Source organism: Globicephala melas, chromosome 6 (genome assembly GCF_963455315.2).
Source record: "Globicephala melas chromosome 6, mGloMel1.2, whole genome shotgun sequence".
NCBI classification, from domain to species: Eukaryota; Metazoa; Chordata; class Mammalia; order Artiodactyla; family Delphinidae; genus Globicephala; species Globicephala melas.
Window position 1 is genome coordinate 97,700,706 of NC_083319.1, and position 72,089 is coordinate 97,772,794.

A 72,089-nucleotide genomic window follows, 5' to 3' on the forward strand; every position below is an offset into this window, starting at 1 on the left:
CCAGACTACATAAGCATTCAAGATATGAGACCCAGTGTAACCCAGGTGTCCGAGCCAATGTCCAAAATGCAGCTCTTGTGCCTATATCCTAACTGAGGCTCTCCTTCTGCTTTATGGTAGAATCTAAGGGGTCTCAGCTCCCTTTTCTGAGTCCTATTTTCTGTCCCCCCAAAGACAGAGGCATCCAAATAATGCTAATTGGAAACTAGTCCTCAAAACAACATTTCATGGGGTGAATGAAAAGGGTTAAAACATTCTCAGCAACAACTTGGGTAATGTTATGGACGAGAGAGGACCTTCAGGCTCTCTAACTGAAGCTTTCACTTACAGAGAGGGAAACTGAGGCCCAGAGAGAGGAAACTGATCATGTTCAAGGACACAGCCAATGAGGGGTAAAATTAGGCCCCCAGCAGCCATTTCCTGGTTTCTGGTTCATTTTCGTGACACCACACCTTGGAGGCTTTCATGCATTGAAGAAAATCCAATGGGCTGGGCCCTTCCTCTTCATCCCTGACGTTCCTAAGAAGCAGGTAAATTTCTTTCAAGTCCCAATTACTCTTTTCTCTTGCTGAGAGAAAAGAGAGAGGGGGAAAGTCAGCTCCACCAAACAAATTCTATACTAATGGACTCAGAAGTCAAAATCTAGAAGTGGAATATATTAAGGCTTTGAACTCATCCATTCATTCATTTAATTCTTTTTTAAACCACTATTTAAAAAATTGTTTTATTGAAGTATAGTTGATTTACAATGTTGTGTTAGTTTCAGGTGTACAGCACAATGATTCAGTTATACATATATATATGTATAGATCTATTCTTTTTCAGAGTCCTTTCCCTTATAGGCTATTGCAAAATATTAGGTATAGTTCCCTGTGCTATACAGTAGGTCCTTGTTGGTTATCTAGTTTATATACAGTAGTTTGTATCTGCTAATCCCAAATTCCTAATTTATCCCTCCCCCATTTCCCTTTTGGTAACCATATGTTTGTTTTCTATGTCTGTGGGTCTATTTCTGTTTTGTAAATAAGTCCATTTGTATCTTTTTTTTTTAACATCTTTATTGGAGTATAATTGCTTTACAATGGTGTGTTAGTTTCTGCTTTATAACAAAGTGAATCAGTTATACATATACATACTTTCCCATATCTCTTCCATCTTGCCTCTCCCTCCCTCCCACCCTCCCTATCCCACCCCTCCAGGCAGTCACAAAGCACAGAGCTGATCTCCCTGTGCTATCCGGCTGCTTCCCACTAGCTATCTACCTTACGTTTGGTAGTGTATATATGTCCATGTCTCTCTCTTGCTTTGTCACAGCTTACCCTTCACCCTCCCCATATCCTCAAGTCCATTCTTTTTTAAGATTCCATATATAAATGATATCATATTATATCTGTCTTTCTCTATCTGGCTCACTTAACTAATTCTGATGCCGATATCTGCATAGCATTCAGTTATTCTCACAGACACATGAAACCACATACACCTATATTAATATCTTTGCTTTATACTCCCCCCAAACTTGGTGCTTTGTCCCAGCTTACCCTTCCCTCTCCCCATGTCCTCAAGTCCATTCTCTATGTCTGCATCTTTATTCCTCTCCTGCCCCTAGGTTCTTCAGAACTATTTTTTTTGTTTTTAGATTCCATATATATGTGTTAGCATATGGTATTTGTTTTTCTCTTTCTGACTTACTTCACTCTGTATGACAGACTCTAGGTCTGTCCACCTTACTACAAATAACTCAATTTCATTTCTTTCATGGCTGAGTAATATTCCATGGTATATATGTGCCACATCTTTTTTTAATCCATTCATCTGTCAACAGACTCTTAGGTTGCTTCCATGTCCTGGCTATTGTAAATAGAGTTGCAGTGAACATTGTGGTAACTGACACTTTTTTTTAAATAAATAAATTAATTTAAAAAATATATATGTATATACACAAATATACATACACATTCACAACAAAATATTAGTCATAAAAAAGAACAAAATCTTGCCATTTGTGATAACATGGGTAGACCCAGAGGGTATTAAGCTAAGTGAAATAAGTCATACAGAGAAAGACAAACACCGTATGATTTCACTTATATGTGGAATCTAAAAAGCAAAAACAAATAACAAACATAACAAAACAGAAACAAAATCATAGACACAGACAACAAACAGGTGATTGTCCACGGGGTAGGGATGGGGAGTTGGGAAGATGAGAGAAATAAGTGAGGGAAATTAAGAGATACAAACTACCAGTTATAAAATAAATGAGTCACAAGTATGAAATGTACAGTGTGGGGAATATAGTCAATAATTATTTAGTATCTTTGCATGGTGACAGATGATAACTAGACTTTTCATGATGATCATTTGAAATATATGGAAATAGTGAAACACTATGTTGTGTGCCAGAAGCTAACATAGTGCTGTAGGCCAATTATACTTCAAAACAAATTCATAGAAAAAGAAATTAGGTTTGTGGTTACCAGAGGCGGGAGGGCGGGGCAGGGAGGAATTGCATGAAGTTAGTCATAAGGTAGAAACTTCCAGTTATAAGACAAATAAGTAGTAGGGATGTAATGTACAACATGGTAAATATAATCAACACTGCTGTATGTTATATATGAAAGTTGTTAAGAGAGTACATCCTGAGTTCTCATCACAAGGAAAAAATTTTTTTTTCTATTTCTTTAATTTTATGTCTATAAGAAATGATGGATGTTCACTAAACTAATTTTGGTAATCATTTCATGATGTATTTAACTCAAATCATTATTCTATACACCCCTTAAACTTACACAGGGCTGTATATCAATTATATATTAATAAAACAAGAAGAAAAAATAAGTAAAGATGATCAAAAGGATATGAGTGACCATCATGCTAGGAATTTACTCTAGGAAATAACTGTGAACTTGCCAAAATGTGTACTACAAAGTTGGTCAATTAAATATTATTTATAATGGCCAAAAAAAGCGAGATTTCAGTAACTGTGCCATAATCATAAAATAAAATTTGTATTCATTAGAAATAATGTTAGAGGATATGGAACATATTCGTTGTACACTAAGAAGTAGAATAAAGTAGATTATAAAATTTTACATACAATATGGTCCCATGTGAAAAAAGCTCAAAGGATTTACCTCAAAATCATAAAGTGGGAGATAAAATTACAGATGGGTTTTGTTTCTTTTTTTCTTATTTACATATTGAAACTTTCTATAATTAATACACGTTGCATTTATAAGACATGATATTTAAAATACAATTCAGAATTGCATAACAGGTATCAAAAAATACGTATTCATGAGGAAAACTACTGGGAAATTCACACCAAAAGTAAAAATAGTAGCATTAGAATGAAGGAGTATAGGTTTGTTTCTTTCCACATTCCTTCAATGTTACTTACATTGAAAATTAATAATATAATTTTAAGAGGCTAAAATATTTTAAATCTGGGGATTATAAAATTTAATGCTTAATTTCTTTTTCTTTTAACAACTTTATTGGAGTATAATTGCTTTAAAATGGTGTGTTAGTTACTGCTTTATAACAAAGTGAATCAGCTATACATATACATATATCCCCATATCTCTTCCCTCTTACATCTCCCTCCCACTCTCCCTATCCCACCCCTCTAGGTGGTCACAAAGCACTGAACTGATCTCTCTGTGATATGTGGCTACTTCCCACTAGCTATTTATTTTACATTTGGTAGTGTATATATGTCCATGCCACTCTCTCACTTCGTCCCAGCTTACCCTTCCCCCTCCCCATGTCCTCAAGTCCATTCCCTATGTCTGCATCTTTATTCCTGTCCTGCCCCTAGGATCTTCAAAACTATATATATATATATATATATATATTTTTATATGTGTTAGCATATATATGTGTTAGCATACGGTATTTGTTTTTCTCTTTCTGGTTTACTTCACTCTGTGTGACAGACTCTAGGTCCATCCACCTCACTACAAAAAACTCAATTTCGTTTCTTTTTATTGCTGAGTAATATTCCATTGTATATATTGTGCCACATCCTCTTTATCCATTCATCTGTAGATGGACACTTAGGTTGCTTCCATATCCTGGCTATTGTAAATAGAGCTTCAGTGAACACTGTGGTACATGACTTTTTGAATTATGCTTTTCTCAGGACATATGCCCAGTCTTGGGATTGCAGGGTCATATGGTAGTTCTATTTTTAGTTGTTTAAAGAACCTCCATATTGTTCTCCATAGTGGCTGTATCAATTTACATTCCCACCAACAGTGCAAGAGGGTTCCCTTTTCTCCACACCCTCTCCAGCATTTATTGTTTCTAGATTTTATGATGATGGCCATTCTGACTGGTATGAGGTGATACCTCATTGTAGTTTTGATTTGCATTTCCCTAATGATTACTGATGTTGAGCATCCTTTCATGTGTTTGTTGGCCATCTGTATATCTTCTTTGGAGAAATGTCTATTTAGGTCTTCTGCCCATTTTTGGATTGGGTGTTTGTTTTTTTGTTATTGAGCTGCATGAGCTGCTTGTAAATTTTGGTGATTAATCCTTTGTCAGTTGCTTCATTTGCAAATGTTTTCTCCCATTCTGAGGGTTGTCTGTTCGTCTTGTTTATGTTTTCCTTTGATGTGCAAAAGCTTTTAAGTTTCATTAGGTTCCATTAGTTTATTTTTGTTTTTATTTCCATTTTTCTAGGAGGTAGGTCAAAAAGGATCTTACTGTGATTTGTCATAGAGTGTTCGGCCTATGTTTTCCTCTAAGAGTTTTATAGTGTCAGGCCTTACACTTAGGTCTTTAATTGATTTTGAGTTTATTTTTTTGTATGGAGTTAGGGAGTGTTCTAATTTCATTCTTTAACATGTAGCTATCCAGCTTTCCCAGCACCACTTATTGAAGAGGCTGTCTTTTCTCCATTGTATATTCTTGCATTCTTTATTAAAAATAAAGTGACCATATGTGCGTGGGTTTATCTCTGGGCTTTCTATCCTGTTCCATTGATCTATATTTCTGTTTTTGTGCTAGTACCATACTGTCTTGATTACTGTAGCTTTGTATTATAGTCTGAAGTCAGGAGCCTGATTCCTACAGCTCCATTTTTCTTTCTCAAGATTGCTTTGGGTATTCGGGGTCTTTTGTGTTTCCATACAAATAGTAAACTTTTTTGTTCTAGTTCTGTGAAAATTGCCATTGGTAGTTTGATAGGGATTACCCTGAATCTGTAGATTGCTTTGGGTAGTATAGTCATTTTCACAATGTTCATTCTTTCAATCCAAGAACATGGTATATCTCTCCATCTGTTTGTATCGTCTTTAATTTCTTTCATCAGTGTCATATAGTTTTGTGCATAGAGGTTTTTTGTCTCCTTAGGTAGGTTTATTTCTAGATATTTTATTCTTTTTGCTGCAATGGTAAATGGGAGTGTTTCCTTAGTTTCTCTTTCAGAGTTTTCATCATTCGTGTATAGGAATGCAAGAGATTTCTGTGCATTAATTTTGTGTCCTGCTACTTTACCAAATTCATTGATTAGCTCTAGTAGTTTTCTGGTAGCATCTTTAGGATTCTCTATATATAGTATCATGTCATCTGCAAACAGTGACAGCTTTACTTCTTGTTTTCTGATTTGGATTCCTTTTATTTCTTTTTCTTCTCTGATTGCCATGGCTAGGACTTCCAAAACTATGTCTTGAGAGTGGACAATCTTGTCTTGTTCCTGATCTTAGAGGAAATGGTTTCAGTTTTTCACCATTGAGAATGATGTTGGCTGTGGGTTTGCCATATATGGCTTTTATTATGTTGAGGTAAGTTCCCTCCATGCCTACTTTCTGGAGGGTTTTTATCATAACTGGGTGTTGAATTTTGTCAGGAGCTTTTTCTGAAACTATTGAGATGATCATACGGTTTTTCTCCTTCAATTTGTGAAAATAGCTTATCACATTGATTGATTTGTGTATATTGAAAAATCCTTGCATTCCTGGGATAAACCCCACTTTATCATGGTGTATGATCCTTTTAATGTGCTGTTGGACTCTGTTTGCTAGTATTTGGTTTAGCATTTTTACATCTATATTCATCAGTGATATAGGCATGTAGTTTTCTTTCTTTGTGAAATCTTTGTCTGGTTTTGATATCAGGGAGATGGTGGCCTCACAGAAGGAGTTTGGGAGTGTTCTTTCCTCTGCTATGTTTTGGAAGAATTTGAGAAGGATAGGTGTTAGCTCTTCTCTAAATGTTTGATAGAATTCGCCTGTGAAGCCATCTGGTCCTGGGCTTTTGTTTGTTGGAAGATTTTAAAATCACAGTCTCAGTTTCAGACCCTTGATTGGTCTGCTTATATTTTCTATTTCTTTCTGGTTCATTCTCGGATGGTTGTGCTTTTCTGAGAATTTGTCCATTTCTTCCAGGTTGTACATTTTATTGGTGTAGAGTTGCTTGTAGTAATCTCTCATGATCCTTTGTATTTCTGCAGTGTCAGTTGTTATTTGTCCTTTTTTATTTCTAATTCTATTGATTTGAGTCTTCTCCCATTTTTTCTTGATGAGTCTGGCTAACGGTTTACTAACTTTGTTTATCTTCTCAAAGAACCAGCTTTTAGTTTTATTGATCTCTGTTATTGTTTCCTTCATTTCTTTTTCATTTATTTCTGATCTGATTTTTATGATTTCTTTCTTCCTGCTATCTTTCAGATTTTTTTGTTCTTCTTTCTCTAATGGCTTTAGGTTTAGGGTTCCGTTGTTTATTTGAGATGTATCTTGTTTCCTGAGGTAGGATTGTATTGCTATAGACTTCCCTCTTAGAACTGCTTTTGCTGCATCCCGTAAGTTTTGAGTCATTTTGTTTTCATTGTCATTTGTTCCTAGGTATTTTTTGATTTCCTCTTTGATTTATTCAGTGATTGCTTGGTTATTTAGTAGTGTATTGTTTAGCCTCCATATGTTTGTATTTTTTCCATATTATTTCCTGTAATTGATATCTAGTCTCATAGTGTTGCGGTCAGAAAAGATATTTGATACCATTTCAATTTTCTTAAATTTACCAAGGCTTGATTTGTGACCCAAGATATGATCTACCCTGGAAAATGTTCCATCAGCACTTGAGAAGAAAGTATATTCTGTTTTTTTGGATGGAATGTGCTAGAAATATCAATTAAATCCATCTTGTGTAATGTGTCATTTAAAGCTTCTGTTTCATTTTTTATTTTCCTTTTGGATGATCTGTCCATTGGTGGAAGTTGGGTGTTTAAGTCCCCTAATATGATTATGTTACTGTCAATTTCCACTTTTATGACTGTTAGCATTTGCTTTATGTTTTGAGGTGCTCCTATGTTGGGTGCATAAATATTTACAATTGTTATATCGTCTTCTTGGATTGATTCCTTGATCATTATGTAGTGTCCTTCTTTATCTCTTGTAATAGTCTTTATTTTCAAGTCTATATTGTCTGATATGAGAATTGCTATTCCAGCTTTCTTTTGATTTCCATTTGCATGGATATCTTTTTCTATCCCCTCACTTTCAGTCTGTATGTGTCCCTAGGTCTGAAATGGGTCTCTTGTAGGCAGCATATATACAGGTCTTGTTTTTGTATGCATTTAGCCAGTCTATGTCTTTTGGTTGGAGCATTTAATCCATTTACATTTAAGGTAGTCATTGATATGTATGTTCCTATTACCATTTTCTTAATTGTTTTGGGTTTGTTATTGTAGGTATTTTCCTTGTCTTTTGTTTCCTCCCTAGAGAAGTTCCTTTAACATTTGTTGTAAAGCTGGTTTGGTGGTGCTGAATTCTCATAACTTTTGCTTGTCTGGACAGGTTTTAATTTCTCTGTCAAATCTGAATGAGATCTCTGCTGGGTAGAGTAATCTTGGTTGTAGGTTTTTCCCTTTCATCACTTTAAATATGTCCTGCCACTCTCTACTGGCTTGCAGAGTTTTTGCTGAAAGTTCAGCTGTTAAGCTTATGGGGATTACTTTGTATGTTTTTTGTTGTTTTTCCCTTGTTGCTTTTAATATTTTTTTCTTTGTATTTAATTTTTGATAGTTTGATTATTATATGTCTTGGTGTTTTTCTCCTTGGATTTTTCCTGTATGGGACCCTCTGTGGTTCCTGGACTTGATTGACTATTTTCTTTCCCATATTTGGGAAGTTTTCAGCTATAATCTCTTCAAATATTTTCTCAGTCCCCTTCTTTTCCTCTTCTTCTTCTGTGACCACTATTTCAAATGTTGGTGCAATTAATGTTGTCCCAGAGGTCTGTGAGACTGTCCTCAATTCTTTTCATTCTTTTTTCTTTATTCTGCTCTGTGGTAGTTATTTCCACTATTTTATTTTCCAGGTCACTTATCCCTTCTTCTGCCTCAGGTTTTCTGCTATGGATTCCTTCTAGAGAATTTTTAATTTCATTTATTGTGTTGCTCATGATTGTTTGTTTGCTCTTTAGTTTTTCTAGGTCTTTGTTAAACTTTTCTTGTATTTTCTCCATTGTATTTCCAAGATTTTGGATCACCTTTACTATCATTACTCTGAATTCTTTTTCAGGTAGACAGCCTATTTCATCTTCATTTGTTTGGTCTGGTGGGTTTTTTCCTTGCTCCTTCCTCTACTTTCTGTTTCTCTGTCTTTTCATTTTGCTTAACTTACTGTGTTTGGGCTCTCCTATTCACAGGCTGCAGGTTCATAGTTCCCATTGTCTTTGGTGTCTGTCCCTGGTGGCTAAGGTTTGTTCAGTGTGTTGTGTAGGCTTCCTTGTGGAGGGGACTGGTGCCTGTGTTCTGGTGGATGAGCCTGGATCTTGTCTTTCTGGTGGGCAGGACTGCATCTTGTGGTGTGTTTGGTGGTGTCTGTGAACTTATTATTTTAGGCCGCCTCTTTGATAATGGTTGGGATTGTGTTCCTGTCTTGCTAGTTGTTTGGCATAGGGTGTCCAGCACTGTTGCTTGCTGGTTGTTGAGTGGAGCTGGCTCTTAGCATTGAGATGGAGATCTCTGGGAGACCTTTTGTCATTTGATTTTACATGGAGACAGGAGGTCTCTGGTGGACCAGTGTCCTGAACTCAGCTCTCCCACCTCAGAGGCACTGGCCTGACATCCAGCCAGAACACCAAGACCCTGTCAGCCACATGGCTGACTGATGGAGACTTGGCTCACCCATGTGCAGGGGTAGGGAGCCCAACCCTTCCATCCTCCCAGGCTGCATCTCCCCGACCATGCCCTCCATGGAAAGTTCTGCCTCTTTGGGCCTCTTTTTGCTAGTGTTGACCAAGTATTTTTGCAGTCATTTGGTGGCTCCTTGGATCTCGGGGTGTCTAGGATGGCCTCACTCACATGTCTGGTTGTCGGTGTGGCTGTCATCCAGGCTTCTTTCTGCACATGATCTCTGATCATCAAGAAGGCTAGCTCAGCCTTTGCCACATGGCAGGAGCGGAATTGTAATCTCAGCAAGTGAGAATGGAAGCTGTAAATGCTCTTGAGACCTTGCTAGGAAGGCATACAATGTCACATCTGTCGTATTCTAGTTGTCATGTCTAGATGTCAAAGCAAGTCACAGGGCCAGCGAAGGTTCAAGGAAAGGAGACATAGATGCCATTTTTTGATGGGTGGAGCAAAGTCTTATATAAAGAGGAATGCACACAGGGTGGAGAGGTTGTTCTTGTGGCCATTCTGTGTCTCTATCTCTATCTCTGTCTCTATGTCTATCTCCAGCTCAATATCTACCTATATCTGGATATTGATATGGATATAAAAATGGATATAGACATAAGTATATAGATAGGTCAGTATTCTTCAATACATAGATATTCACATATAAATGTAAAAATAAGCACACACACATATTCTTGTCCCTGTGGAGCTTACATTCTAGTTGCAGAGACTCAGCCTGATATTTGAAAAGTGACATTAAAGAGGGATAAAATGAGTGGGGAAGCAAAGTACTAAGTTGGAGGAAGAAAGAGATCCCTGAGAGCCCATGTGAAGGTGAGAAGGAGCTGCAGGGCCTTGAGTGTTTGTTTTCCTGCACCCCTGAAATGTGCTAGGCCTATCCAGGTACTGATGAGCAGACTGGTCCAGAGGAGATGAGGGATGTGGGTGAGGAGGGAGAGAAATCAGGGTGAGGAGTTAGATTGGGTCAAACCAAGGGGGCCCTCAAATGCTGGTTGAGTAATTCAGATCTGGATGAGTGGGAGCCATTGAAGGATACTGAACAGAGGTTATTTAAAAAAAAAATTTAGTGAAGTACAGTTGATTTACAATGTTGTGTTAATTTTTGTTCTACAGCAAAGTGAGTCAGTTACTCTTCTATTCAGTTATTCTTTTTCATTTTCTTTTCCATTATGGTTTATCACAGGATATTGAATATAGTTCCCTATGCTATGTAGTAGGACCTTGTTTTTTATCCACCCTATATATACTAGTTAACATCTGCTAATCCCAAACTCCCAATCCATACCTCCTGCCCTCCCCTGCTTCCCCCTTGGCAACCACAAGTCTGTTCTCTATGTCTGTGAGGTGTTTTGTTTTGATTTTTTACATTTTTTTGGCAATGAGCTTTTGGATCATCCTTTTCCTCTTTTTCCTATCCATAATCTTCCCCTCCCCCAACCAAGCCCCATGACTCAGGGAAAGTTTCTTCCCCATTCCTTCCAGAGGATTAACAGGTATTCCTGGTTTAGCCAGATGAAAACTGCTGTTAACTGGGGCCACCTCCAGTTTGCCCCAAAGCTGAGCTCTTTCTGGTCCTGATATTTGAGGATCATTTATCCATTCCTTTATTTAGTTCACATTTATTGGGCCAGGCATTGTTTTATACCCTATATTTATATTTCCTTATTTAAGCCTCAAAACAATCATTACCTTGAACATAAAAAAAAAAAATCAAGGTCTAGAGAGTTGAGGAGCATATTCAAGGTCACACAGGATTCTAGATTTCAGACTCAGCCCTGGCTTCAGTCCCCACTCCCTACTCCAAGTCCAGGCTCTGTCACCTTGCTTGTCACCCACAGGGAGGGACTGGCTCTGCCAAGTGGGCTGTCCAGGGTGGCTTCACGAAAGGGGATCTCCTTGAGCAGGTCCTACTCTAGAATGTTCACAGACATTGAGGGGCTAATGTGTTCAGCCTTTCCGACCTCTTCCCAGATGCTGGGAAAAAGCCCAGGGGTGGCATCAGCCAAGCCCCTTAACAAGGGCAGGTGGCAGCAAGCCTGCTTTGATGGGTGGAATTTGAGCCCTTGTGAAGGCTGCCTATCTCCAGGACCAACGGCCCATCCAGACATCCCTGAGGAGACGGTAGCAGCCTTTCCAGTGCTTGGAGGAAACTGTGAGAGTTTGACCAGGTGGGGCGGTGGAGTGAGCCCTGGAAGGAGGCACCTCTGGGACAGGCAGGACTGAGGAGATTCTGTCACCTCTGAGGATTTGCATTAGCTGGCCTGCTCTATTCTGTGTTAATTTAAACTTGCTTTTGCATTTTTTGCCTGTAGACTTTATGGGGTTTTACATCTCTTCTTTTACATGGTCTTCACAATGTCCCCAGGATTAGGCTGGCATGGGCGCTGCTGTCCTCGTTTCTCTCCCATGAAGAAACTGAGGGACGTCAAAAGATGGTGAGGGAGGAGGGACAGGGACATATTTATTGAGCGCATGTTATGTGCCCAGTAACTCATGGAATCTCCTCATGACTCCATCTTTAGGGATTAGGAAACTGAGGCTCTGAGAAGGAGGTGGGGCCTCAAAGGAATTCAAGCTTATTAGTTACAAAACCAGGGCAAAATTCAGCACTTCATACACCCCAGGTCTGACTCTTGCCTCCCTGCAGGCCCTGTCCTGGATCTAAGGTCTCAGGAGCGACGACTCAGGGTGGTCCCCAGTCTTAGCCCCATCGGGCTTGGACGGAAGGAGAAGGACGTTCTCAGAGCTGCCTGGGCTGGATGTGGCCAATGGCCTTCTACTCCCGCTTCCTCCCCTCCCCCCTCCTGAGCAGCCAGCTCCACTCCCACAGTCCCCTCTTTGGCAGTGGGTGGGGTCTGCCCATCCACTGGTAGATAGCTGTGGAAAACTTAACTCACAGGATGCTCAAGCCTGGGGCTTTCCTCTAGACACAGCTGGGACATTCCCCCCAATCCTCTGGGCTGGGACCTCTGGGGTGCTTCTTCTAAAGGCCACGTGGTCTCATTGATTTGTCCCAGGGGCTGGGATCTCCAAGACACAGAATTCAGACCCCCAGACACTTTGATTTTCCATGGCTTGGTGTTGCTCTTTGCATAAAAGAAAGAAGATTCCTACCCACTCCCCAAAGTTGTCAAATGATCAGGAGTGAGAATGAAGACAGTCATAGACTTACCATCTCATCACATAAACTACTGAGCACCTGGGGGACACCCAGCACTGAGATGGGCTCTGTGTGTAGGAAACTTGCAGGGAAGGCTCCTTGCCTTCAAGTAGTTTACAGCACACAAAGAGAGCAAATGACTGAAAATAATGAGAATATAGTTATGAAGAAGGCCCACCACTGTCTCACTGAATGTTACTTTATTTCTTTCCCCTTTTTGATTTGTGATCTCCAGGACCCATTCATTTGTTCATTCTTTCATTCATTGATCTGTTCATTTGTCCATCTACCCACCCATCCATCCATCGATCTACCTGTCCATCCATCCATCCATCTATCGATCCATTCATTCATCCATCCATCCGCACATTCATCCATCCACCCACCCACCCACCCATCCATCCATCCATTTGCCCATCCATTCATCCATCCATCTATCCATCCATCATTCATCTCTCCATCCATTTGGTCACCCAGTCATTTGAGGAGCACAACAAGGTACTAGTCTAAGTACTGGAGATACAAAGAGGACATAACAGACCCTGCTCTAGAGAATGGGACTGATCATGTAGTAGAAGGCAGCAAATATAGTGAAAGAAAAAGCCTTGGCTTAAAGTAAGACCAAGGCTGTAATTCACATTACACTCACTAGTAATAATCTCTGTGTCTATCTGTTCCACTCACCTTAATGTTACTTTATATTCTCAGTATCCCTATTGCTTAGCATAGTTCCTGACCCCAAATAAGAGCTCAATAAATGTTGAATGAAAGAACAAGAGAAATAAAGCAAAGAGTGTTGTAATCCCTTTCGAAGTCTACTTCCTCATGGGAGAAAATGGGTGTTAATTATAGCCTGGTAGAGGTTAAATAAATACAGTACTTTATTTGCCTAATGGGACACAGTACCTGGATCAATAAATATTTCCTTTTTGCTTCCTTCTTTAACTTGGGCATGCCTCTTTCCTGCTCTCAACCCTTTTTCACAATTTAACAATGAAGGGGTCAGGCTACTGTCTGAGGGCCTGACCTAGTTTGATTCGAAATACTAGATAATAGTCTAGCTCTTGGCATTTTTCCTGGGAAAGTTCTGCATGCTTTTCATAGATCTTATGCGGTGCTCGCTGTATATTACCAATTAAATATGAATCGTCTGTGGGATGCGTCAGGCTCCTCATGGATAGTACCTTAGTTGCTTAGAAAAGTACAGTAGGGAGGGTCCCTAACAGTGACCCCAGTTTTCTTTTTTTCTTCCTTCCCCCAAACATAGGTCACTGTTTATTTATTTATTTATTTTTGGCTGATTTGGGTCTTCATTATTGCATGCGGGCTTTCTCTAGTTACAGCGAGCGGGGGCTACTCTTCCTTGCAGTGCACGGGCTTCTCATTGTGGTGGCCTCGCTTTTGCGGAGTATGGGCTCTAGGCTCGCGGGCTTCAGTAGTTGTGGCACACGGGCTCAGTAGTTGTGGCTCTTGGGCTCTAGAATGCAGGCTCAGTAGCTGTGCTGCACGGGCTTAGATGCTCCGCAGCATGTGGGATCTTCCCGGACCAGGGCTGGAACCTGTGTCTCCTGCATTGGCAGGCAGATTCTTACACGGCGCCACCAGGGAAGCCCCAGGCCCCTCTGGATTTCCGTATGGCTTTTTAACTATTGTCTCTGTTACAGGTCTGAGAAACAAAGCTGCCCAAGTGAGATTTTGATATTAACGACTGTGCAGGGAGGGGCTACTCTATTTGGTGGTCCAAAATGGCATTTGGGGACCCCCTGATGTCAGTCAGACACCAGAGGTTTGGACGCTAAAACGCTGGAATTTGGTTTGCATTGCCCCCTGGTGGCAAGACTAGTATTTGGTCTGCATTGGCCCCTGGTGACAGCTGGGGAGGCGGCGAGGGAGGGGGCAATGTTACTGGGCCAAGCCCCAGAGCCACCGGCGAAAGGTAAAGAGCAAAGATACAGTTCCAGTGAACTTCCTGAACACTTCTTAGGCTGTCTAAGACACCGTGGAGGTCATCCAAGAAGAATAAGGAATCCATTCTGCCCCCAGGGATTATGTTTTCTGGCCTTCTGAACTTCTCCTGGAGAATACCTGTTTTCTGGACTTCTCGTCATTCATTTACCCGTTCATTCCTTATTTTCAACATTTATTGAGCACCTTGTATGTTCCAGGCACCATAGTGGGTGCTGGAGTTACAGAAGTAAACAAAACAATCAACAAGCCTTCACCTCATGGATTTTTACACTCTCAGATCCCTGCCTTAATGCCTGACCCTCAAAACACTTACACAGTCTACATACTCCTGTAAAACTTTGCTTACATCTGACGGCCAGTGAATCCTTTGCTGAGGCATTGACTGGTTGGAACTTAAAGTGTTCTTCTAATGAGGTATTTAGAGGGAACTGCAAAAGAGAAAAACCTCAAAGACGGAAAAGAATGTATGATTAATGATGGAATTTCAGGTACTGGAGGTGGGACATTTGGAGGCACAATTGGGAAATTCCTTGCATTCTCCAAAGCAAACCAGCCAAGTCACTTCCTGTTCTGCCTGTGTATAGGACTGGCTCTTCCAGCTGTGTCTCCCCATCAAGGTTGGTTGGGGTCACATGAGAGCAGTGGGGGCTATGAATGTATCCCTGGACTCCAAAGAAGAGGTCTATGGAGTTTCTCTTTCCCATATAAAGAAGAGGGCTTCCCTGGTGGCGCAGTGGTTGAGAATCTGCCTGCTAATGCAGGGGACACGGGTTCAAGCCCTGGTCTGGAAATGATCCCACATGCCGCGGAGCAACTAGGCCCGTGAGCCACAAGTACTGAGCCTGCGCGTCTGGAGCCTGTGCTCCCCAACAAGAGAGACCTCGACAGTAAGAGGCCCGTGGACCACGATGAAGAGTAACCCCCACTTGCCACACTAGAGAAAGCCCTCGCACAGAAACGAAGACCCAACACAGCAAAATAAATAAATTAATTAATAATTAAAAAAGAATAAGGCCATATAAAGAAGAAAGAAATCCCAATTGTGTTTGTTCTTAGCTCTGTCCTCAAGGATTTTATCGTCTTCTGAAAGAAGAGAGAAGTTATAGATATATAAACTTACAAGAGAGGCACAGATAGGGACTAGGGGAGTTCCAAGAGGGGAGAGGCAATTGTATTTATTTATTTAGGCCATACTGAGGGGCATGTGGGATCTTAGTTCCCCGACCAAGGATCAAACCCGCGCCCCCTGCACTGGAAGCACAGAGTCGTAACCACTGGATCACCAGGGAAGTTCCCAGGGGAGAGGTGATTTATAGCTGAGGCATCAGGGGAGATTTCATGAAGAGAGGTATTTGATTTGTTATATTATTATTGGGAAAGTCAAGCCTTGCTGCAACAGGAAACCTGGTGCTAGAAGAGGATGTTTGGACAGCCATTGGGGAAGTGAATCTCAGTTAATTCTCCAGGACTAGAGGGTTGAGGGAAGGATTCTCGTTCGGCTTCTGGAGATGTTCTTGGGAATTACTAATCTAATAAACCATCATCTAGTCTCTCCCCACCCGCTCCTTCACCTCCTGGGTACTAGCAGGTCAGATCACTGAGCTAAAGGTCAATACCCTGGATGACCTGTCCAGCCCTCTGCTCCAGACCTGAGCAGATGCATTAAAGCTTTGAGTCTCTATAAAATTTGCAGATGGTGGCACAGGTCAGCTCAGTAGCAAGTTTCTTTCAAACCAGGATTCTCTTTTTTTCTCCTTCCCTGGGTATTTGCCACTCTCCTCTATTTCAGATTGGCAGCAAAGTGGGGCTTAGGTTTTGTTTGCAAAATGCTACTGCTTTATCTATGCCTTCTATATTTTGAAGCTGTGCTGGTGCTGGGGTGCAGTCGTTTTGTTGTGCATCTTATTCGGCCTTTAGGAATTTGGAAAAGCGGGACACTTTAAAGACTTGTGGTTGGATTAATTCACTTTTGGAGTGTGGAGGGAGCCACACTCAACCTATGGTACCCTTAACCTGGGGTATTCAAGGTACCCCAAACTCCCATGCTGGAGAAAGAGCTCTGCTTATGATTAGGATTGTGTCAGGGAGCACAACGGCAGACATATCACAGGGAAAAACTGCGGGGGGGGGGCAGAATGTCACTCTTTGTGTGGGACTTGGAATAATGTTTCATTTCCTCTGTCACCACACTAAGGTCCCTAGCGCTCAGGTTTGCTGCTCTTCTCTCTCCTGCCTCCAGAGGGCGATCTAGCGCCAGCTCTTTTGGCAAAAGCGGCAGAGGGGGAGTGTTATGGCAGGGCCTGGCCACACTATCCTTTCTTACTTTCCCTCCACAGACATGCCCATGTGTTTGGTCCAGAAAGACCCACATAGGTCTGTGAGCCTAAAGCACATGTTCCATTCAAACTTCTGGCGAGTCTGAATTGGGTAACACAGGGCTTGCACCACCAATAATCACGTCACTTGTGTGCGAGCTCCTTTGTAAATGTCATGGGGAGGACAAATGATCCGCTGGGTATAATTAGACGTTCCTAGGTCCTTGGTCACCAGATGTCACCATCTATTTAATTCTTTTATTTTTATTTATTTTTAATTAAAAAAATTTTTTTTATATTGGAGCATAGTTGATTTACAATGTTGTATTAGTTTCAGGTGTACAGCAAAGTGATTCAGTTATATGTGTATCAATACAGATTCTTTCAGATTCTTTTCCCATTTAGGTTATTACAGAGTACTGTAATACAGAGTATTGTTCCCTGTGCTCTACAGTAGGTCCTTGTAGATTATCAATTTTAACGTCTATTTATTTCTAATGCACTGCTGGTTGTGTCTCTACCTTGCTCAGGATCCCAGGACCCCTTAGCAAAGGCCTTTTGTTATCTGTCCCCAACTGACCTGGCCACTTTCATCTTCTCTGTCATTGCTGCCATTCATGGGCATTCTTGAGGTGCAGGGCAGTATAGGCAAGGGACCTGGGGTGAGAAAGAACAAGCTGGGGCCCTGGCTCTTTAATAGACTGCATCCATGATGGTAGTCACTGTGCTTTAAAAGCAAATAAGGAGAGTGGAAGCTGCCATCTGCGTCTAAGCACAGGGAACACTGGCTGCTCTGTGACTGAGCCAGGCGGCCCGGGCACGGCCTGACCGTGAATCGTTGCCCACCAACCAGGCTCCACTGGGCTCCTGAGCAGATGGCTATCATTTGGAACTATTCCAGCCTCTTTAGAGGAACCTGACATTCTACTAGCTGTCGGGCCTGCTTCTCCCACTTCCTGGGTTGGAGAAGGCGCCAACTTCCGGGCTGTAAGACAGCAAGTTTCCACCAGAGGCTGCTGCTGCCCTTGTCTCTCACATTCTGTCCTTTCCTTTCCATTTGGGAGACCCGACTCCAAAAGCCACTGCCCTTTTCTGTTACCTCCTGCTTCCAAGTGTCCAGGTGTAGTTCAGTGACCTGCTGGGGGATTGGGCAAGATTCTTGAATGCTTGGATTTTGATGTATATTTGGTGGGAAAGGGCCGCGTTCCAGCAGCACCGTGAATGTGAAAGGGAAAAGGACTCACTTCTTCCTTTATTCTCCACTGAGCATCTCCCCACACTCCCTGAAAGGGCTGTGAGGCCGTGATTGGGTCCTGGCTGGTCTTTAAGTCTCTGTTTATCAAGGAGGCTGTTCCCCACAGACAAGATGCACTCGTGGCTGCCGCAAATGCCCTGGGAAGGACCAGGAATTCTACTTAGATTTACAATCTGAAGGAGATGCAGAATACACACATTGGCCCAGGAAACCTAGCCAACTGCAGCTGAAAACTCCTGTGTCCTCTCCAAGCTTCAGTAAAGCCTGCTTTATGGGCTCGGGGCTGAATTGCTTTCTCCTACTGACCACCGCCCACCCCCCACCCCCCACGGCCCGCCACCTTCTCCTGCCCTGTCCCCTCTGGCCAGCTCTGAGAGCCTCTGGCACAGCTGTATTTCTTTCTAGTTTGTCCAGACTTGGGCATTGTTCCCCACAACCCCGCCCACAGAGAGGGTAATTTAATGAATCCAGTGCTTAGACTACTGTCATTCTACCCAATCTGCTGTCTCCCGTGTTGTGTCACCCACCTCCGGCCCCAGACCCTCCAAATTCAAGACATACATCACCCGCTGCCAGCGTGCCACTTCCCTAGACAAGAACCCGTGATGGACCTCTAGTGCTTTTCGAATCCAAACTACTGCCTGGCATTCAGGATGCTTCACATTCCTCTTCTGTTTTCATATTTAGCCAACTGTGTCTCTGTTCTCTGCTTTGCCAACACAGTTGTCTCTACACTTCACCTGAAACTCCCACTAGTGAAAAATATCCCAGAGCCAAAAAAATAAAAAAGCAAGAAAACTTTAAAGACATACCAGGCTCATTTGTATGTCCTGGCCTAGAATCGCCTCTCATGTTTGTTTCTCAATCCCAATGCTACCCGTATTTGGAGTCAAGTTTCAAATCCCACCTCTTAGACAATCTGAATCCACAGTGACATCATTTTTTTTTTTAGTCCAGAGCATTTTTGTCTGCAGCAGACGTGTTGGCATGTAATTATGTGCAAGATGCTGATGTTGAGTTGTTTTATACTCATTTACCCAATTGTTCAGTAATCGTTCACTGAATGCGTACTATTATGTTCCAGGCTTTGGGCTGATTCATTCATCTACGAATCGTCCCTGATTTTTTTTCTCTCACCTCCACGACCAATCAATCAAGTGGGCTGAAGGATGCTTCCAAAATGTGTGCTATGCTTGGCCATGTGTCCATACCTCCACTTCCCCCTTGCCCGCTCTGCACTGCTCCTGTCTGCACTGCTGAAATAACCTTCCAACTGGTCTCCCACATCTGTTCTTGCCCCAGTGCTGTTCATTCTCCACAAAAGAGATTGTATTCTTAAAAATTTTTATTTTATATTGGAGTAGAGTTGATTTACAATGTGTTAGTTTCAGGTGTACAGCAAAGTGATTCAGTTATACATGTACACGTATCTATTCTTTTTCAGATTCTTTTCCCATATAGGTCATTACAGAGTACTGAGTAGAGTTCCTTGTGCTATACAGCAGACCCTTGTTGATTATCTATTTTTTCTTTTTAACATCTTTATTGTAGTATAATTGCTTTACAATGGTGTGTTAGTTTCTGCTGCATAACAAAGTGAATCAGTTATACATATACATATATCCCCATATTTCTTCCCTCTTGCATCTCCCTCCCTCCCACCCTCCCTATCCCACCCCTCTAGGTGGTCACAAAGCACCGAGCTGATCTCCCCGTGCTATGCGGCTGCTTCCCACTAGCTATCTATTTTACATTTGGTAGTGTATATATGTCCATGCCACTCTCTCACTTCATCCCAGCTTACCCTTCCCCCTCCCCGTGTCCTCAAGTCCACTCTCTAGTAGGTCTGCGTCTTTATTCCCATCCTGCTCCTATATATAGTAGTGTGTATATATTAATCCCAACCTCCTAGAGTGTGTTTTAAAGGAGAAGATCAGATTGAATTGGTTAATCACCTTGGTTAAAATCCCTCCATGTTTAAAAACCTCCAGGGGTGTTCTACCGCACTTAGAATCAAATAGAAATAGAAAATTAAATAGAACATCCCACCCTGGCCTATAAGGTTGTGTGCCATTTGGCCCCTGCCCACTTCTCCAGCCACATCTCCTGCTTTTGTCCCCATCAGTCACTGGCCTCAGCCTCCCTGGTCACCTTTCCATTCCTAGGGCGGCATGCCAATACGTTCCTGCCCCTGAGCCTTACTCTTGCTGTTTCTGCCTGGGGTGCTCTTTCCAGATGTTCAGGCCACTAACTCTGTGTCATCCTTTGGGGTTTAGCTCAAGTATCACCGACTTAGAGAAGCCTCCCATCACTGTATTATTAAATGTTGCCTCCTGGCCTCCCGGTTAGTCTCTTTCTCAAGATTTTGTTTTATTTTCTTTACAGCGCTTGTCTTATTCATTGGTGTATTTATCGCTACCCACCCTTACCCCCTCTAGAATGTGAATTCCAGGAAATCTGGGGACTTGTTAGTCTTGTTTTCTGTGGCATTGCCAGCGCACAGAACTGCTCTCAGCACCTGGGAGAGACTCAGTATTTGTGTAAGTCAAGGAATGAATGAGTGATTAAATGACTGTGTGAATACATGGATCCAAGGTGAATAAACATGATCTCTGCCTTCAGATAGTTCACAGAATGCTTGTAAAGGAGAGAGACTAATAAACATTTCCAATCCAAGGAAACAAAAGCTACGAGATGTATAAAACCACTATTTGAACACAGATTAGGGAATAACTAAATCTACCTCAAATGAATGAATCTTACCTCTTTGCTTATATTATGGTTCCATAAGGACAAACTATCTTACACTTCTATTATACTCCGCACTGCAGTGGTTTCTAAATGTCAGTCTCTGGACCAGCTGCAACAGAATCACCCGGGGAGCTTAAAAAACATCACAGATGTCTAATTCTGACTCTGCAGGTCTGAGTGAAACCCTACGGTCTTTGTATAAAAGGTCCCTGGGGGTTTCCGAAGCACACAGGCTTGGGGACCACAGTGCCACTTTGCCCAACATAGGGCTGAGTGCATGGTAAGGGCCCAGTGTTTCTGCCTTAACCAAAATAATTCCATTTCTGCCTGTCTCATTCTTTTTCTGATGAGCCCCAGCTGAGCCTGGGGTAAATCACCAGCATGTCTGAGGTTCCTGGGACCAGGGGCGTGATGTGAGAAGATACAGGCGATCGTTCCTTTTTCCTTGCCTGATGGCTCAGTGTTGCTCATCTCTCTTCACAGCGATGGTTATTAACAACCTTATGGGTTTTTTATTTTTTTAATGAACAGCACACAGGTGTTCTCCCATCAGTTCCTCCCCTTGTGAGTATTGCATGGCGGCAGAGATCCGCAGCCTGGAGATATGCCCCCCAGGGTTGGAAGCCTCCTCTCTCTGTAGGTAGTGGGCCTGGGGTTGAAGGGCAGGAGGGAGTCTGCCTGTTTGTGCTGAGGTCAGAGAAATGTTTGTAACTCACATACACAGTGCTATATATAAAATAGGTAATTAATCAGGACACTGTATAGCACAGGGAACTCTACTCAATGCTCTGTAATGGCCTATATGGGAAAAGAATCTTAAAGAAGAGTGGATATATGTATATGTATAACTGATTCACTTTGCTGCACACCTGAACCTAACACAGCACAGTAAATCAACTATACTCATAAAAATTTAAAAAGAAAGAAAAATAAAGAAAATTCTTACCTTAAAAGAAGTTTGTAACTCAGGCCACAAAGAAGGATCCATGGGCTTCCACTGTCTCTGGTGTTTATTCACTGGGGGCCTGTGCTCAGCAGGTTGGTGGCCTGGAGGCCAAGGTAGGAGGTGACTTTCCTCCAGCATTGGGAAACCTTTGGGGATCTTTCACTTGTCTTCGTGTCTTGACCTGTCATTGGGAGGACCCTAGCAGAGAATGGCTGGGTAGCCAGGGCTTAGCAGCAGATTTCTTGAATGCTGGTGATTCCAGAATTTTTATGTAAGAGGAGCTTAGAGGTGGCAATATTTTGAAGTGGGAGCTAGAGGTCTTCTCTGGAAATTGTTTTATAGCAGGCGCATTGTTTGTACTTGGATTGTGTGTTGGCTAGGGGTAGTGTAGGGGTCAGACAAAGATTATAGAGGAAAAACACCAGAGATCCCCCCATCACCCTATGCCACATACCTATGCCTCTCATCAGTGTCACCTCTACTCTCATGGCTTAATCTTGGAAACAAAGTTTCTCCAAATCTCATCTCCTCCCCCCACTTTCTTCACTCCCTTACAGCAGCTAAGATCATCGCAAAACAGTACATTCTCAGCTAGGCTTGCTTTTAAGTATTCTGGCTACAAATGGACAGACTCGATGTGCATCATAGTTTCCATCAACTACTTGGAACAGGGCTGGGAATGAGGAGGGAAGGGAAAGGGCTCCAGAGCAGGCAGTATCACCCCAGTGACCATGCACTAAGGCTCACGTCTTTAGGAGAGGGAATGCCTGAGTTCTGCGCACAGACACTCTTTCCTCTTCTCCTATAGCAGGATTCGTAGAGAGTTGATGTTTGATGTTCCAGCCCATGATACAGTAGAAACAGCAAATTTAGGAGAGAGCAGAAGTTGCTAGGAGCAGGTACAATGATAGTGGGAAAAAGAGACAGACAGACAGATAGACAGATGGACTGACTCTCATGGAAGACACATTGACTGCCAGGGCCCACGGTGCCAAGTGGAGGGTATGGAGGTCTAGGAACCAGAACACCCAAGTTCTCACTCTTGTTCTACCACTAGCTCTCTGGGTGGCCTTGGACAAGTCCATCAAGCCTTTCTAGGACTCAATTTTCTCATCTGTAAAATGGCAATAATAACAAACCCAAACACCCCTGGCGCCTATCCAATGAGGGAACAGGTGCTATTTTCTCATTTTTACTTACTGGTTCTTTTGTTTGCTTGCTTGATAACAAAAATAACAAACTTGTTTGTTGTAAAAACAACTTGTGAAAAAGAAAAAAGAAATAGAACAATTCAGAAGTACATAGAGTCAAAACAGAAAGTACTCTTTACCTCTTCATGCATCCCCTTCCCCCCAGATCTTATTCCTCACTGTTCCTAGAGTGGAATGTATCCCTTTAGACTAATAGCACTTTGTAAAACCTAAACAGAGTACAAGTATAAGGAATGAAACCAAGGGGACAGAGCCATTGTATCTTGACAGCTCCAAGGGCCTCTCTGTACAGAAATTCAGAAAAAGGTCTTCAAGAAACTGAGGGAAAAGGTTAAATGATGTGCAGCCCATTCTATTTACTAAGGCAGGTACACATATAGTGCTTTTTATAAAGACTTCCATAAACATTGTAAACATATGTAGAAGTTCTGGTGCTGAACGATGACCTTCTGTCCTTCAGACAATTCACTTTGGTAGAAAAGATCCTTCTCCACCTACGCTATCCTTCTGCTTCACACTTACCAGTAAGTTTACAATAGGTATCACTAGGCTGAGAAGTTAATCCCTTGCAGGCATGCAGAGTAGATACCAAAGGCAACAGATGAAATAGTTCTCATCAGTTTCCTTTACCAGTTGGTACACATTTGTCTTGATTTTTGATTTGTGTTTGTTTCTCTTTTTTTTAAAAAAAAAATTAATTAATTAATTTTGGCTGTGTTGGGTCTTCGTTGCTGCGCGTGGTTTTCTCTAGTTGCTGCAAGCAGGGGCTACTCTTTGTTGTGGTGTGCGGGCTTCTCATTGTGGTGGCTTCTCTTGTTGCAGAGCACGGGCTCTAGGCACGCAGGCTTCAGTAGTTGTGGCACACAAGTGCTCAGTAGTTGTGGCTCGCTAGCTCTAGAGCACAGGCTCAGTAGTTGTGGCGCACGGGCTTAGTTGCTCCGTGGCATGTGGGATCTTCCTAGACCAGGTATCGAACCTGAGTCCCCTGAGTTGGCAGGCGGATTCCCAACCACTGTGCCACCAGGGAAGTCCTCGTTTCTGTTTCTTTACGTTGGTAACCACCCCCTCCCCAAATTTTCATTAACTTGAGCATAGGCTAAATTAGCTAAACAGATTCACCCCTCCTCATTTTTGGCTCTGCCTTTTCTGGTTGGACTTTGTTTTTTCAGCCCACTGTATCTAGCTTTGGTCATTCTTTTTTTTTGGGCCACGCCCTGCGGCATGTGGGATCTTAGTTCCCCGACCGAACAGGAATCAAACATGCGCCCCCTGCAATGGAAGTGCGGATTCTTAACCACTAGACCGCCAGGGAAGTCCCTAGCTTTGGTCATTCTTGAAGCCAGGAATGTCCTCTTGTCTCCATGTGGGTGGCTCAGGGGGGAATACCTTCCTCGTTTTAGCAAAGTCAAGGTCGCATCGTGGAAATTCTCCCAGACTCAGAATCAGGAGTCCAAGACCCAAGACCTGTGATATCGTCTTCATTTCACTCCTTTGGGTCTCAGATTTGTCCTCTGCAGAGCCGTCTTTCCAGCTCAGAAGATTTAGGGTTCTGGGATTCTGTACTTAGATACGGTTTGCCTGCTAACCTTTGCCTACAGTGGGACTCGAAGTTTCCATCTCACCCCTTGGTCCTCTTTGTCCTTCTGGAGACTCAGATGCAGCCCATAAGTGTGGGGTCCCAAGGAGAGGGACCAGTTACTCCCCAGGGTTTATGTATCCAGCCCTGCCCGCAATCTCAGGATGGAAAATTACAGAAGAGTCGGCGCCCGGGGGACCCAAGGGTGTAAAGCTTTGACCATTTCTCTTCAAGAAGACAGGTTTAAATTAGTCTCAATTTGGGGCTCAAGAAACCACAAAATTATAGAACTTGAGCTAACAAGGCTTTCAGAGACCTTTTAAATTTTTAGTTTTCTTTTTAATTATAAAAGTAATGAGCCGGTAAAAATAAATTTTGATAGTACTTAATGGTGTAAAATGAAAAGTAAAATGGCCTTTATTCCCATTCTTAGTGACACTTTGCAAGAAATTCTCTGTGAAGAGTTTCTTATAGATGTGCTAGAAATGTGCTGTGTGTTATCACACATCAATATACATCCTTGTATCAGCTCACCTCCACTCGCACTTAGGCACACAGACACACGTGGGGCTGTTTCATCAATACAAACTTTGCACCTTGCTTTTTGTGTTTAATGAAATATGTTGGAGCTTTTCCATGCCAACACCCATGGACGTTCCTTGCTCTCTATAAGGCTACCTAGGATTTTCTGAGGGAGAGGACATTGGCCGCAACAAGTAGCAGACAGCTGGGTTATTTCTACTTGTAGCCATTGTGAACCGTGCCTCTCAGAGAGCCTTTCGTTTAATGTCTTCTAAAGTTTGACCCTTGGAACACAAGTTTAGAAAATCTCAGTGACAAAAACAAACAAAAACAGCCAACCAGCCAACCACCAGTTTAGAGCTGAAACAAATATGGGAAACATTTTATTTTATTTATTTATTTAGGTCATGCCATGTGGCTCGTGGGATCTTAGTCCCCCGACCAGGGATTGAACCCAGTCGTGGCAGTGAAAGTGCCGAGTTCTAACCACTGGACAGCCAGGGAATTCCCAGCATTGCATTTTAGATGTCTCCTTCCCACATCCTATGAAAAGCTCGAGGAATTCATTCAGGAAGGAAACCTGAAAAATACGGCTTCACTCTTTGTTTGCCAACTTGTTTTTGATCAATTTCACTCTGAAAACATTCTTCCCTAAATAATTTATTTATATCTGAAATGTAAGTCGATGTTAATGTTCTGTATGAATATGCAGTAGTGCTCTAGGAAGACATCTGGGAAAGGCTGTCCTTCACGTCACAGGTGAGGGGCCCGAGGCTCAGAGAGAGAGGAGTCCCGGGTCCAAGGTTACTGAGCTGATGATTAGCAACAGAAGGAAGACCAGAACCCAAGGCCTGTACTTTTTCTACCGTGCTGCTTTCAGAAGCCCCTTCTCAGGCTGTGAAACTTTTGCAACAGCGTTCAAAGAGATTGGCAAGAAGGCTGAGCATCATAAAATAAGCCTGGGCATCATCTGGGTTAAAAAAAAATGAGTTTGAAGTAAGCAATTACTTTAATAAGAAGAGTTTGGTAAATTCATTGGTTGGTAACTAGATTCGCACTCACTGTGCTTTGTGTCATTTTTATAAAGGTGCAGCGTCATGCCGGGAGTTGCCTGATGAGCTGAAGTCTCATCCCAACAGTATAGCCCTGAGAGAGATGAGGTGGGCATGGCACTGGGGGCTGGGGAAGGCTGTGTTGCGGAGGGAACCATCTGACTTCCTCTTTCAAAGGCTTCCAAAAAGTTGAGATCAGGGAGGTATATGAGGCCTGGGATAGTTAATTTTACGTGTCAACTTGATTGGATCACAGGGTGCCTGGATAGTTGACAAATCATTATTTCTGGGTGTGTGTTTGTGAGTTTTGGGGTGATGTTAGCATTTGCATCAGTGCACTCAATAAAGTAGGCTGACCTCCCCAATGTGGGTGAGCATTGCCCCATCTGTTGAGGGCCTGAGTAGAGCAAAGTGCAGAGGAAGGAAGAATTCCACCCTTCCTGCCTGATTGCTTGAGCAGCAACATTGATCTTTTTTTATTTTTTCACATATTCTTTTTTTAATTGAAGTATAGTTGATGTATAATATTATATAAGTTACAGGTGTGTAGTGTAGTGATTCACAAGTTTTACAGGTTACACTCCATTTATAGTGATTATAAAATATTGGCTATATTAATCCCAACCTCCTAATTTATCCCTTCCCCCATACGCACACTACTGTATATAAAATAGATAACCAGTAAGGACCTGCTGTATAGCACAGGGGGCTATACTCAGTAATCTATAAGGGAAGATAATATGAAGAATAATATATATATGGATATATTTATGTATGTATACTTGAATTGCTGTGCTGTATACTTGAAACTAACATGATATTGTAAATCAACTATATTTCAATTAAAAAACTGATTAAGCATGGCCTTAAAAATAGATTAAGTAGGGACTTCCCTGGTGGTCCAGTGGCTAAGACTCTGCGCTCCCAAAGCAGGGGGCCTGGGTTTGATCCCTGGTCAGGAAACTAGATCCCACATGCCACAGCTAAGAGTTTGCATGCCGCAACTAAAGATTCCACATGCTACAGCTAAGACCTGGTGCAGCCAAGTAAATAAATAATAAATATTAAAAAGTATATATTAACTATATTCCCTGTGTTCTACAATATATCCTTGTAGCTTATTTTATATATAACAACTGGTACCTCTTAATCCCCTACCCCTATATTGCCCCTCCCCCCTTCCCTCTCCCCACTGGTAACCACTAGTTTGTTCTCTATATCTGTGAGTCTGCTTCTTTTTTGTTATATTCACTAGTTTGTTATATCTTTTAGATTCCACAAACAAGTGATATCATATAGTATTTGCCTGTCTCCGTTTGACTTATTTCACGTAGCATAATACATTCCAGGTCCAACCATGTTGCTGCAAATGGCAAAATTTCATTCTGTTTTATGGCTGAGTAATAGACCATTGCAACATTGATTTCTTTTTTTTAATTAATTAATTTTATTTTTGGTTGTGTTGGGTCTTCAGTGCTTCACGCAGGTTTTCTCTAGTTGAGGTGAGCAGGGCCTACTCTTCGTTGCGGTGCGTGGGCTTCTCATTACAGTGGCTTCTCTTGTTGTGGAGCATGGGCTCTAGGCGCGCAGGCTTCAGTAGTTAGGGCATGTGGGCTCTAGAGCTCAGGCTCAGTAGCTGTGGCGTGGGGGCTTAGTTGCTCCGTGGCATGTGGGATGTTCCTGGACCAGGGATCGAACCTGTGTCCCCTGCATTGGCAGGCAGATTCCTAACCACTGAGCTACCAGGGAAGCCCTTGAAACATTGATCTTATACTGCCTTCGGCACTCCTGGTTCTCAGGCCTTCAGTCTCTGATTGAATTAAACCACTGGCTTTTCTGGGTCTTCAGCTTGCAGATGGCAATCTCAGATTCCATAATTATGTGAGCCAATTTTATAATACATGTCTCTCTCTCTATATTCTGTTTCTCTGGAGAACCCTAATAGAGGGCCTGAGGTTAACAATATTGAAGCCAACAAGTCCTCAGTTTGTTCTGGTGGCATCTGGGAAGCTTAAGAAGCTTTTCAGGACAAACTGTTAACCCCACTCAAGGAGACAGCTCTTCCATGCAGACTTGATTGAGGGTACCTCACGAAGAGTTGAGGAAGGCATGAAGGAATGAAGAAGCTGCTCTGGGCCAGGAACTCTCCTAAGAGCATTCATGGACACTGTCTCATCTAAGCATCACCATCTTCAAAGGAGTTCTTATTCTCATTTTATAGAAAAAGAAACTGAGGACACGAGAGAAAATGACTTCTAAGTGTCACACCGAGCTGAACTGGTATCTCTAAGGGATGCATCTGAGTTACCAGCAAAGCCACTTATGAACCTCTCTTGTATTAAAACTTGATTTTGGATTGTCTGTGTGTCTTCCAGGGCTCCTGAGAGTCTGAATGAACCTGACCTTCCTGGACCCCCAGCTGCAGAGAGGCCACTGTCCATATACTGTTGGGTAAAGACTAAGCCTGACCTTTAGTTCAGTCCTGTCCCAGCCCTTCCTAGATGTGTGATGTTGGACAGCTTATTCAACCATTCTGTGCTGGGGTTTCCTCAGCTGTATGACAGAAATAATAAAACCTACCTCCCCACATGGTTGAAATTTTTTTTTAGATTTAATTAGTTAATTTATTTATTTATTGGCTGCTTTGGGTCTTCTGTGGCTGCACACGGGCTTTCTTTAGTTGCCGTGAGTGGGGCTACTCTTCGTTGTGGTGCGCGGGCTTCTCATTGTGGTGGCTTCTCTTGTTGCGGAGCACAGGCTCTAGGTGCGCAGGCTTCAGTAGTTGTGGCACACGGGCTTCAGTAGCTGTGGTACGCGGGCTTAGTTGCTCTGCGGCATGTGGGATCTTCCCAGACCAGGGCTCGAACCTGTGTCCTCTGCATTGGCAGGCAGATTCTTAACCACTGTGCCACCAGGGAAGCCCCACATTGTTGGAATTTAATACAACAAGGTCGGTGAGCATGTTTTCAGCCCAGTCCTGGAATGTGGTTTTGATCCATTCCCTTTACCATGCTGGGCCCCACTGGGTGTCCCCATTTCTGATCTCCTCTACAGTCTTGCTTAAATATTACCACTCTTCCAGTACATCAAAATCTGCTGTGGGTCCTGGATGTCTTTTGCTGTCCATGTTAGGTGGACCTGACCAGACAGTGAGTATTTGCCACTAAAGGGCCTCATGTGTAGTGGGTACTCATAACCATTTGCTGGATGATTTAATTGATCTCCTCTCTCACTAGTGCTTGCCCCCCCCTTTTTGTCCCCTCAAACTGCCTGTCTATGTCCTGGCCCTGGAAGCCCCACTAGTATCCAGGGACAATGAGGTGACCCCCAAATTACCCACCTGCTTCTACTGTTGTGGCTAAGACAACAGCTCTTCCCCGGATCAGCTATGATGTTTTACCCTTGGGGTCTCAGGTTCTTTCTTCGTCCTGTTTTCCATGGGTTGGCACCTACTGAGGTCACCTGGCACTCCCTCCCAGGAATGATGGCACTCACTGCCCTAGTAATTTCTCCCATCATTTTCCTGTATTGATAGCTGTGCGATGCTGGGTTGCCATGACAACTGATTGATTAGCATCCAATTCCCAGACTGGGAAACATGCAGCCATAAAGAATTTCAAATGATGCCTGATTGTCTGCTGCCAATAGCCTGATTGCTGCCATTTTCTGACAGGTAGCTCAGCCCTAACAGGAAACCCTGTGCTGTGCAATTATTGCGACGTGATTGATGCATCACTATAGCTACAATCGGCAGTGTTCCCAACTCAGGAGATTTTTTTTTTAAAAGAAAAAAAACCTCCCCCTTTCAGATGGAAATGCTTATAAATGAGGAAGAAGTATGGAGTGGGGGAGGGAAGTGGCTCTGGCAAAGGAGGTGAGTATAAACTAAGCAAGAGCCCAGGTGGAGGTTCAGAGGTAACGAAGGGAGGGGGGAGGAGTGGTAGGTAGCCTATGGTTGGGAGAAGGAAAAAGGGGTGACTGCTGCTTCTGCTCCCCTGCCCCCTGCAGCTCCTGGGCCTTGCAGCACGCTAAGGAGTGGTTCAGAAATCACTTTCAAACTAGAGGCCTGAAAAGTGGAGGGATGCAGGATGGAGGACAAAATAGACACAGGCCACAGGTGGTGTGCTGCTCAGGCCAATTACTGAAGCTGCTCTCTTGGGTTTAAGTCATTTGTGGTGGCCAAAGAGCAAGCCCCTGGGCCTGAAAGTAGTCAGGGAAAGGGGCCATAGTGCCAGGTTGGAAGCGAGTTTGAGAGTGAGCCAGTGTGAGGGATGGAGCCTGCAAGGAGGCTGGTGCTCCAAGGCTTTGGGGCAAAAGAGACCTTTTCATCTGACCCAGGGACAAAGTAACTCTCTTTTTCCTCAATTGGATGTTGAATACTTCTCAGGCTGGTAGAGAGGGAGAAAGAGAATAAAAATATTTGTGATTGTTAGGGCTAGATATCAGTCTTTTGTCTTGTCAAAGCTGGCTGTTATCGGGAAAGTTGCAAACCCCAAGTATCTTCCAAGTCATGTCCACAGTTCAAAGATACCTAGTCATGGTGCTATTGATAATTCTTTCCGTTGGGTTAAGCATGCCTTTCTGCAGTCTTCTTTTAAAAAACAAATACTCCTAGAAATAGTATTATTTAGCCACTTAACATAAATGTGAATGTGTTTTTTAAACCATTTTATTGAGGCATGATTGATATACAAAAACTCTACATGTTTAATGTATACAACTTGATGAGTTTTCAGATAAGTATACATCCATGAAACCATTGTCACAATATGCCACAAACATATTGATCACCTCTAAAGTTTCCTTTTTCCCTCCTTATTTATCATTATTAACAATAGTGATAAAAACATATACCTGGAACAAGGTGAATATGCCTCCTCTTGCCACTTTTGTTTTACATAATACCAGAAGTCCTAGCCAAAGCAATTAGACAAGAAAAAGAAATAAAAAGCAACCAAATCAGAAAAGAAAGAAATAAAATGATCTGTTTGCAGATCTTATATGCAAGAAGCCTAAACACGCCACAAAAAAAGCCTGTTAGAATGAATTAAAAAATTCAGTCAAGTTGCAGGATATAAAATCAACATAGAACAATCTGTATTTCTATATACCAACAACAAACTATTCAAAAAGAAAATTAAGAAAACAATCCTATTTACAATAGCATCAAAAAGGATAAAATATCTAGGAATAAATTTAATCAAGAAGGTGAAAAACTTTTACACTGAAAATTATGAAACACTGGTAAATGTGTTTTATACTCACTTTACAATTACGTGAATTCTTTCTATCATAATATTTAGGGTTTTTTTTCTTGAATTTTTGAATTTTATTTTATTTATTTTTTTATAGAGCAGGTTCTTATTAGTCATCCATTTTATACACATCAGTGTATGCATGTCAATCCCAATCTCCCAATTCATCACACCACCAACCCCACTCCCTGCCGCTTTCCCCCTTGGTGTCCATACGTTTGTTCCGAACATCTGTGTCTCAATTTCTGCCCTGCAAACCTGTTCATCTGTAACATTTTTCTAAGTTCCACATATATGTGTTAAAATACGATATTTGTTTTTCTATTTCTGACTTACTTCACTCTGTATGACAGTCTCTAGATCCATCCACGTCTCAACAAATGACCCAATTTCGTTCCTTTTTATGGCTGAGTAATATTCCATTGTATATATGTACCACATCTTCTTTATCCATTCGTCTGTTGATGGGCATTTAGGTTGCTTCCATGACCTGGCTATTGTAAATACTGCTGCAACGAACATTGGGGTGCATGTCTTTTTGAATTATGGATTTCTCTGGGTATATGCCCAGTAGTGGGATTGCTGGATCATATGGTAATTTTATTATTAGTTTTTTAAGGAACCTCCATACTGTTCTCCATAGTGGCTGTATCAACTTACATTCCCACCAACAGTGCAAGAGGGTTCCTTTTTCTCGACAGCCTCTCCAGGATTTGTAGATTTTCTGATGATGCCCATTCTAACTGGTGTGAGGTGATACCTCACTGCAGTTTTGACTTGCATTTCTCTAATAATTAGTGATGTTGAGCAACTTTTCATGTGCTTCTTGGCCATCTGTATGTCTTCTTTGGAGAACTGTCTATTTAGGTCTTCTGCCAATTTTTGGATTGGGTTGTTTGTTTTTTTAATACTAAGTTGCCTGAGCTATTTATATATTTTGGAGATCAATCCTTTGTCCATTGATTCATTTGCAAATATTTTCTCCCATTCTGAGGGTTGTCTTTTTGTCTTGTTTATGGTTTCCTTTGCTGTGCAAAAGCTTTGAAGTTTCATTAGGTCCCATTTGTTTATTTTTGTTTTTATTTCCATTACTCTAGGAGGTGGATCAAAAAAGATCTTGTAGTGATTTATGTCAAAGAGTGTTCTTCCTATGTTTTCTCTAAGTTTTATAGTGCCCAGTCTTACATTTAGGTCTCTAATCCATTTTGAGTTTATTTTTGTGTATGGTATTAGGGAGTGCTGTAATTTCATTCTTTTACATGTAGCTGTCTAGTTTTCCCAGCACCACTTATTGAAGAGACTGTCTTTTCTCCATTGTATAGCCTTGCCTCCTTTGTCATAGAATAGTTGACCATAGGTGCGTGGATTTATCTCTGGGTTTTCTATATTGTTCCATTGATCTATGTTTTTGTTTTTGTGCCAGTACCATATTGTCTTGATTACTGTAGCTTTGTAGTATAGTCTGAAGTCAGGGAGTCTGTTTCTTCCAGCTCCATTTTATTCCCTCAAGACTGCTTTGGATATTCAGGGTCTCTTTTGTCTCCATACAAATTTTAAGATTTTTGGTTCTAGTTCTGTAAAAAATGCCATTGGTTATTTGATAGGGATTGCATTGAATCTGTAGATTGCTTTGGGTAGTAGAGTCATTTTCAAAATATTGATTCTTCTAATCCAAGAACATGGTATATCTCTCCATCTGTTGGTATCCTGTTTAATTTCTTTCATCAGTGGCTTATAGTTTTCTGCATACAGGTCTTTTGTCTCCTGAGGTAAGTTTACTCCTAGGTATTTTATACTTTTGTTGCAATGATAATGGGAGTGTTTCCTTAATTTCTCTTTCAGATTTTTCATCATTAGTGTATAAGAATGCAAGAGATTTCTGTGCATTCATTTTGTATCCTGCAACTTACCAAATTCATTGTTTAGGTCTAGTAGTTTTCTGGTGGCATATTTAGGATTCTCTAAGTATAGTATCATGTCATCTGCAAACAGTGACAGTTTTACTTCTTCTTTTCCAGTTTGTGTTCCTTTTATTTCTTTTTCTTCTCTGATTGACGTGGCTAGGACTTCCAAAACTATGTTGATTAATAGTGGTGAGAGTGGACATCCTTGTCTTGTTTCTGATCTTAGAGGAAATGCGTTCAGTTTTTCACCGTTGAGAATGATGTTTGCTGTGGGTTTGTCATATATTGCCTTTACTATGTTGAGATAGTTTCCCTCTATACCCACTTTCTGGAGAGTTTTTTTCATAAATGGGTGTTGAATTTTGTCAAAAGCTTTTTCTGCATCTACTGAGATGATCATATGGTTTTTCTTCTTCAATTTGTCAATATGGTGTATCACATTGATTGATTTGCCTATATTGAAGAATGCTTTCATTCCTGGGATAAATCCCACTTGATCATGGTGTATGATCCTTTTAGTGTGTTGTTGGATTCTGTTTACTCGTATTTTGCTGAGGATTTTTGCATGTATATTCATCAGTGATCTTAGCCTGTAATTTTGTTTTTTTTGTGGTGTCTTTGGATTTGGTATCAGGGTGATGGTGGCCTCATAGAATGAGTTTGGGAGTGTTCCTTCCTCTGTAATTTTTTGGAAGAGTTTGAGAAGGGTGGGTGTTACCTCTTTTCTAAATGCTTGATAGAATTCATCTGTGAAGCCATCAGGTCCTGGACTTTTGTTTGTTGGAAGATATTTAATCACAGTTTCAATTTCATTACTTGTGATTTGTCTGTTCATATTTTCTGTTTCTTCCTGGTTCAGTCTTGGAAGGTTATACCTTTCTAAGAATTTATCCATTTCTTTCAGGTTGTCCATTTTATTGGCATAGAGTTGCTTGTAGTAGTCTCTTATGATGTTTTGTATTTCTGCGGTGTCTCTTGTAACTTCTCTTTTTTCATTTCTAATTTTATTGATTTGAGTCCTCTCCCTCTTTTTCCTGGTGAGTCTGGCTAATGGTTTATCAATTTTGTTTATCTTCTCAAAGAACCAGCTTTTAGTTTTATTGATCTTTGTTATTGTTTTCTTTGTTTCTATTTTATTTATTTCTGCTCTGATCTTTATGATTTCTTTCCTTCTGCTAACTTTGGGTGTTCTTTGTTCTTCTTTCTCTCATTCCTTTAGGTGTAATGTTAGATTGCTTATTTGAGATATTTCTTGTTTCTTGAGGTATGCTTTTATAACTATAAACTTCCCTCTTAGAACTGCTTTTGCTGCATCCCATAGGTTTTGGATCCTCGTGTTTTCATTGTCATTTTTCTCTAGGTATTTTTTTATTTCCTCTTTGATTTCATCAGTGATCTCTTGGTTATTTAGCAACATATTGTTTAGCCTCCATGTGTTTGTGTTTTTTACTTTTTTTCCCCTGTAATTCATTTCTAATCTCATAACGTTGTGATCAGAAAAGATGCTTGATATGATTTCAATTTTCTTAAATTTACTAAGGCTGGATTTGTGACCTAAGTTGTGATCTATCCTGGAGAATGTTCTGTGCGCACTTGAGAAAAACGTGTAATCTGCTCTTTTTGGATGGAATGTCCTACAAATATCAAGTAAATCTATATGGTCTATTGTGTCATTTAAAGCTTCTGTTTCCTTATTTATTTTCATTTTGGATGATCTGTCCACTGATGTAAGTGAGGTGTTAAAGTCCCCCACTATTATTGTGTTACTGTAGATTTCCTCTTTTATAGCTGTTAGCAGTTGCCTTATGTACTGAGGTGCTCTTAAGTTGGGTGCATATGTATTTATAATTGTTATGTCTTCTTCTTGGATTGATCCCTTGATCATTATGTAGTGTCCTTCCTTTTCTCTTGTAACATTCTTTATTTTAAAGTCTATTTTACCTGATATGAGTATTGTTACTCCAGCTTTCTTTTGATTTCCATTTGCATGGAATATTTTTTTTCCATCCCCTCACTTTCAGTCTGTTTGTGTCCCTAGGTCTGAAGTGGGTCTCCTGTAGATAGCATATATATGGGTGTTGTTTTTGTATTCATTCAGCAAGCCTGTGTCTTTTGGTTGGAGCATTTAGTCCATTCACGTTTAAGGTAATTATCGATATGTATGTTCCTGTGACCATTTTCTTAATTGTTTGGGGTTTGTTTTTGTAGGTCCTTTTCTTCTTTTGTGTTTCTCCCTTTAAGAAGTTCCTTTCACATTTGTTGTAGAGCTGGCTTGGTGGTGCTGAATTCTCTTAGCTTTTGCTTGTCTGTGAAGCTTTTGATGTCTCCATTGGATCTGAATGAGATCCTTGCCATGTAGAGTAATCTTGGTTGTAGGTTCTTCTCTTTCATAACTTTAAGTATATCATGCCACTCCCTTCTGGCTTGGAGAGTTTCTGCTGAGAAATCAGCTGTTAACCTTATGGGAGTTCCCTTGTATGTAATTTGTCGTTTTTCCCTTGCTGCTTTCAATAATTTTTCTTTGTCTTTAATTTTTGCCAATTTCATTACTATGTGTCTTGGTGTGTTTCTCCTTGGGTTTATCCTGTATGGGACTCTCTGCCCTTCCTGGACTTGGGTGGCTTTTTCCTTTCCCATGTTAGGAAAGTTTTCGACTATAATCTCTTCAAATATTTTCTTGGGTCCTTTCTCTCTCTCTTCTCTTTCTGGGAGCCCTATAATGCGAGTGTTGTTGTGTTTAATGTTGTCCCAGAGGTCTCTTAGGCTGTCTTCATTTCTTTTAATTTTTTTTTCTTTATTCTGTTCCACAGAAATGAATTCCACCATTCTGTCTTCCAGGTCACTTATCCGTTCTTCTGCCTCAGTTATTCTACTATTGATTCCTTCTAATGTAGTTTTCATTTCAGTTATTGTATTGTTCATCTCTGTTTGTTTGTTCTTTAATTATTCTAGGTCTTTGTTAAACATTTCTTGCATCTTCTTGATCTTTGCCTCCATTCTTTTTCCGAGGTCCTGGATCATCTTCACTATCATTATTCTGAATTCTTTTTCTGGAAGGTTGCCTATCTCCAATCTATTTAGTTGTTTTTCTGGGTTTTTATCTTGTTCCCTCATCTGGTACATAGCCCTCTGCCTTTTCATCTTGTATATCTTTCTGTGAATGTGGTTTTTGTTCCACAGGCTGCAGGATTGTAGTTTTTCTTGCTTCTGCTGTCTGCCCTCTGGTGGATGTGGCTATCTAAGAGGCTTGTGCAAGTTTTCTCGAGAACTAGCTCTTTCTTTCTCTCTCTTGCTCTTGCTTTCAGTTTCACTCTTTAACTCGAATTAGTTCTTTTGTGTTGAGTTAAAATAAGCTGTTGTCTGATTGAGGATGTTATGGAGCAACAATGATATGGAAAAAGAAGGACTTAATATGGTTCCCAAGCAAGCACCCAAATAATTGCTGAAATTATTTATACAGGATGATGGCATGGTCTTTCCATTTTGATTGTGGAGGGGTGTTCCTGCTAGTGTTGGAGGGTCTCCTGCAGAGTGGGTGGCAGTGGTTGTGGCTCACCGGGTGGACAAGGACACTGGCAGCAGATGTTCTGGGAAGTACTCCTTGGCGTGAGCCCTCCCAAAGTCTTATTTAGGTTTTTTATGTTTGCATTAATTTATTTTTACTCTTTTTAAAAAATATTTATTTATTTATTTTTGGCTGAGTGGGGTCTTTGTTGCTACAGGCAGGCTTTCTCTAGTTGCAGTGAGTGGGGGCTACTCTTTGTTGCGGTGCGCGGGCTTCTCACTGCGGTGTCTTCTCTTGTTGCAGAGCACAGGCTCTAGGAGCACGAGCTTCAGTAGTTGCCGCTCATGAGCTCTAGAGCTCAGGCTCAGTAGTTGTGGCACATGGGCTTAGTTGCTCCACGGTGTGTGGGATCTTCCTGGACCAGGGCACGAACCTGTGCCTTCTGTATTAGCAGGCAGATTCTCAACCACTGCGCCACCAGGGAAGCCCTTTTTACTCTTTGAGAGAAGGGACAGGGTCATTAATTTTGTCATATAATGGAATCATAATAAATGGTTGTTGCATGAATGAATGAGTGGAAAGGTGGTTACAATGATGGGGCAGCCTCAAAATACATGAGGAGTAGGAATTAGGTACAGTAAGATATGAAGGAGCTAGTGGTTGTCAAAATTATATTGGAAGCCACTAAAGACCAGCTCTAGTCACATAAAGGGAGTCCTGGATCCAACCTACTTCCAAAGGAAGCCTGGGTTAAGGTATCAAAAATATAGGCAGGCTAACATCTCTGGTGCCTGACATTATTAACTATTACTCTCACATTCTATAGCAAAGGAGAGGTCCCTGTGGACACAGGCCTATCGCTGTGGCTACTGATAAGTGTCACTTGCCTACAGTATGGATCTGCCCATAAGAAAATGATTGACATCTACAGGTTGATCCCAGTAGTCCAGTTACCTTCAAAGGAAGAAAAGTGGATTCAACTATTTATTTACTATTTCTGTCTTCTTATTAGACTGTGAGTATAACAAGGGCATGAACCATGTCTTCTCTCTGTTTGTTTATAGTCAGTTCCTAGCATTGAGAAAGCACTTAATTAATATATTATTGTTGAATAAATGCACAATTTAATAAATAAATTATGATTAAGCTCAATCTTTCTCAGCCATGGAATAAGAATTAAGGAGGAATAATTAAAATACATGTGGGACAGTATTTGGACACATGGGAACTATCTATGTGTTCTAGGGAACCAGGTTCACAAAGTCCTAAGTTCAAGTTCAACTCTACAACTTATCAACTGTGAAAGCTTGGGCAGTTATTGAACTTCAGTTTTCTGTATGTAAAATGAGGGATAATAACAGCACTTATTTCATAGGGTATTTAAAAGGATGAACTGACAGAATGCCTGCCGATGCTGTATTATTATTACAGTGTCTAATCCTGGCCTAGAAGTTGAATGTTTTTTACTTAAAATGTTTAAAAACAACATAAGTGATCACTTGAAGAGATAGCACACATAATGTTGCTATAATGATCTGTGACCCTACAGTTGTAGGTGGTGGGGGAAATCAGGAAGGCTCTTCTTTTGATTTACCTGAAATATGTCCAGTTAATGTCTTGCTTGTTGTTGAACAGCAGCTATAAAATGTTTGTGCTATGGCACAAATGTAAAAATAAGTCCATTTATATTTAGGAGATAAACTATATCCACATTTGTAGTACCATTTAGGACCATTGAAGACCATCAGGTTTGGTATCCCCGACTTCAGATAACCTAGACAGATAAAAGCTGGTTTCCAGGGGAACAAATTTTGTTTTCTCTGCAAAGTACTTATAAAACTTATAAGTTTTATAAGTACTTTTATAAGTACTTTCCAATGAGTTTTTATATGTACTTTCCAATGAGTTCGTTACTTGATTTACCAAGCTCAGTACAAGCACAGGGAACTTAACCGTTTGCAACATGTTAACTTCATCAAGTGCCAACACCCTCGAGTTTGCTGTGAGTCATTCTTTGTTTATTTGGCTCATTTGCAGTTCAGACTAGAATATCAATTTCCAGAAGCAACTTGTCTTATCTAACATTCTGTAGTCTTTCTGAGGAACGTATAGTTTGGTGAACATCCTGGAGGAAGAAGTAGCTGAGGAAGGAGTTACAAGATGGTGATATAAACCACATTACTCCACATGTATCTGAGAGCAATGTGTACATTTTAGGAACTTTGATTTGTCCCTTCAATTCCAGCATATCTGTTCAATGCCTTGCCTTTTTATCCACTCAAACACTATGTTTTCCCCACGTCTCTCCCTTAATTCAAACTCTGCTGTTTTCTAGTACTGAATAACTGTTATTTTCATCATTTCTAATCCCCAGCAAGAGTCCTCAACTTACATTTTCTGGGCTCTTGGAGGGTTGGGAAGATGTCCGAATGACTTAGGCTGGGCTGTGCAGAGGAGAGAAGAAGAGGACCATGGAAACTTAAGCTCACAACTCGGAAACCAAATACCTTCAGAAAAGAACATCACCATGTGCCTTTTCTTTTCTTAGCCTCTGATTTGGAGATCAGTATTTGTGTTCTTCTCTTTGGCTATTTTCATTTGGAGAGCTCCTGTGGTTTCCAGGAGCCATGAAGCTCCTGTCTCATTCTACTCATTATCCAGGCGGTAAGAGGCACGTGGGTCTCTCTGGTAAGCTTTGGGGTCTGCACATGATGAGAGCTCTCCCAGCTGCCAGGTCTCTGCCACGTGCTCTGCTTGGAGGAGACAGATAAGGGTAGGGAGTTGAGCAAGCCCCTGCCAGCTAGGAGGCCAGCCTGGCAACCTGATGCTGGGCTGAGCAAGCTATAGTCTTTTAGGCTAGATTTTCTTTGGAGCAGGCTGGTACAGGGAATGGCCAGATTTTGCCAAAGGGCAAAGGAATCCCAGATAGAATAGAAAGCTTGAGAGGTTAATAGATTTGGGGCAGGCTTCATGGCGGGGCCCAGGGGATCCCATCAACATGTTTCCCAAGGCTTTTTGGGAGAAGCCCCAGGGAAGGGATCCATAAACTTCCTCAACTCAGGGGCACTTATACCAGTGCGTTATTTATTTTCCATGACTATCTTACAGTACGAGGCTACTTTAAGGCAGGAATCGAGTCTTTATCCCTCACCGTGTCCCCAGAATTTAGCCAGGGCCTGGCGGTGAATCAGGACTCACTTAACTTTTGCTGATTTGAATGGAATTGATGGAAATTCATGGGGTATGTTTAGGTCCAGAGAGAGACACCTGGCTGCCCCAGACAAGTTAATGACTTGGCACCACTTGAAACAGTATTAAATGTTTTCTCAACAATTATTCAGAGAAGAGGTTGAATGCTGAGTGAGCAAAGGGCTGCTAGGGAAGACCCCCACATTTTCAGACCACTTCAAATAGCAAAAGACTTGCAGTTAAACAGACCTACCATCCTTGGAGGCATTTGAGCGATCACTGCCGTTTCAGCCTGCCCTTTGCGGGGGGTCTCAACCTGGAGGTTTCCTTTGTAGGAGTTCTGGTAAATATTTTCTTCGCCAGATTTCCAATGATGTTTATCACCCTTTGGAGCAGTGCTCTAGCCAGCTGCCTGGATATCCCTAGCCTAACCCAGTGTTGCAAATGTAGAGATGGGGTTAAAATCAACTACTGTTGATTTTGTCTTCTTGTATGAAAAAAAAATATTATTATAACAACATTAAGTGCCCTTTTAAAAGAATAACAAATTACTTTCTATCACAAGGCTGTAACAAAAAAGGTTATATTTTTTGTGTATTCTGGAAACTTTGGCCATAATCATACATATTTTACATCAATGTAATCATAGTGAACATAACATGTTGCTTTCTTCTTTATTCACTTCACATTACATCAGATGATTATCTGTATTGTTCCATTCTTTTTCTATTTTAATAACTGCATAATGTTCCATCCAGTGGATAAACCAACTATTCAGATTGTTTACATGTTTTTTGTTATCATAAGCAACCATGCAATGATAACTTTGTGCATCTAGCTTCTTTTTCTTTTAAAAATTATGTTCTTTAGGGATCATTTCTAGGAGATTGGTCAAAGGCAATGGCCTGCTGGAGCTGACCACACCAGCTTGTAAGAGTCCACTTTGTAAATCAGTTCCCAAGTCTGCATTCAGGGACTTGAAGTCAGCTGTGGTAGGTAGAAGTACATACATCACAAAAATGGACAAATGCTGCAAATCAGGGCTTTTTTTTTGTTTTGTTTCTATTTTTATTTTTGGAGAGCTGGCTTGTCAGCACAACACTGGTCAAAAGGTACAAACGTATTTATAGCTCTGTATGTATTGATTGCCATATTATTTTCTTAAAGAACTTGAACCAATGTATGTATAACCAGTTTGATTGAGACATCTTAACTTGTCGAGGTATAATCATGAAATACTTATATTTCTTCAATAGTTACTAAGTTGTATTTTGTCAAAACCCCCTTTCCCACTGGGTGGTGGGCTCCCTTAATATATCTGAATCCAATTTCATAATTTTTGGCTATTTAAAACAGTGTCACTTTGGTTGCTAAGGTTAGTTCTGTCTATTTAAACACTTTGTTTGGATTCAAAGCTCACCCCATTCTCCTTGTATAGGTGATGTGAGACTCCAGGATTTGGAATGAAGGGGGATAGTTATTTGCTGCCCTCACTAGCAGTGGTAATCTCCATTTTACCTTTACTTAATCTTTGGATTTGAATTGGGGAAAGGGAGAAGGATTTACATGATTGCCCCAGTGTGTTGGCTGTTTTCCTCTTTGTTGGTCAGATCTGTGGTTCCCCACCCCCCAGGAGTGGTCACGTGGTCTCTGCCCCTTCTGTTGTCTATTGCTGCCTCCTATATGTCACTGATTGACTACCTTTCTGTATGGTTGATGTCCCACTGTTAACTCTTTTCCTCCTGAAATAAATAAAAACTGGACAAAATATATGAAACATTATATGAAACAACACATTGGACATCAGGTAACAAATGAGAGTCATTCCTGAGAGATGGGCAAAAACAGGGCAAGCTCTATGATTTCCCTAGCTTGAGAGAGTTTCCAGGTTGTAGCTCAGAGAAGGAGAATCCTGGTAGATCCTGAGTTGAGGGGATAAATCTGGGGGTCTGGGGAGACCAAGGAGATCAGAGTAGGCAGGACAGAATGCAGAGAGGAGAGAGATCTGAGTGAGGACTTGGAGATAAGCAGAGGGATCCTGCAAGGCTTTACTGAGTACTGATCAATGCATATGTGTGAGGAAACTACTCGAGGCTGGGAAAGAACCACCCAAAAGGGTTAGAGGAATATACACCAAGAGCAAAGAGCTTTAGACTTGCTCTTGTTCACAACAGCAGAGTGAAAATCTTCATAACTTCACAGGACTTTGGATAGAGTACTCAGAAAGTTTTGATTTTGTAGTAGATCAAAATTAGACTTAGACCTAGTGCTCTGGTCTCACTTAACAAAGATTGAAAGCAAGACATGGAAAGGATCAAATTGTTTCCAATTAACTTAATTGCACCTCAGTACAAGCTCAAGAATTTTAATAAGAATATAAAAATATTCAGCAACATGATAAATACCACAATGTCTTGTGTTCAATAAAAAAAATTATGAGACATGCAAAGAAACAGGAAAATACATCTGATAATGAAAAGGAAGTTTGGCTTAACATTTGAAAATCAACCAATATAATTCACCATATTGACTAACTTTAGAGAGGAAAACCATGATTATCTTGATGAAGACAGAAAAAGCATTACAAAATCCAGCATCTATTACAGATAATAACTCTCAGCAAACTAGGAATAGCAAGGAATTTCCTCAACCTGATAAAAGACATCTATGAAAAACCTACATCAGATATTACACTAAATGATGAAAGGATGAATATTTTCCTCCTAAGATCAATAAAAAGGCAAAGAGGTTCACTTTCATCACTTCTATTCAACACTGCACTGGGGAATTTAGCCAAGGTTATAAGGCAAGAAAAAGAAATAAAAAGCACCCAGACCAGAAGGAAGAAGTAAATCTGTTTTGTTTCATAGACAACACAACTATCTATGAAGAAAATCCTATGGAATCTACCAGAACACTAAGGAAGTAATAGTGGGTTTAGAAAATTTATAGTATATGAAACTGGCTGACAAAATTCAATTTATTTCTATATATTAGTAACACTCTGAAATTGAAATAAAATGTTTAATAATACTACTCAAAATAGCTTAAAAATATGATATACTTAGGGATAAATCTGAGAAAATTGACTTGTACACTGAAAACTATAAAACTTTGCTGAGAGATATTTAAGAAGACTGAATAAATTGAAAGATAACCCCATGCCATTGGATAGGAAGACCCGGTAATATTAAGATATTAATTTTTCCCACATTGATATATAAATTCATCACAATCTCAATTAAATTCCAGAAAGCTTTTTTGTGTATGTGTGGAAATGGACAAGCTGATCCTTAAATTCATAGAAAAATACAAAGAACTGTAATGGTTAAAGCAATTTTGAAAAAGGAAAACAAAGTTGGAGGACTTGTCACCACCTGACTTTAAGACTTATAAAGCTATAGTAATTAAGAGAATATGACATATGTATAAAGGTAGACAAATTTATCAACAGAATAGAATAGAGAGTCAGGAAATAGACTATTCATATATATGGCCAATCGATTTTCAACAAGGGTGCGACGGCAATTTGATGGAGAAAAGTTAGCTTTTTCAACAAATTGTGCTGGGATAAATGAATATCCATAGGCAAGAAAAAAACAACAAAAAAAACCACCACCAGCAACAAACTTCTATTTATTCCTTTTACCATATACAAAAATTAACATGGATCATAGATCCAAATATAAACCCCAAAGCTACACAACTTCTCAAAGAAAATATAGAAGAAAATCTTTGTGATCTTGGACTAGGGAACAATGTCTTAGAGATGATATAAGAAGTATGATTTGTAAAAAATAACTTGATAAATTGGACTTAAGAACTTCTGTTCTTTGAAATATACTGTTCAGAGAATAAAAAGGTAAACCATAGATTAGAAGCATTTATTTATAAATCAGAAATCCAATAAAGGAGTTGTATTCAGAATTTATGAAGATTTGTTAAAACGCAATCATAAAAAACCCCAAAAAACTCAGTAAAAATAAAGGGGGACAGATTTGAACATCACTTCACCAAAGAATATTGGCAAATAAGAACATAGAAATATGCTTATCATCATTAGCCACTAGAGAAATGCAAATTAAAAGCAGAATGAGATACCATTATTCACCTATTAGAACAGCCTGAATTAAAAAGTCTGACCATACTAAGTATCTGTGAGGTTGTGGAAGAACTGGAACTCTCAACTGCTGGTGGGAATGTAAAATAGCACAATCACTCTGTTTTTATTATTTATTTTAATTCTTAATTGAAATATAGTTGACATACAATATTATGTTATTTTCAGGTATACTACACAGTGTTTGAGATTTGCATACATTATGAAGTGATCACCTTGTTAAGTCTAGCAACCATCTGTCCCCATATTGAACATATTCCTTATGGTGTATATTACATCCCTATGGCTTATTTATTTTATAACTGGAGGTTTGTACCTCTTAATTCCCTTCACCTATGTTATTCCCCCACCATTTTCCCCTCTGGCAACCACCTGTTTCTTCTCTGTATCTATGAGTCTGCTTTTATTTTGTTTTGTTTTTAGATTCCACATGTAAGTGAGAGCGTATGGTATTTGTCTCTATCTGTCTGACATATTTCACTTAGTATGATACCTTCTAGATACATTTTTGTTGTTGAAAATGGCAGATTTCATTATTTTTTATGGTTAATATTCTATTGTATATATTTACCACATCTTCTTTATCCATTTATATATTGATGGACACTTACATTGCTTCCTTATCTTGGCTATTGTAAATAATGTTGCAATGAACATTGGGGTGCATTTATCTTTTTGAATTAGTATTTTTTATTTTCTTTGGGTAAACATTCAGAAGTGAAATTGCTGGATCATATAGCAATTCTATTTTTAATTTTTTGAGGCATCTCTATACTGTTTTCCACAAGGGCTGCACCAACTTACATTCCCACCAACAGAATACAAGTGTCCCCTTTTCTCCACACCTCGCCAACATTCGTTATTTGTGGCCATTTTGGTGATAGCCATTATGACAGGTGTGAGGTGATATCTCATTGTGGTTTTGATTTGCATTTCCCTGATGATTAATGATGTGAGCATCTTTTCATGTTTCTGTTGGCCATCTATATGTCTTCTTTAGAAAAACATCTTTTCAGTTTTTCTTTTCATTTTTTAATGCAGTTGTTTGTTTTCTGATGTTGAGTTGTATGATTTCTTTGTATACATATATATTTTCTTTATATATTTTGGATGTTAACCTTTTATCAGATATATCGTTTGCAAATATCTTCTCCCATTCATTAGGTTGCCTTTTCATTTTGTTGATAGTTTCCTTCACTGTGTAAAAACCTTTTAGTTTGATGTAGTCCCCCCAAATAGCACAAATATTTTGAACGGTTTTTTGAAAGAGTTAATCATGTACCTACCGTATGATCCAACTATTCCACTCCTAGGTATTTACCCAAAAGAAATGAAAACTATGTCCATACAAATATTTATACATAAATGTTCACAGCGGTTTTATTTTGTCATAGACAAAAATTGAAAACAGGCCAAGTGTCCATCAGCAGTTGGATGAAGATAACAAACCACGGTATATTCATTCAATGGAATACTATTTAGCAATACAAAGGAGCATAGTACTGATACAAGTGCAACTTGGAAGAACTGCGAAGTAATATGCAATGTAAAATAAGCCCATCACAAAAGAGTATGTGCTATATGCTTTCTTTTATAGAAACTTCTAGGAATGCAAAATAATCTGTAGTGAAAGAAAGCAGGTCAGTGGCTGCCTGGGGAGGCCAGGGGTGGGAAGTCGTGTGAGGAAGGGATTACAAAGTGGAAGGAGGAAGCCTTTGGAGGTGATGATCACTGACTCAAATTACAGAAGGTATCACCATATGAAAAATAGTATTATCTGACCTTTTATTTTGAGAGAGCAGACAGAGTCACAGGTACAATTGAAGATATATTCTGATGTAGTTTTCAGGAAGCTTGGTCAAATTTAATAAAAAAGCTTTCGAATGTTATTGAAAACAAAAACACCAAGGGGTACAGTGTCATGTTCTGCCTATTTCCATCTCTAGATTTCTGCTTCTGTCTCTTTGGAGTCAATGAGGTTAAATTCTGGCCCTGAAATATGTGTGAGCACTTACTTTTTCCAGCCTTAGAAGCAGCTCATGTGTGATCATCCCTTGGATCCCAAGAGTAAGACTACGGGTGGATTAGATTAAGAAGCAGATCCCTGACTTCCCATCCAATCTGTTTACCCAGTAACACTCATCTAGTTTCATGAGACAGAAAACTGGACAAAGTATTTTAAGCAAGAAGGGATATTGATTGGCTCATGTGACTGGAAAGTCCAGGAGTAGGGTAACTGTAGGCATGGCTGTATTCAGGACTCAAATGATGGCATCAGACCTGACTTCTTTCTTTCAACTCTCCTCTTCATCATGTTTCCACACAGTGGCCTCGGGAAGCTCCTGGTTACAGTTCCAGACCTGATATCTAATCAGGGTCAAAGCCAGCAGAAAAGACAGCTTCCATTCTATAAGAGTCAAATGCAACACCAGGGAGAGGGACCTCCCCTGAGAGGGGAGGGAGACCAGGGAGAGGGACACTTATACTAAGTATACCATATGCTCTGGGATGTGAGAAGGAGTGTTCTCCTAAAGAACTTTAAAGAATTTATTTTCCAGAAGTACTGTAGGCAGATGCTGGGTGAAATTCACTGATGTCCCAGGATTTGGTGTGTCTGGAGCTCATTCTTGATTCTGCATCCCTGCCCAGTGATTCTGGTGAGCTCTGGGCTTTCAAGAGCTTCATTAAGTCATAGACTGATTTACTGTTGGAATCTCAGGGAAAAAACTCAGGTCTTTACTTTTGGGGGTAAGGAAGGGCAGAGAGAAGATTGGCTGGATCCTTGGGCACTAGAGTTTTAGGTGCCTTATTTAAGTAGCTACACCTGGAAGACCGATGGTATAGAGATAGGCCACAGTGAAGCAGGCATAACCTCATTGTTCTCCATATTATGGTAGGTGTGGGCTACTGAGAGGTCCATTCCAGAAACACCAGATGCTGGGGGTCTGCACCAGGACCTGCCTTGGTGACTTGAATCCTAGTGACATCACCTTCATACTTCAAGGAAATAGATTTATGGAGACTGTATCTGCAAAACCCTTTCCTAAGGTGTCAGGTTTGATCCTAATACTAATCATGACAATAACACTGAAGCAGGGGTAAAAAAGTATAATTTTATTAGCACGCAGCAGGATTTCTCTTCAGGAAAATGCTCCCTTGAGAAAAATCTTGATAAAATGTTTAGGTTAGAAGGTGAAATCTGAGAGTGTGGATGTTGACAGTTGCAAGGACAATCAAAGAGAAAAATGGGTTTTCCTCCTGAAAAGAAGCTTGATGGTAAGCTGTGAGGCCCATGAAATGGAGTGGTCCAAGCAAGGGTCTAAGGACATCTTAGACTGGAAAAGTCCAGTGTTCGATTTTAAGTTCTCTGCCGTGTAACCCCCCCACCCCACTGCTCTCCCGCATCTTCAGTAATGTCTACTAAATGCACAAATTGCAGTCTGAGTGTTATTCACTTATTTATTTATTTATGGTAGGGGTTGAATTTCCCATCTGGGTCTGTGTGGGGCATCACAGAAAGAGCATGAGATGGTTGGATGATCCATAAACTGAGTGAATGAGAGCTCAGAGCTGGAAAGATTAGAAGATTTTCCCTTGGGAATTTTACAGACATTTTGGAGTGGAGATGTTCATAAAGAATGGAATTGGAGGTTTAAGTTTTTTCTAAAGAGATTTCAAAAGGCAGGGAGGTCCAGGCAATATCAGGTTAATAGTAGTAGTAGTAATAATAATAACTATCATTTATTGTTTGTGTACTCATGCCAGGTGTTTTGGGTAGTCTTTGATATCTACTACAAGATAAAGTATCATCCTTATCTCAATCCTTACCATCTCTCCTTTCCTTACATTTATTGCATTCTGTTCATTTACCTAATAGCACTCATCCCAGTCTGATTTTATATGCTTACTTGTTGACATATGTTTTACAGTGCCCTCTCACTGGGTAGCAAATTCCACAAAGGCAGACACCATGCCTGTCTCATTGTCCTTTGTTAAATGGCACTTATCATGGTGCCAACACTTGGTGATCATTCAATAGATGGTAGCTATTATTAGCATAGCGGGTAGTCAATAAATGAACAAAATTAAATGAATACATTAATGTGATGAATGAGTGACTCTTGTAGATGAAGAAACTGGGGCTCAGAGAAGTTTACTGACTTGTCCGAGGTCGCATGACTAATAACTGGCAGAGTCAAGATGCCATTGCCAGTCCTACCTCTAACCCCAGCTTGCTTCACATTGCATCTTTCTGTTTCAAGCTCTGGGGTAATTTCTTGGGGAGGATTTCCAGCCTGACTCAGGAGAAGCTTATGTTTCTACGCCAAATGTCGCTCCCTATCTCATAAAATTTGGGAGAGGAATAAAGAGGAGCCCTGAAATACCCTGAATCCAGGGAATGAAGCATACTTAAGCTCTCCAGGGGCTCTGCACACAGCCTGTGAATTATGAGAGCACAACCCTCTGTGTCTGTGTCTGGCACCTGCACGATTATACTGCATGAAATGTGCAGCCAATGGAGTTCATACCGAGACCTTGCCCTTGGGGGTGGTAAAGATGTGGGGAGACCAGTGGACCCCATTTTCATCCCACTGGAAGGCCAAGGCTGCCTTGCATAGATCTCGGGGAGGAGGAGACTACTGAGACCAGTGCATGGTTGGGGAGCTTCATGAATGTAAATGGATGTGTGCCTTCACCAGCATAGCAGTGACACAGCCACCCAGATATGTGCTTATCACCAGCAACTCAGTAGGAATAACACACTTAAATGTCAACCTGCAAGGGGACACATATGATCTCTTTAAACAGAAAATGTCAAGCATATCACTGGGTTTTCTTGCTAACAAACATTGAGAAGAAGCAATTTATTTCTCCATTTTTTCCTTCTTGGCATCCACCAGCACCCTGCACCCAGCTGTCTGAGTGGTCTGAAGCCTTGGTCTGGGCGGCCCCTCCAGGTCCTGATGTCCTTCATTTGATCCGGCCCCTGCTGCAGACAGCGAGCAGCTGAGGGACACTGTGTCTGCAATTTCCCAAGCAGTGTGTCCACTCCCCCGATCTGCCCCCAGAGGATAAATGTCTGTTCCCTGATGAGGCAAATCTCAAACTCCCTCTGAGCTCCTGGGACTCTGACCGGTGTCTATAGACACATCTGTGGTAGGGATGGGTTTTTATGTAGGTGACCTTGAACATCTTATCCAGCGATCTTCAGGGAAGGGCCCTGGAAGTTGGGAGTTCATAATGGTAACATCCTAGAGCACAGGTAAAAGAGCATTGACACTGGAGTCAGAAAACTCTTGGGGAAAATCCAGAATTGTTCTTCACTACCTGAGGGCTTTGAACCAATTAGTTCACCTCTGCACCTCAACTTCTTGACCTATAAAATAGGGAGAATAATGACCACCTCTAAGGGAGATTACAAGGGTTAATATACTGTATTTTATTATTATTATATTGTAATGTAGTATACAAATATTAGATATATTCTCTGGAAAGCGTCTGTTATGGTGGGCACATAGTAGGAGCTCAAGAAGTGGTAGCTAATATAAGTTATCAGATCTGTTACATGCAAAAAGATGTTAATCACAACATTGTTTATAAACGTAAAACTATGGGGCTTCCCTGGTGGCGCAGTGGTTAAGAATCCACCTGCCAATGCAGGGGACGCGAGTTCGAGCCCTGGTCCTGGAAGATGTCGTGGAGCATCTTCCGTGGTCCTCCATGGTCTTCCACATGCCGTGGAGCAACTAAGCTGTGCGCCACAACTACTGAGCCTGTGCTCTAGAGCTCACGAGCCACAACTGCTTAAGCCCGAGTGACCTAGAGCCTGTGCTCTGCAACAAGAGAAGCCACCGCAATGAGAAGCCCGCTCACTGCAAAGAGTAACCCCCGCTCACCACAACTAGAGAAAGCCCACACATAGCAAAGAAGACCCAACGCTGCCAAAAATAAAGAAATGATTAAATAAATCAATTATGATACACTCCTCTGATGAAATATTATGCAGCCATTGCAAATCATGATTTTTAAAGAAATGAGGAAACACTCACCAAAGAAACATCAAGTAAAAAATTCAAATCATATATATGATTAAAAACATACATACCTCCTAGTTTATGTATAATCAACTAAATGATGGTATATGCATATATAATTGGACAGAACTCTACCCATCTCCCTTAAAAGGATTTGGAAAACTATACCTCTGAAAGCTATAGTTTACCTAAGTGGTGAGAATATGGGCAGTTTTCATTTTCTTCTGTATTCTTTTTGTGTGTTCCAGATTTCCCACAATGAATATTTCCTACAATTACAATACAAGAGAAAGTAAACATTATTACTTTTTAAAAGTGATGTGAGAAGCTGCACCTTGTTTGTTTTCTTTTTCTTTTTTTTTTTTACAAAGCAACAGCTAGCTGAGAACCATTAACTTTCTCCTCCATCCATCCAGATGCCCCAACCTCAGTCCGGTGTCGGTGAGACAGGAATGGCCCCCAGCCTGTCAGGCCAGCAGTGCAGATGGGTTCCGCATGGCAGGGGGAGCACCCAGCCTTGCTGGGTTGTCCTCCCCCCACTTCCCCATTGGTATTTCCTCCGGTATTTATTCACTCACATAGCCTATAGAGTTAAAAGAGGTTTGTTTCTTTTCAGGCTGTTGAGTGCAGCCAGGGTAATTTAGTAGAAAAATGTCATGCTAATGCAATTCAAAGTTCAAATGATCTTTCATTTCGAGGGAAAGAAGAATGTGTGTGCAGTTGGAATGCTAAAACTCACTACTTGCCCTGCAATTCAAATAGAAATATGAGCTGTAGGGGCTACATAAGTCACATGAAGTACTGTGAGTGAAATGTGCAAAATGAATAAAAATGATCCAGAAGCCATTTATTAGCATTGCTAGGGGCCAACACCAAACAAGAACCATAGCCATCAGAAGCTGTGTGGGGAAGAAGGAGTGTTTCCATGAAATTACAGTAATGCCGAAGTAATGAGAAAGGAAGTGATCAGTGAGGTCCTTCTTATGAATGTCGCAGGCCGCCCTCAGCCCCCCAGAGAGCTGTGTCCTTTATAGCCCACATACCCTTTCCTCCTCCTTGGATGAACTTGGCAGGTGGAGGGGGTATGGAGCCCAGGGAAGAGGCCGTGTTGCCCACAGTCATGCCTTCTCTCGGAGGCGGAGGCGGCAGGGATAGAAGTCGATGGAGGAGTTGCAGCCCCTGTGGGGCTCTGGTCACAAGAGAGGGGGTTGGCCCCTCAGTGAGCTCACCAGGTGCACGAACGTCACTTCAACCTCCTCCTCCCGTTCCACTTTAGGTCCCAGTTGCCCCTCTGCCACGAAGATGTGCTTGAAGAAGAGAAAGTCAGTTTTTTATATCTTAATATATATTTGCCACCTCACTTTGGCTCATAAGAGATTAACATTTTCAGACACAGCTGTTATAATCCATTGACATGTTTTCATTTTTTCCCCCCCAACTTGTGAAAAGGATGTGAGGCAGCAGTGTGTGGATAGTTTGTCCAAGTTCCTTTATTTGGTTTTTTAAAATCAAATTTGATGTATTGTGGAGACCTTTCCTGTCACCATAAACATGACCTTCTTTGCTGTCATCATTATATTTTCCACCTTTGTTATGGACTGAATTGTGTGCCCTCAATATCCATATATTGAAGTCCTAATCCCTGGTGTGGCTGTATTTGGAGATGGGGGTCTATAAGGAAAGAATTAAGGCTAAATGTGGTAAAAAGGGTGGAGACCCAATGCAGTAGAATTAATGTCCCTATAAGAAGAGATACCAGACTCTCACTCTCACAGGAGTGCACTTTCTCTCTCTCTCTCTCTCTGTCACTCACACCCACCCCCTGGCATACGCACCACACCAAGAAGAGGTTATGTGAGGACACAGTGAGATGGGAGATGCCTACAAGCCAAGAGAAGAGGCCTCAGAACGAAACCTATCTTGCCATCATCTTGATCTTGGACTTCCATCCTCTAGAAAGGTGAGAAATTTCTGTTGTTTAAGCCCCCAAACTTTGGTATTTGGTTATGACAGCCTGAGCAGACTAATATAATCTTTTATAAGCAAATCCCAAAGGAAGAGTAAGGATATGATAGATCCTTACTTATGCAAAGACAGTAAGGTAACAACCCAAAGAAATGGAAAAAACAAAACCCCCAAACCCTAGCATTCAAGGCACCTGTGAGTATGTATGCGGTGTGTATACAGGCAAAAGTACAGGTGTTATTTCTTTGGTGAGTGTTAATTTTCCTTTATGTTTCATTTAAGTGGGTGAAATTTTTTCCTATATATGTTTCATTGTAGTGTAGAAGAGTGATGATTTGGTTATGGTGTTGGGAGGGGGGTGTTTCAGAGGTGAGAAGAAAGGAAGAAGAGGAACTATTTTTCTTTCCTTTTACATCTAGTCCCAAGAGTGGGAAAAAGAATTACATTTATTTATATGCCCATATTTCAATATATCTGTTATGCATTTTGCCCCAAATTGACTTCCATAGAAATACGAGTTCTGCAAAGGTTTAGTAATGAAAGGTCTTGACATTTTCCTTTGGTCAAGTGAGTTTATGAAGCGTTTGGCATGATTTTTCAAATCCTGTGCATTATGATTCTCCGAGAGGCAGACATAGCCTGCAGTAGGTCTCAACATATTTGACTAGGACCCCCTTTTCACCACTGATTTTGGGGAACACGCTCAGGGTCCTGGTGCTGCAATGGAAGGCCGTGGACGTGGAGTTGCACAATCCAGTTCCAGCCCTGCTTTCCCACCCATTTCATGCATAATCTTGAGCAAGTCGCCTCTTGGTGCCTTGATCGCTTTGCTATAAAATGAAAGGTGGATTGTATGATCTTGACTCTTCCCCCTTTTCTATCATCCTGTGATTCTATTTCCATGACTTCCTGGCTCTCCTGACCCATGTTGTCCTCTTGGGCCAGGCATCCATTTCCTCCGAAGTGTAGAAATTCATATTCATAAGTATAGAAATGCTCAACCTACCTTCCACAGAGGTCTCTTGTCAAGATCAAATGAGTTAATGCAGATGAAAGAACTTAGAAAAAAATGAAGTGTTAAATAATTTCTAATGCCTCCAGGGAAAGGATTGTGCCCTCCCTGTCATTCTAAGTGCTGTACAAACCAGGTGAAACAAAGTTGAGGAAAGACAGACCACTCAGAGCTCAAGCTCTGGAGGTGTACTGCTGGGATTTAAATCCCAGTTCTGCCCTTTCCACTGGAATGATCTCGGGGAGGTTACTAATGTTCTCTGTCTCAATTTCCTCAGCATTAAAATGGGGATACTCTCTCCTGTAGTTGCAGTGAGGATTAAATGAGACAATATGGGTTAAGTACTAAAAATGGCGCTTGGTATTTAGTAAACGCTCAGTAAATAGGAAGTATTTATCATCATTATCAAATAAAGGAACAGCCACAGCAACGATAAAAAATAAAAAGATGAAGTGGTGGAAGTGGTCACAGGACCGGCCAGCTTGAAGGCTCTTAACTCTTCAAATGAGTTGGATGCTCCCTTCCACTCTTTGCTGGTCTCTGCAGGCTAATAAGTTAAACACATGGATTGGTCTTGCTATTAACAAGTGTTTATTGAGGCCTCCACTTTGCAAGCCTTAGCACTCACTGTGAGGCATACATAAAAAGACAGGCTTCTCCTCCTTAAAAAGGTGATAATTTAGAGAGAATTAAAATCGTAAGCTCCCTAAACAATGAGAGGAAAGCAAATGTCTGATAGCATTCTGCCTTTCTCTGCTAAGTCTGTGAATGCTCACAGCAAGAGTAATCATTGAAGTTTTTATAGAAAACCTGGGGCTTGTCCAGGTCCTTGAGCGAGATGGATTTGGAAAGCAGAGAGGAGAGGAGAACATCGTGAGTAAGGAAACAGAAGGAGGCATGTTGTATTGGAGGTGGAAGAGGACACCAAGGAGTGTGGATTCAGTTAGCGAGTCGTGGGGCGTGCATTGGAAGGGAGGTCCCTGAATACCAGGCAGAGGAATTCAGACTTCGTACAAGGGAAAAGCAGCACAGGACAAATTGCTTTTCTTTTTAAACTGTCTGCTTTCTTCTTGTGAAAGTAGAAAGGTCATACAGTGAAAGTGAGTCATCATTCTTTCCCAATCACTTAGCATTCAGCATAAATCAACGTTTGCCTTGGGTGAACAGGCAGGTAGTTATTTGCAAGGCTGAATCAAATCATGCAGCTGATACAGGTGCTGCCTGTTCTCCTCCTCTCCCGATGCTGGCCAGGCTTCCATTCACTGGAAATGCACTGGCACTGGGGGATTGGTGAGGATGTGTTCTTTTTTTTCATTCAAGTATAGTTGCTGTACAATATTATATAAGTTACAACTGGACAATATAGTGATTCACAATTTTTTAAAGTTATACTCCATTTATTGTTATTATAAAATATTGGCTATATTCCCCATTGTGTACAATATATCCTTGCATATTATTTTATGTATAATAGTTTGTACCTCTTAATCTCCCACTCCTATCTTGCCCCCCCTTCCCTCTCCGCACTGGTAACCACTAATTTGTTCTCTATATCTGTGAGTCTGCTTCTTTTTTGTTATATTCACTAGTTTGTTGTATTTTTAAGATTCCACGTGTAAGTGATATCATACAATGTTTGCCTTTCTCTGTCTGACTTACTTCACTTAGCATAATGTGGTGGGGATGTGTTCTTAAAGAAGGGTGAGAACGGGAGCTCCCTCCTGGTAGGATATCTCACCAAAGAGCTTGTTTCTAAAATCTTGGAGGTAGGAAATTGTTCCCGGGGTGTGTGGGCGTGTCTGGAATTTTAACTTATACCACTGGATAGATGATTGTATCCTAGAGCAGGGAGAAGTGCTTTCATGGGAATTAATAAAACAAGGATAAATTGTCTTCACCTTATCACCCTCCTAGAAATTTGAACTTTCAATCTGGGGCATTTAGGGGTGGGATAGGGAGGGTGGGAGGGAGGGAGATGCAAGAGGGAAGAGATATGGGAACATATGTATATATATAACTGATTCACTTTGCTATAAAGCAGAAACTAACACACCATTGTAAAGCAATTATACCCCAATAAAGATGTTTTAAAACAAAAAGCCCATTAAACATGGTCACTGTGCTGCTATTGATTGCCTCAACCCTGCATCCCCCACTGTCAGAGATGCCAGCCTCCCATCCTTCCCTAACCTGGCCACCGATGTGAGCAGTCAGCTATTTAATCAGAAATGATCCTTTGTGAAAATCTATATATTATTTAATGCCTTTGCCCTTTGCCTCAGCTCTCTCCATGAGCTTCTCAGCCAGGATTTCAATCTGCTTTGGATGCTCTGCAAGGAGAATTGGACAGCAAACTCCGGTGGGAGACATGGCTCTCTGTCCCTGATGTCTGGAGTCTCATAATTTATAGTTCTTTCATGCTGGGGCTCTGCAGCTCCTTAATGGGGCCCTGCGGTAAAGTTTGGGTAAGGAGAAATCATTCCACTTAAAAATGGTTCTGCTTTGACGGCCTCTGTTTTACAGGGAGTTTTTCTTCTCCTTTGTCTTTAAAGCCAGAGCCATTTCCTAGAATAAATGTTGCCTGAACGTTGGAGAAGAAAGAGGGGGAGTATTAAGTCTCCAAAAGATTCAGACACCAGCAGTGCCTCCAAATGGCTTTGGCAGTTCATTGATCAATCAAAAAATATTTAATAATCGCCTACCACACGTAAAGCAAAATGTTAGGGACTGTGGAAACTATCACAGTGAATAAAGTCTTGTCCTTTTAACTCTCAAAACTCAATTAGCTTCTCACTGTTTATTAAATTCAAGCCAAACTCATTGCCCTGTTATCCAAGGCTTCATACAGTTGGCTCCAACCCACCTTTCTGCATGTACCCCATGCTTCGTCTAACCTAGATTGCCTGGTGCTCCTTTTGTGTGAGGATTAATGACCCTTGGACCTGCAGATCCCTCCCTCCATCATTTCTGTCTACTGAATTTTATTCATTTTTTACAGGTTAATTTCAAACACCACCTTCTCTATGAAGCATGCCCTGATTTAAGCCCCAGTTGGATATGAACCTTCTTCCTTTCAATGCCCACGGAACTTGGTACGTCTTCTGTTTTCTCCAGAGAACAGTGCTTGGGAGAGTAGGGAGAGGAAAAACATTTGCTGATGGACTGATTTAATAGGGTTGAAAGGCTCTTAGGGTTCTATGGAATTGTCAGTGTCAAAGTGGCAGAGAAAAGACTTGGCTTGAATTTTTTTTTTTTTTTTTTTTTGTGGTATGTGGGCCTCTCACTGTTGTGGCCTCTCCCATTGTGGAGCACAGGCTCCGGACGCGCAGGCTCAGCGGCCATCGTTCACGGGCCCAGTCACTCCGCGGCATGTGGGATCTTCCCGGACCGGGGCACGAACGCGTGTCCTCTGCATCGGCAGGCGGACTCTCAACCTCTGCGCCACCAGGGAAGCCCGACTTGGCTTGAATTTTGAACTTGATTACCAGTTCTGAGAATTAAAACAGAAATTTAACTGAATTGCCAAACAGATAAAACAGGAAGGGTTTAAGTGTATACGTGTTTATACCCACCGATTGAGTGATATTGTTACAAACAGCTCAAAATAGAGCATACTGAGATGAATATTACTCTTCAAAACAGTCACTTTCAGAGACATACTTCACTGGCATTGCCACGAAACATGACATTAGCGTTCAGAAGATCCCAACCTTGGTGCTCCCACTGCAGCCCACCTTTTTTATTTCCTGCTGTTATAACATGAGCCTGCACAATTTCCACTTGGAGAGAGTGCTAGGGACACCAACAGGGTCCACAGGATTGTGTTCAGTGTCGAGGAGAAGGTAAAAGGCAAGTTGTGTCCATCAGGAGTTTACAGCTGCACCTGGGAGAAGAATGAAAAATATCAAATCATAATGCAGAAAACAGCGCATGAAGTAGTGTGGCAGTGAACCACTGAGACGAGAAGAGTTATCTGAATTCAGGGAGGAGTGCGTGGGTGGGGACTGAGCAGCATGGATGGGTGGATGGATGGCCAGATGGGGAGACTGAGAGGGTCCCCAAAAGACTTCGGGAAATGGGGTGGGAGGTTGGGCGTTCTGGCTGGGAGACTTGAAGTGTCTAAAATTGTAACTCACGATTTCACCACCCACATCAACCTCTCTATGCCCCAAATCTCCTCTAAAAATTAACCCTGCCTCCTGACTCTTTATTCTGGTACATGACACCGAGTATATTCACAGTCTCCAGAGCAAAAAAATCAGTCCATTTTGCCTTTTTGCTTTCACTAGATACCTGTATCTAGTCAGTCACTCATTATTACATTTCACACGGATTGCTTTTGTCTCTAAGTTCAGCCTGTAAATAGAACCCCAGGTCCTCACAGCTTTTGTCTTTTCAATATTGTTCCAGTTATCTATGGCTGTATAACAAACTACCGCCTAACTTAGTGGCTTAAAGCAACAACCACTATAATATACCTCATGATTTTGTGGGTCAGGAATCTGGGCCAAGCAATTATTATGTTTCCCATGGCATCCACAGAGGTCATTCACTGGTATTCACTGGGGTGTTGGAAGGTCTGGAGAGCACAAGACAGTACACTTTATATCTGTCACCTGCTGGGGATGGATGGAGGGCTAGGCTCAGTTAGAATTATCCACCAGAGTGCCTTGGCATGACCGCTCCAGTATGGTGGCCTCAAGGTGGTCAGAATTCTTAGATGGCAGCTCAGAGCTCCCAGAGCAGAAGTTCCAAGAGCCAGTAAGTGGAAGCCACTGCCATCTTAAGACTGGGTCTGGAAACAGGTGTGGCACTACTTCTACCATGTGCTACTGGTCATGCAATCATAGAACCGGCGTAGATCGTGAGCGAGAATGTAGATGGCACCTCTGGACGGAAAAAGTGTCAAAGACATCGTGGCCATCTTTAATCTATGACAAATATCACCTTTTTCATTTTGACAGCAGGGGGCAGTGGAAAGATTTCTGAGCTGACATCTGGGAGACCTGGGAGCTGGTCTCAGCTTTCCTGTTAGCCCATCGTGTGAACTTGAGGGAATCCCTTTACAATCCCAAGCTTTACAGCTTCCTCAGTGATGGGTGGGTTCAGTGGTTCTCAAAGTGTGGTCTCTGGCCAAGCAACATCAACTTCACCTGAAAAATGTGTTAGAAAAGCAAATTCTCAAGCCCCACCCCAGAAACATTGAATCAGAAATCTTGGTTAAGGCCCAGCAAGTGTGTGTTACCAAACTCTTCAGGGGATTCTGATACACACGAAGTTTAGAGAGCGCCTGGGTTAGCTGATCTCCAAAATCTCTTTCAGCTTTCTGTAATTCTAACTACAGAAGAAGCCCACTCATCCCATAGGACCAATACTGATAGTCAATTAATTGAAAAAAAAAAGGATCAATTATAATCAAGAAATTAAAAGCTACTCATATACTTGAAACTTTATTTTAATGAAAGAAAGCCAGTCTTTTGATAGAGGGTCAAGGCCTTTCTCTGAGTATGAGTCTGCTAGTTGGATTTAAAAATGGCAACTTTCTCAAATAAACCATATCCTTAATACATTATCTAAGAGTTTTCAGGTTTCTGAAAAGCAGAGCAAACACTAAAGAGTTTGCAAAGGAATCTGAAGAGCTCATTTTCGTGACTCATCTTTACTGACTATTCCTGAAGCATCTGACTTGTTGGTTTACATAACAACAACAATAAAAACAACAATTGTAATATTTGATTATGTCATTATAATAACAAGAATAACTGGAATAAGCAAGTTTAGGAAGAAACCCAACTGGTGGGAGCAGAAGGTTCATTGAACCAGGTAGTTGCCTACTTGTCACAAGCATTCACTTTGCTATGGGCATCGACCATTTTGTTTCACAGAAGAGATGACGAACGTTGGTCCATCTGGAGAGCTGGTTCAGTGGAAACTGAGTAGGAAAGTTTCTCCTGTATTGCTGATTCCTCCTTACCAGTACTCTTGTCTTCTTCTCTCTTTTTTCACTGGATTCTTGACACAAATTTAATTCAAACCCTTTCACCTAACACTGAACTATCACAAAAGCACCCTTGCTGGTTGCACTGCCTCACCCTTACCTCCTACTGTCTGCGTAAATGCATCATTACAAAAATCATGTCACTCCCATCCTCAGCTGGTAGAGTAAAATAACACTGGATTAAGAAGCTAAAGACCTGGTTTTGAGTCTCAACTTACTGTTTCTAGCTGTGGATCATTGGACAACTTATTTAACTTCTCCAGGCCCTGTCCTTCAAACAAAGATAAGAGAAACCAGTGTTAGACCTATCTCAGAGGTTGTTGTGAGGATCAGGTGGCCTTATATAGATGAAAATATTTAGAAACCTGAAAAGTATTCTTTGATTTTAACTTTTGTTTTCATTACTATGTGGTAAAACCCAGTCTTTTTAGCTCAGCATCCAACAGACTGTTCCCTAGCTTACCTTCCCAGCTCTTTTACTCAAATCTCTCAGGTGTCCTTTTCACCCTAATGGGACTGCTCTACTCAGGGTCCTATGTGCAAACCTAAATCTTTCCATACTTCTATGCCTTTGACTACTGTTGCTCAAATGCCTTTTTCCTTTGCTCTGCCCCCTGAACTTTTGCCCTGAGTCTGAATTGAACTGAGAACCAGCTTCTTCCAGTTCCAGAGTTGACTCTGTAACTAGGTTGGTTTACCTCCAGCTGAGTGGATCTTTACACAGAGACACAGATACACAAAAAAATGGGCAGAACACAAACAAGTCAAAGCAGGCTGTCTCCTGGCCTCCTATGATTCTGTGAAGAAAACAGATTTCTAACCAAAGAAAAAAGTTAAAAGTTATAATTTCTCACTGTTATAGGCAGGCTGTGGCAAACCCTGAAAGTAGAGAAAAGAGTATTTTGTTCTGATAGCCTGCAGTTCATCGATGAAACGGCATCTTTCCTTGTCTTATTGGGACAGAATTGCACACTTGTCAATGGAACTTAGAAAATGAATCAGTAATAACTGATTAGGTGTACTCTGGGTACTATCAGGTCATCTATTTTGTGGTCACTGGGTGATGGGATTGCTCTTATTTTTCATTTGATTTTTAAAATTTTTATTTATTAAAAAAAATTTTTGGCCACGCTGTGCAGCATGTGGGATCTTAGTTCCCCAACCAGGGATCAAACCCATGTTCACTGCGTTGGAAACACAGAGTCTTAACTGCTGGACTGCCAGGGAAGTCCCAGGATTACTCTTCTTGAGACAAGCCAGGTGATGGGGGGCTGAGGTGCCAGGTACAAGTAAGCCTCAAGTCCTTTTACAATATGTAAGTTAAAAGCCAGTCACAGGGGCTTCCCTGGTGGCGCAGTGGTTGAGAGTCCGCCTGCCGATGCAGGGGACTCGGGTTCGTGCCCCGGTCCGGGAAGATCCCACATGCCACGGAGTGGCTGGGCCCGTGAGCCATGGCCGCTGAGCCTGTGCGTCCAGAGCCTGTGCTCCGCAACGGGAGAGGCCACAACAGTGAGAGGCCCGCGTACCGCAAAAAAAAAAAAAAAAAAAAAAAAGCCAGTCACACTCTTACATTTGAGCATGACCTGATGCCTGTATCAGTTAGGATTCTATTCAGGTGCAAGCAACAGAAAATGTGACTGAGAGTGGCTTAAATAAATAAGGGGTTAACTTATTGAATGCTACATGTGCTCTGGAAACAGGCAGTCTTCAGATGCAACTGCTCAGGAAGGTCACTGAAGACCCAGACTCCTCTCTCTTCCTGCCCTATCATCATTAGCATCTTCAGCTCTAGCATCTTTAGCATCTTCAGCTGTAGCATCATTAACACCTTCATCTTTAGCATCTTTAGCATCTCTAGCATCTCCAGCTCTATCAATTTCAGCAACTTTAGCTTTCTTCTTTGTGTCTACAAGATGGCTGCTTGGCCTTCAAGCACTGGATCATGTTCCAGGAAGGATGAAGGGAAAGAGTAAAGTGGCAAAGCACATGCCACTGAGCCCATTCCTTTTAAGGAACTTTCCTGGAAATAGAGCTATATTTGCCAGCAGTTTACACCAGGTAACATTTATAATTATTTGTTATTATTTTGAAAATACCTCTGCATAAACGCCCCACCCAGTAACATCTGCTTTATCTCATTGTCCAGAACTAGGTCACAGGAACACTGTTACCCAGGAGGAAGTGTGGAAAATTGAGTATCTTTTTCTTAATTTTTGTATTGGAGTATAGTTGATTTACAATATTATGTTAGTTTCTGCTGTACAGCAAAGTGAGTCAGTTATACATATATTCACTCTTGTTTTAGATGCTATTCCCATATAGATCATTACAGAATATTGAATAGGGTTCCCTGTGCTCTACAATAGGTTCTTACTACTTATCTATTTTATATGTAGTAGTGTGTATATGTCAATCCCAATCTCCCCAAAATTGAGTATTTTTACTTGGGCACATCACCACCCCCAAATGAGATTGTGTTTGTATCACTAAGGAAGAATGCAAAAACAGATATTGGACAGACAATGAGTAGAGTCTGCCATAATCTCTAAACTCAAACTGTGTATTGTCACTAAATTGTACCACTTGGATTTATATTTAAAGCTGACAGGCTTCAACTATTTTAGGGACCATTAGGTGACCAAAGAAAGAAAGTCTCATTTTAAAGGGACATTGCTTGGGGAGCCTCAGGTCATATGTCTTTCCAAACCTGGCTCAAATATCACAACCTTCAAGAAACCTCCATTTATCCCAGCTCTTAATGTTGGCCTTGTTCATTCCTCACCCCAACCAAAGTGTAAGTTCCCTGGGGGTAGGACCACATTTTTTTATTCTTTTTATTTCCTATGGGCCCATAAATGGTACTGAACACAACATAGTTACACAGTAGATATTTATTGTTTGGTTCACAGGAAATAAAATCACGGATTTAGCCTTGAACTAGATATGAACATGGGGCAGTAAGAAGACAGTGTTTCTGGATCTAGGCCAGTGGGTGAAGGAGAAATAAGGTTAGAAAGGTATTTTGGGGCCATCCACTCATTTACACGTTCATTTAATCCTTTAATGTACTTATTTAGTATCTATTTTATGCCAGATAAAAATAAAGCTGTCCTGATCTGTATTCTATTGGCTTTTCAGCATAGAAAGACTCAAATACAAATGGAATAATTTTGTAAAATATTAATTATAGATTACCTGTACATAAGACACCTTCCACTGGCCTGGTATGTGATTGGGAGGAACACACATTGTTGGAGTCCTGTGTCATTCCAGCCACCAGACTTCGTATTTATTGTCAGACATGCAATCTCAGTTAATTATCATTGCAAACCCATTGCCCTCTTATGTTGGAGGAAACTGAGGCCCAGGGGGGTTATGGGCTGCTCTGGGTCACACTGCTAGTCAGTGGCAGGGCTGGATTTCTACCCAGTGGGTCAGAACGTTGGCCTCACTCCTGTTCTCCAGCCCCTGGTCCCTCCCAGAGGAAACTCTGATTGTCCAGAAGAGTGATGATTTTGTTTCCTGAGAAGTAAAGAGAGGGCAGAGAGCACAACCTGGGGGCTCACAGCTTATTGTCCATGTCACAGTCATTCTTGTTTTTGTTAAGTGAAGCAAGGAGGAGGAGTAGAGAGAGGAGACTGTGGGCAGTCATGACACTCTCAAGCCTTCTATCTGTCTCACTGGACGCTGATTCACCCCACCAGAGCCAGCTCAGGCCAGGTGAATGGAAAGGCATTTAACATGGGTAGAATAGCAACTGTGTTTCTTAGGGATTGGAAGATTCCCCTTTCAAAGCACCACCTCTGACTGATGTCCTGATCCCAGCACTGATCGCTGGGCTCACCTGCCCCCTTGTTGACAAGGAAACCGTCTGTTTTCAGCTAACAAATGCCTCTCTCATTGCTCCTTCACCCAGACTCCTAGACCCAGAAACACTGTCTTGACACACACAGGATACTCTGGTTCAATCATTCATTGGTGCCTACCTTATGCCAAAAACTAGGTACTAGGGAAACAGCAGTGAGTACATCAGACAAAAATCTCTGGCCTCATGAAGGCTGCATTATAATAAGTAGGTTCATTCCATCAGGTAGCAAGGCTGAAGAAAAGAGGTGAGGTCAGGTCAGGAAATTAGAGAATTTGGCTCTAAGACAGGAGGTGGTCAGGAAAAATGCAAACCTTACCGTACAGTTGGGGGCCTGTGGGGGAGACTGCTGAAGTCTGGGGCAGTGTAAACACCAGCCTCAGAACACTCAGAAAGTGAAGGCAAATTGTTTCCCATCCAGGGGCCATCCACTTAGGCCAGAAACAATTCAGTATTTTCCTTAAATTCTAAGGCTCTTGTTGAATTTCCCTAGACTGTGAGTGCCTTGAGGGCAGGCCTGGGTCTATTTGGATCATGGCCTCCTTGGTGCCCGGTACTTCATACGTGTGCAGCAAATACTTACTGAATGAATTGTTGAACAGACTTGCAAAGGCTGAGGCGTTGTACCTTCATGTATATTTCCATTTTCTCATTCAAATCTAATGGTATCCATAGGAGGAAAGCATGATGATTCCTATTTTTCCATTAAAAAAAGCCCTGGGATATGGAGCTGGTAAGGGAGTAAATAGCAAGATCAGGACTTGAAGTCGGGATTGTGTCTCTCCAAGGTCAATATTGGTAACTCTTTTTTACTTGCCTCAGTTCTTCATTCTGCTCAACTCTGGCTTCTCACCCAATGAAGCTAGACTTTGCTACCATAAGAAAATGCCTTGACTCTGAGGATTCTGTGAGTCCTGAGCTGGCAGATTTCCCTTTGGTTCCCTGGGTAAGCATCCCTCAGGTCCATCCCTAAGGTGTAGTCTAGGACTAGTCCTTTATTCCCAGGATGGGCTCATTTACTCTCAGGACTTAATATATATATACTGATGATTCTCAAATATTTGTCTCTCCTAGAACTGCTCACCAATGTGACCAGACTTCTACCAGCCATCTCCACTGGGATACCACACTGGGACTTCAACACTTACCCTGTAAGGTGTCCATTTTTCTTCTTCTGATGTGGCTCAATGAATGGCATTCCTCCCTAACCCAAGGTCCATTATACAAACATAGGCTTCTCCCTTCTCTCACACCTCATACCTAATATATAATTTAGGCCTATTGATTCTGTCTCCTGAATATCTCCAGATCCGTGTCTCCACCTTTCTGACACCAACCTAACTTATGTTGCCATCATCTCTTGCCAAAACTTCTGCAAAGGCCTCCTAATAGGCCTCCTTGCCCTTGATGCTCTACTTTAGTTAATTTGTCATGTTGTAGCCAAAGTGTTCTTTCTATAACTTAAATCTGATAATTTCATGCTCTTTATTAAAATATTTAAAATAAAATAATATAGATGTATACTACATATAATAAAATAATATATCCTCAGTATTTACCCAGTAACCAGAAGATTAAGCCCAAGCTCAATAACAAGTTTACAAATTTGGCCTCAGTTTGACTTTATGTCTCATCTCTTGCCCCCAACTTTCTACTCCCGCCAACTCTGACTTTCAGCCCATGGGAGCAGAACAGAGCTGAGCTGAGCTGAGATTCCTTTCTCACACATGCCCTACTTTCTCTATCTCTGGACCTCAGCCCATGTTGCCCCCTCTGCCTGAACTCCTCCACCTTATCATCCCCTCAGTCTCCTGGCAAGGATAACACCTATGGATTCTTTAGTTTTTCTTAAATCAACATTTGTTTAACATTCCATTACTTATTGAGTACCTAACACATAGTTCCAGGTGCTAAGGACTTAGCAGTCAAAAAAAAAAAAAAATAGAGGAAATCTCTTTTCTCATGGAGCTTAATATATTTACGAGGAGTAGATAAACAATCAACAAAATACGTTAGTATATACACCTGGCAGATGGTGATAAATACCAATGAGAAAAATAAAATGGGAAAGGGGAGAGGGAGTGGGACTTTGCAATTTAAGTAGAGTGTCCAGGGAGGCCTCACAGAGGAGATATTTGTGTCAAGATCTGGAGATGAGGGGGCAAGCCACCCGACCGTCTGGGGGTGACTGTTCCAGGCAGAGGTAAAGGCAAGGGAGAAGAGAAACAAAGTGAGGGGAATGGGGTGTGGCAGTGTGTGACTGTGCCTTACTGATGACATCTTTAGCATTAGGTAGCAGCATCACACCCACCACTTCTCCTTTCAGCACTCATCATAGTGGATGTAGTGGTCTGTCTGTTGTTTTTCTCTTCCTTCTCTGTACCCCTATCCAGAGTTTTGCGAGGGTAGGGAGTGTTGCACCTGGATTACTCTCTGCTGTGGTCCCAGACCATTTCACAGCGACTGGCACAGAGTAATAGGTGCTAAGTGAGAGAATCAATGAATGAGTGAATCTCACTAAATTTTTGTGCTTATCCTGTGATACATCCTTGTGTCCACTCCATCTCCCTCATTTCACTGGGGCTCCTCAGCACTCTGCTGCTCCAGGAAGAGACTTTTTCTTACATTGCATTCAGGCTTTGCCACTTTATAAAACCCTCCACCTCCAAGCGTGGGAGATTATGGTGCATCTGTTACATTTGATGAAAGAAGCCTGCTACTCTGTTGGCAAAATCAACAGACCAGTGACTATATGACAGTCTAGACAAATGCTCATGATTCCAATCATCTCAGGTGGAAACACTGACCTAAAATGCTGATCTTCCATCCAGAGACCACAGATCTCCATTTACCTCCCCAAACCTAATTTCAGACATTCAGCTCATAAGCTGGGAAATTAGGTCATCAAACTTTGCATCTTCTGGGGGCTCCTTAGATGCACTGAACAGTAGAGGTCCTCTGTGACTGGTCCACTAGGGAGCTTTGTTGTCCAGTTCATGATGTCATTGTGAAGTCTTCATGTTGTTACCAGCATGAGAGCTGTTTTGTCCAGCTGTCCCTGTTGCAAGCAAACCAGCAAGGTGCTGATCCTTTGAGATTAGTAAGAATATGTATCCAAAAGGTTAAGAGGCCCTGGGCAGGTAATTTTTTTCCACCAGGCTTTTCACACCCACCAGAGCTTCTCTGACATCAGAGTAACCATGAGAACAAAGTGTGAGTCACCAGGTCCCTGAGATATGAGTTTCTCATTCATGCTTTCCTTGCTGTGTCTTCCCATTTGCATTTTGAGTGATATTGTACAACTGCTGCTGGAAAAATATGGAATTAATCAACATTGAATATGAATGGAAAGAAGAAAACCCTGTTACCTGAAAGCTTTCTACACTTTAATATTTTTAAATAAATGAAGTAGGAGAGACTCTTTAGGTTCTGTTCTATTCATTGTAAAATTCTTTTTTTTTAATTATTATTTTGTTTATTTATTTATTTATATTTTTGGCTGCACTGGGTCTTCGTTGCTGCGCGTGGGCTTTTCTCAAGTTGTGGTGAGAGGGGCTACTTTTTGTTGTGGTGCACGGGCTTCTCATTGCAGTGGCTTCTATTGTTGCGGAGCATAGGTTCTAGGTGTGTGGGCTTCAGTAGTTGTGACTCGTGGGCTCTAGAGTGCAGGCTCAGCAGTTGTGGCACATGGGTTTAGTTGCTTTGTGGCACATGGGATCTTACCGGACCAGGGACCAAACCCGTGCCCCCTGCATTGGCAGGTGGATTCTTAACCACTGTGCCACCAGGGAAGTCCCTGTTCATTGTAGAATTCTTATTCACTATTTGGAGCTGAATGAAGTGGACTGGAGCAGCAATAAAGATAGGGCAATGAGGTATCACTTCACACTGGTCAGAATGGCCATCAACAAAAAGTCTACAAATAATAAATGCTGGAGAGGGTGTGGAGAAAAAGGAACCCTCCTACACTGTTGGTGGTAATGTAAATTGGTGCAGCCACTATGGAGAACAGTATGGAGCCTCTTTAAAAAACTAAAAATAGAGTTATCATATGATCCTGGAATCCCACTCTTGGGCACGTATTCAGAGAAAACTATACTTTGAAAAGATACCTGCACTCCAATGTTCATAGCAGCACTATTTACAATAGCCAAGACATGGAGGCAACCTAGGGTCTATCAACAGATGAATGGATAAAGAGGAGGTGGCACATATATACAATGGAATATTACTCAGCCATGAAAAAGAATGAAATAATGCCATTTGCAGCAAAATGGATGGATCTAGAGACTATCATACTAAGTGAAGTAAGTCAGACAGAGAAAGACAAATATCGTATGATATCACTTATACATGGAATCTTTTTTTTTTAACATCTTTATTGGAGTATAATTGCTTTACAATGGTGTGTTAGTTTCTGCTTTATAACAAAGTGAATCAGTTATACATATACATATGTTCCCACATCTCTTCCCTCTTGCGTCTCCCTCCCTCCCACCCTCCCTATCCCACCCCTCTAGGTGGTCACAAGCCACTTAGCTGATCTCCCTGTGCTATGTGGCTGCTTCCCACTAGCTATCTATTTTTGGTAGTGTATATATGTCCATTCCACTCTCTCACTTTGTCACAGTTTACCCTTCCCCCTCCCCATATCTTCAAGTCCATGCTCTAGTAAGTCTGTGTCTTTATTCCCGTCTTACCCTAAGGTACTTCATGACCTATTTTTTTTTTCTTAGATTCCATATATATGTGTTAGCATATGGTATTTGTTTTTCTCTTTCTGACTTACTTCACTCTGTATGACAGACTCTAGGTCCATCCACCTCACTACAAATAACTCAATTTCGTTTCTTTTTATGGCTGAGTAATATTCCATTGTATCTTAAACAAAAGGACACAAATGAACTTTTTTACAAAACAGCACTAGACTCACAGACATAGAAAACAAACTTATGATTACTGAAGGAGAAAGGCGGGGAGGGATAAATTAGGGATTTGGGATTAAAATATACACACTACTATATATAAAATAGATAAACAACAAGGATCTACTATATAGCACAGGGAGCTATATTCAATATCTTGTAATAGCCTATAATAGAAAAGAATATAAAAAATAATATATATATATATGTATAACTGAATCACCTTGCTGTATACCTGAAATGAACACATCATTATAAATCAGCTATATTTCAATAAAAATTTTAAAAACGATATGACCAGTTCCATGCTCCAGCCCAAATATCATTCTTACATTGACCAGAAGTAGAAATGATTGGGGATGGAAAAGAGCCCTCTAACTAGCCTTTTTGATTCACACACATGGAAACTATCTAGTAGAGAGGTCACAGCCAGAGCCAGACCCCAGCTTGAAACGGAATGACAAAATAATGCATCTCTTTGGATTTGCTTCTTCATGTTGGCGTGAGCTACCTATACTATCCTAGACCCACAGCATCTTCCTCGGGTTTTTCTCCAGGTACTTGAGCTGGAAATTTATTTAGAGAAAAAGAACGGATAAAGAAGAGTGAATCAGGGTGTAGCCCATCTTTGTCAGGATGCCTTGGTTCTCAAATTGTGCACCTACAACTTCTGAGCTCTGTGAGCCAAACCAAGTTTCTTAAAATCTCCAGGCCTCAGTTAACTCATCTGTGAAATGGACGTTAAAACAGCACCTCCAGAATAGGGTTGCTATGAGAACTGAAGGAAATACCGCATGGAAAGCGCTCAGCAGCTCCTGCCACATAGTAAGTGCTCAGTAACTTGCTATGATTATTAGCTATGATTATTATATGGTCCTTTTGAGCAAAGAGGCTGTTGGGGTGATACCTCTAGCCAGCGCTAAAATTTGCATCTGTGGTTTCACTTTGGTAAAGAGTAGCATTCCTGGAAGGGTGGCACTGCCTCAATTTATGCAGCAGCTTTTTCGGATATCCTCCCTGACTCTTTCAGTCTAATATCTTTTCAGTTTCAATTTGCATCAGCACAGAGCCTATCCTTGCCCATCTTTATTCCATTGCCCAGGCTTTAAATACATAGGATACTAAAACTATCAACAAACCAGGGGCTTTACATAAGACACAGACAGCACAATAGACTGAAATACAGAACAGGAAGGGCCTCCTTCCCTTCAAAAAAGTGAATAATGGAACCAGAGTTGCATTTGTTAGTACGAACTTCATCGCTGTCAGTCTGGGGCTTAAGCTGCTTGAAATGGATTAGAGGGTAATATGAAGCCCAAATCAGACCCATCTGAAAACACACGGAGAGAGAGAAAGGTAATGGGTTCTGGAAAGAACCTACTTTCTTGCTTTTTCTCTCACCCCTCCCAAGTCTCAGGCTAAAAGCAAGTTAGTGAAAGGGTCAGTTCTGCTAAAGAGAGCCAAGACTGAAAGCAATTTCACCTCCTGAGGAAAGTCCAGGGGAGCCAATTCCCCAACCCAGATTTCAGCTTTTCATTTGAGAGCAGGGCTGGGAAGGGAGAAAGAAACTCTGCAGAGACAGGTTAGGAAAGTGTGTGGAGCTGGAGGCGGGGAACCTGGGTTCTCACATACCTGAGGATGCTGGATGTGTTTATGGGTGCACCAAGCTGTCCTTGCCTGGCCTGGGTTTTGTGGCTTTTGGCTTTGTAAACTATAGGGAAGTGCATGGACCCTGCGCTCAGGAAAGATGGGTGCATGACCTGTCACTTCATGACCTGTTCTTTCCTGAGATTTCTTCTCTCTGCTAGGCCAAGGTTAGACAAGATGACCTTCAGTTTCTTTCTAGCACTACCACATTCTAGCATAAACATTCCCTGCCTGCCTGCCTGAGGACCAGAGGACTCTGCTCCTGGGACTACTAAAGGGTTTCTGGTCACATGTCTTTCCTTCAAGGAAAGACATGTTGCCAACACTTGGATTCTTTGCCAGACCATTGCTGAACCCTGGGGGACCGTCTGAGCCAGCCTTCTCACTTGTCAAGACAGCACCTCTGCTGGTGCTGCAGGACTTGGGCTCCCCTTGGGATCACTGGAACGGGGAAGGAAGGAAGGAGCTGGCAGCTCTGCGGGTGGCAGAGGGAGCCAACGGTCTGGGACTGGAGAGATAGCACGTTACCGCCTTCCAGTCCTTGGTGGAGGGAAGCAGAGGACAGGACGGCCGGGGTGTGTTCTACCGCATTGAAGGAGTTCTAGAGGAGCCAGAGGTTTGGTCCAGAAGCCACTGGCTGGGGCGGAAGGAGGGGGCCCTCTGCAGAGTTTGTGTTAACTCAGCTGGATGAGCTCTCCCACTGTGCTGTTTCACAGTGAGGCTGCCAGGCCCGGAGCCTGCTCTGTCCCCGGGGGCTGGGAGCCCCCTGCTGTGACTGAATTTTAAATGAAGAAGTTGGCCGGGATATATTTATATTAGCTGCAATCATTACGATAAAATTTGTAAACCTAGAGAGAAGGCTAATGTATACTGTGGATGACATAGATGTTGGGTGAGCCTCTGAAGCTCCAATTACAAGACAAATTTCCTTAATGAACTGACTGCCTGAAAATGCCCTTGTTGTTATTCTGACAACAGAAGCTAACGCGTTACTCGTCCTTTTTAGAATAAAGAAAGAGGAAAGAAATAAATGGCAATTGTCTCCCCCAGTTAATAACCTGAGTTGATTCTTCTTCTAAGACTGAAAATGCCTAATGAGCCAGGTTCTAAGCCAGGCTAAGAGGAACAACACTAAGTCTGACTTAAGTGGCTATTCTTATCTCCACTGAAAGAAAGCCTGAAAAGAAAATGACCTGGTTTTGCAGAAAGGGGTCCAGAGATTAAGACAGGGGAAGATGCTCTGGACTGAATTGTGCCCCCTCAAAATCCATGTGCTGAAGCCCTAACCCCCAGTATGATGGGTTTTAGGGATGGAACCTTTGGGAGGTAACTAGGTTTTGATGTGTTTGTGAGTTAGTCATTAGTCCCTTTGGGCTGTTAGAACAAAAATAACGTAGATGGGATGGCTTAAACAACAGAAATTTATTCATCACAGTTCTGGCGGCTGAAAGTCTGAGATCAGGGTGCTGATAGACAACAGAGAGTGGCTGGTGAAGGCCTGCTTCCTGTTTCACAGATGGTCTTCTCCTTGCATCCTTACTTACATGGCAGAGAGCAGAGAGAGAGGAAGCAAGCTCTCTCATGTCTCTTCCTCTTCTTTTTTTTTTTTACGCGGGCCTCTCACTGCTGTGGCTTCTCCCGCTGCAGAGCACGGGCTCCGGAAGCGCAGGCTCAGCGGCCATGACTCACGGGACCAGCCGCTCCGCGGCATGCGGGATGCTCCCAGACCCGGACACGAACCCGCATCCCCCGCATCGGCAGGCGGACTCTCAACCACTGCGCCACCAGGGAAGCCCCTTCCACTTCTTTTTTTAAACCTTTCTTTAGTCTCTTGAAAATTAGTAACCCGTATTTCGATCATTTATTCACTGTGTGACTATGGATACATCCTACTTTAATTCACACATTCTGGCAAAACAGGAAACAGTGGCATGTTTTAGTCAATCACTTCTGTTTCCTGTAAACTTTGTCCTAACCAAAGCAAAAGAGCTGTTATTTAAAATGAATGAAATATCATTTATTTCTCAATATGTCTCTTCTTATAAGGACACTAATCCAATCATGAGAGCTCTATGCCATGACCTAATCACCTCCCAAAGGCCCCATCTCCAAATATCATCACATTGGGAATCAGGGTTTAAACATATGAATGGTGGGGGGATATGGACGTTCAATCCATAGTAAGCCCTCATGATGGAACTTGACCATACTGGAACCCTGATCTTGGACCCTCTAGTTTCCAGAACTGTGAGAAAATAAATTTTGATTGTTTAAGACAACCAGTCTATGGTATTTTGTTATAGCAGTCTGAGCTGACTAATACAGACTAATACTAATACTAATACTAATACTAATACTAATACTAATACTAATACTAATATTGAGTTGGCCAAACATTTTGTTCAGGTTTTTCCGAACAGCTTACAGAAATACCTGAACGAACTCTTTGGCGAACCAAATATTAATACTAATACTGACTAACACTGGCTAGTATAAACCTGAGACCTTGACAAAAAAAAATTGCTCTAGAGGCTCTAGCATTTGGATAATGAAGTAAAAATATCTGGTTTCAACGTCAGCTTGGTCTTTTCTTAAACTGTATGAAGATAGGCAATTACTTAGCTTTTCTAAGAGTCAATGAATTCTTCTGTAAAAGAGCAATACTAATACTATCAAGATCATATAAATGTCATGGAAATTAAATGAGCTAATACATTGAAAGTGCCTAGTGCACAGTGAGCACCTAGGGGCAGACTTAG